Source organism: Vitis vinifera, chromosome 7 (assembly GCF_030704535.1).
Source record: "Vitis vinifera cultivar Pinot Noir 40024 chromosome 7, ASM3070453v1".
Classification (NCBI taxonomy): domain Eukaryota; kingdom Viridiplantae; phylum Streptophyta; class Magnoliopsida; order Vitales; family Vitaceae; genus Vitis; species Vitis vinifera.
Window position 1 is genome coordinate 22,813,043 of NC_081811.1, and position 57,358 is coordinate 22,870,400.

Below are 57,358 nucleotides of genomic sequence, written 5' to 3' on the forward strand. Positions count from 1 at the left end.
AAGAGGAGGTTGAGGGCATCACTAATTGCAGAATGGATGTGGAGCGCCTTCGATGGTGCCGTTGGGAATGCAACAACAATTGTTGCCCTTCTCTCTCTGCTTTTTTGGTCCTATCTCACCGTGGTGTGGGTGAGTCCTGTGAGTGAATTGGTGATATTGAAAAAAGGGTCATGGGTGTGAATTGGGTATTTGGAGAAAGGATATTCGTAATATATTAATTGATTTTTTAAACTATTATTTCATTTGATAATGATTTATTGTTTTATATATTAATATTGTGATATAAATGATATGTAGTGCATTATTTTATATGGTATTGGTAGCATATTTGGTGTATTAATTTCTTATTAACGATCTATTCAAACTATTTAATTTATTATTATATTAATATTATTAAAATCATTTAATCAAAATTTAAAATGGAATTGATGATTGAGTTATGTCTTTTAGTAAAAATATTATTATATGTGAAATAAAATAATTTAAAATTTTAATATTATTATAAATTGCTTTCTACAAAGGCTTTATAATTGTTTAAATAATGTTAAATGTGAAATAAATTTTATTTTATAATTTTTTAAACCTATTTAATTATATTTATTTTTCTAAAAAAATTTATAATATTTTTGTAATTAAAAAAAAATAATTATCATATTTTGCGTATCATTCCATACCGAGTCAAGACACCGAGACCGATGTGCCTCGGGACCGTCCGAGTTAATGACCGATACCGCGACTTTGAACCATGCTAGTACATAGTTTATTTGTTGATGGTCTCAGGTACTTCCAAACATCCATCAATATGAAAAGCTCCATAGTTGAGAGCACTTAATAAATTTTATATGGTATACATGTAATTCATCCTTTCCAATATAGATGTTTTGAATTCCCAGGAAAAATTCATCTTTTATGAGGGAAGACCTTGGGGCAGTGCTGTAACTAGAAATTGCTAATGTCCTTAGCTGCATATATGGGCAGTTGTCCTTGTTGCGAGCTGTAAGCATGATGACCACCACAGCCCACCTGTGCTTGTTCCTGCAATTGTGTCAAAATAATCTGCAATTCTTGCGTTGGCCCCATCAAGGTCCTAGGAATCATAGATGAACAAAATAAGAAATAATGTCAATTAATAATGAACACAACAATAGAGAGGAAGAAAAGGTGATACAACACCTGAAGATTGGATTCAAGAAAGGCTAGGATGGTGGCAGGAAGAATGCCCCTAATGCCACCTACCTTCTGCAGAATTGGTAGCCATTTGGATTCAAAGAGTCCTGGCAAATTAATTTCAATTAGAAGAGCTGTCTTTATCTGTGTCACATGTCCTAGAGGTTCAACTCTGAAGTATTTATAACAACAACTTGAGGAGGCAGCACATGGGCGACGCCCTATTAGTTACCCTTTCATTAAGTTATATCTTTGTGTATATATATGTGTTCCTTTTAACCAGAGGCACACCTTTGTTGATTTGGTCAGCTCCCCTGTTCTGTTCATTGAATGGCATTTTCCTATTTTAATGGAAACTATGACTTGATGATTCAAAGTCATGTTGCACCCGGTGAATATGTAGGAATGCAAGCAAGGGCACCTAAGTCGAGCCCCATTTCTTGATGTTATAGTGAACCTGGCCATGGATGATGACCATAGTGATAACCCAACTTGATTCTCACGTAGACAGATGGGCTTGGTTGGTTGCTGAAGTGGCAACATAACAGAGTTGACCCATTGAAGTCCTTATGGTTGGCCAATGGCTTGTGCGGATACTAAATTAATCCCAAATGTCCAGTCAAAGTTCCGTCAGCAGCCGCGGACTCACTTCAATGCCTGCAAGATTTCTTGCCAAGACCATTTAACTATGGTTAGTGTGAGCGGGTTGATGAATTTGGTTTAACCGTGATTAGCACAGAAATAATCATGATAATCATTGAACTTAAGTATAAAACCAAAACAGGTTAAAAATTGCCCAATCAACTTGGGTAGGCTTGATTGATTAATAAAGCTTCATTCTATGCCCATCCCACTGCCATTCCAAAGCAGCCAGCTATGGCGTGCAATGGACAAAAAGGAAACAGCCCTATCCATCACACTAAATTTAAAAATTAACTACAAGTTCTGCCTTTTTCATTCTTCCAGTATTTTTCCAAAGAATTAGTATTGGAACAAATATTTTGAGAGATCAATACTAAAGCCCTTCTAGGAACATTTTTGAAAGTTTCACATGGCTTGCCGAAGCTTCCTCTGATGAGAGAGCAGCGTGGCGAATTGGGTAAGAGCTCCTCTATTGGTGCCCTCTCCCACAAGTTCCTCATACTTGCCCGTCTCCAAATTCACCCTTGACACCGGTTTCTCTAGTAGCTCCTTTCCAATCTGCTCTAGCCTTTCCAGATTCTCAACGGTTGCAATATCCACAGATGCCGCGTTACCGGTCAACGTATCATCCTGTGCATCCACCTCCCATATATTAGAGAAAACGCTCCATGGTGGTGAAATAAATTGAATGAGAAAAAGTATAGACCCTGTTACCTGAATACGAAGGTAGTTTTTCTGGCAGCGCCGGGATTGGAACAGCGTGGAAACATGAATATCAACCATATCAGAGCTTGCATGGCCATAAATATCTAACAATGGTGTGGCGCCATTGTCAAGTAGCCATTCGAGTGGACCCCAGCTAGAAGCTGTGGCTGCATTATACTTCTCTTCCAGCTTGGGTGCTCCGGTGCCCAATGATAAGACCAGCATCCTCTTGGGGTCCATTGGGTTTATCTCCTCAGACTGAGAGTTGTGCATTAAGATGATCTCTTTGGTAACGTGGCTAATGGCCATCAGTGTCTGTGGAGTGATTAACAATGGTTCTATTTATTTCCAACAGATAATACAGATGATGTGATCCAATTTGAAAATGATGCACCACAGAAAATGCTTAGTTCTTTTTTAAAAAAACCTACAGGATTATTAGCTGCAACCCCACCATCAATGAGATCAAAACTGCGAGTCTTTCCACTGGCATCCCTCGTCTCGAAGTAATGTGCTGGGAGATAGGTGGGAGCAGCAGAGGTACCAATGCAGATATATCTGATAATCGGGCATTTTTGGCTACGTTTGTCCTTGCCTGCACAAATTCAAAATTGATTAAAATAATGGAGAACCTAGCATTTGAGTTCAAGAATCGGAAGATTTAGTAAATTTTTCTGGATAATCGCTAGAATCATACATTCTTGGTTGAGAAGATTATTGGCTGAAGGAGCTTGATGTCGAAAGTTGGTATGACAACATTTGTTAAGGTCTGCTTGAGGGTAAGGTCACCCAGTAACTCATCTGTCAATGACCTTAGATACTTTCCATCGTACTTTGGCCCTGTTGCACCGGACACACTTGTGTTTGGGTTTGTGCTGATACCATAGGAACATCCATTAATTTTGGGTACTCAACGATGGAAAGCATATGAAATTAATTGTATCAGCAACAACTCTTTTTAGTACAAACAAGAGGTTATTTTGATGAAGTCCCATGAAAGATTCACCTGTTCTGAGGAAAGATTTTGGGGCAGTGCTCTAAGTAGAAGTTATTGATGTCTTTTGCAGCATAGATCGGGCGATTGTCCTTGTTGGGAGCCGTAAGCATGCTGGTCACCAGCCCACCTGTGCTTGTTCCTGCAATTATGTCAAAATAATCTGCAATTCTTGCATTGGCACCATCCAGTTCCTAACAGTCACAGATGAACAAAATAAGAAATAAATGCCAGCAAGAAAGCGAACAAAAGAGAAGAAGAAAAAAGCTACATATGGTTGACGGAGTACCTGAAGTTTGGATTCAAGAAAGGCGAGAAGGGTTCCAGGAATAAGACCCCTAATGCCTCCTCCATCTATGCTCAACACCGTCACCATCCTTCCTTGTGTGCAGCTGCTAACCATTTTGATTCAAATTCCAAAGAGTCACTGCAAAATGAAGTGTCGCCTAGCAAGCTAATTTCAATCAAGAGGGCTGTGGTTTCTGTATTGATTGCCAAGAGGTTCAACCCAGGTAAATACCAAGAATTTCAGATGGCAGCACGTGATGCATTTGCTGTTACGTATCCCGGATATATTTGTGTACATTTATATATTAGTTAATCATAGGCACACATTTGTTGATCTGGCCGAATCCCACGTCTGATCTCCATTGAATGCATGCCATAGTTTCTTGAGACTTGGTCCGCGGCTGCTTTATTATAAACTATCATTTTTTATGCTCACCCACAGGTCTCCAATCGTTCATGCACCCTGTTACGTAATATATGGATATTCACACACCCTAACAAACACAATCATTCCAAATTCTAACTAACCTCCCCATCAACTTGCATAAACAACATTTGGTGCCATCATTCTTAATCATGTTTCATAGATATCGGAGCTGTTTTCTAGTGCCACTTTTGTTCTTTCTGTAAAAGAATTTAAATACAACTCTCATTTGAATCATAAAAGATGGAAGATTTTATCCGAATGAGGCCACAACAGGTAACCAGCCATTAAAACCGGCACATTTGTCACGAGGATGTTATGTCATAGGTTAGGTGGGGACTGTGAGGAATGTTAAAATTTTTCTCATCGATTAGCCGCCCGTAGCTTGAGTCTATCCATCTTTCTACGGACTTTTCTCAATAGTACAGTAATTTAAAAAAGTTATTCTTAAATTACTGTAGTGGAGGAAGTTATTACAAATATAGGGTAGTTTTTGCCACATAGAAGAGAGGAGAGAGGAGAGAGGAGAGAGGGTGAACGGGTAAAATTTTTTAAAAAAGGGAACTCGTCTCTTCAAGAGACGAGTTCCCTTTAGGAATTTTGAGGAATTGTTTTTTTTTTTTTAATATATATATTTAAAAAAATATATATATTTTTTTAGATGGGAACTCGTCTCTTAAAGAGACGAATTCCCTTTAGGAATTTTGAGGAATTGTTTTTTTTTTTTTTTAATATATATATTTAAAAAATATATATATATATATATATTTTTACATGGGAACTCGTCTCTTGAAGAGACAAGTTCCCTTTGGATTGTGTTTTTTTTTTTTATTTGGGATTTTTTAAAAATATATTTTTTTAAAAAATATTTTTTTCCTAAAGGAACTCGTCTCTTCAAGAGACGAGTTCCCTTTAGTAAATTCTTTTTTATTTTTTTTACATGGAACTTGGGAACTCGTCTCTTGAAGAGACGAGTTCCTTTAGGAATTTTGAGGAATTGTTTTTTTTTTTTTTTTATATATATTTTAATATATATATTTTTAAAAAAAATATATTTTTTTTACATGGGAACTCGTCTCTTCAAGAGACGAGTTCCCTTTGGAATTGTGTTTTTTTTTTTTTTTTTTTTTTTTTTTTTTTTCAAATTTGGGATTTTTTAAAATAAAAAATATATTTTTTAAAAAAATTATTTTTTTTCCTAAAGGGAACTCTGAATTTTTTTTATTTTTTTTTACATTGGAACTCGTCTCTTGAAGAGTCGAGTTCCCTTTAGGAATTTTGAGGAATTGTTTTTTTTTTTTTTTAATATATATATATATATATATATTTAAATTTTTTTTTTTTTACATGGGAACTCGTCCCTTTGGAATTGTGTTTTTTTTTTTTTTTTTTTTTTTTTTAAATTTGGGATTTTTTAAAATAAAAAATATATTTTTAAAAAAATATATTTTTTTCCTAAAGGAACTCGTCTCTTGAAGAGACGAGTTCCCTTTAGTAAATTCTTTTTTATTTTTTTTACATGGAACTTGGGAACTCGTTTCTTGAAGAGACGAGTTCCTTTAGGAATTTTGAGGAATTGTTTTTTTTTTTGTTTTTTTTTATTTTAATATATATATTTTAAAAATATATATTTTTTTTTTACATGGGAACTCGTCTCTTCAAGAGACGAGTTCCCTTTGGAATTGTGTTTTTTTTTTTTTTTTTCAAATTTGGGATTTTTTAAAATAAAAAATATATTTTTTAAAAAAATTATTTTTTTTTCCTAAAGGGAACTCTGAATTTTTTTTATTTTTTTTTACATTGGAACTCGTCTCTTGAAGAGTCGAGTTCCCTTTAGGAATTTTGAGGAATTGTTTTTTTTTTTTAATATATATATATATTTAAAATTTTTTTTTTTTTTTACATGGGAACTCGTCCCTTTGGAATTGTGTTTTTTTTTTTTTTTTTTTTCAATTTGGGATTTTTTAAAATAAAAAATATATTTTTTTAAAAATATATTTTTTTTCCTAAAGGAACTCGTCTCTTCAAGAGACGAGTTACCTATAGTAAATTCTTTTTTATTTTTTTTACATGGAACTTGGGAACTCATCTCTTCAAGAGACGAGTTCCTTTAGGAATTTTGAGGAATTGTTTTTTTTTTTTTTTTTTTTTTTTTTTTTTTTTTTATTTATTTTAATATATATATTTTAAAAAAATATATATTTTTTTTACATGGGAACTCTTTGGAATTGTGTTTTTTTTTTTTTTTTTTTCAAATTTGGGAATTTTTAAAATAAAAAATATATTTTTTAAAAAAATTATTTTTTTTCCTAAAGGGAACTCTGAATTTTTTTTATTTTTTTTTACATTGGAACTCGTCTCTTCAAGAGACGAGTTCCCTTTAGGAATTTTGAGGAATTGTTTTTTTTTTTTTTTTAATATATATATTTAAATTTTTTTTTTTTTTTTACATGGGAACTCGTCTCTTCAAGAGACGAGTTTCCTTTGGAATTGTGTTTTTTTTTTTTTTTTTTAATTTGGGATTTTTTAAAATAAAAAATATATTTTTAAAAAAAAATATTTTCAAGAGACAAGTTCCCTTTAGGAAATTTTTTTTTTTTTAAATATATATATATTTTTTACATGGGAACTCGTCTCTTGAAGAGACGAGTTCCTTTAGGAATTTTGAGGAATTGTTATTTTTTTTTTAATATATATATTTTAAAAAAATATATATATTTTAAAAAAATATATATATTTTTTTACATGGGAACTCGTCTCTTCAAGAGACGAGTTCCCTTTAGTAAATTCTTTTTTATTTTTTTTACATGGAACTTGGGAACTCGTCTCTTGAAGAGACGAGTTCCTTTATGATTTTTTAAAATAAAAAATATATTTTTTAAAAAAATTATTTTTTTCCTAAAGGGAACTCTGAATTTTTTTTATTTTTTTTTACATTGGAACTCGTCTCTCCCTTTAGGAATTTTGAGGAATTGTTTTTTTTTTTTTTTTTTTTACATGGGAACTCGTCTCTTCAAGAGACGAGTTCCCTTTGGAATTGTGTTTTTTTTTTTTTTTTTAATTTGGGATTTTTTAAAATAAAAAATATATTTTTTAAAAAAATTATTTTTTTCCCAAGGAACTCGTCTCTTGAAGAGACGAGTTCCCTTTTAGGAATTTTTTTTTTTTTTTTTTGGGATTTTTTTTAAATAAAAAATATATTTTAAATAAATAATATATTTTTTTTCCAATGGGAACTCATCTCTTCAGACGAGTTCCCTTTAGTTCCAATTTTTTTTTTTTTAATTTGTGAATTTTTTAAAAATATATATATATATATATATATTTTTTCATGGAACTCGTCTCTTCAAGAGACGAGTTCGCTTTTTTAAAAAATTTTATCCCTTCACCCTCTCTCCTCTCTCCTCTCTCCTCTCTCCTTTCTCCTCTCTCTCACCCTCTCTCCTCTCTCCTCTATCTTATGTGCAAAAACTACCATATATTTGTAATAACTTCTTCCACTACAGTAATTTAAGCATAACTTTTTAAAATTACTGTAATATTGAGAAAAGTCCATCTTTCTACAAACCTAATATTTTGGAAGGTTCAAAGCCCATCGCCCACGGGTCAATTTTTTGCCATTTCATTGAGCAGACAACAGCTAGCCAAGGCTAGGGTTATTTGGTTGATCATTGTTTTTGGCCTTGACTTCCTCACCATTTTTATCTTTCATTCATTTTTTTTTCCCCTCCCTTTCTGATTCTGGAACTTTCAGGATTTGATGGTAGCTTTGAAGCTCGTCGTTTAGTGGGGTCTCGAGCCCAACCATGGTACCTTTTATAAGTCCACTGCGCTCTCTAGTAGGCATTTGATATTTATACAATTTCATTAAAAAAAAAATTTTAAATGGAAGTTGTAAAAATATTTTATGACTTATAAAAATTGAAGTTATTTTAAAAAAAAAATAATTATATCAATAAATTTTAAATTTTAAACCGATATTGTCTTTTCAAAAAGATGACTTTTTATTGATTCTTTAAAAAATATAATAAATTTGAAAATAATTTTCAAATTATTATATTTAAAAAAAATGGCCTTTAGTTTTTTTTTTTTTTTTTTTTTGTCAAAAACCCCTCTATATATAGTCCCTTTTGCCTTTTTATTTTACAAAAAAATTATTTGCTTGAAAAACTTTCTTTCTTTTGAACCTTGGATCGATGTTCACATAGTACTTAATTTGACCCAGAATATGGATAAGTGAGCATGCAGTAATATGAATCTAGGAATACGTTTGAAGGTGTCCAAATCAACTTAGAACAAGGAGGCCATACTGGTTGTTCAAATGATTAATAAAGCAGCAGTTCCATGGACATCAATCCATGTGAATGCTTCACCACTTTGTGATGAGGATGCTTGCTGATGACTATATGCCTCAAGCCAGGCCATTGACAAACAAGAAAGTGAGAATTCTTCAACAGTCCCCGGGCCATGGTAATGGATGGATCACAAGAACGATAACAAATTCCATATTCCAAAGGAAAAGGAAGCTATAATTAATTGCTAACTTTATTCCTTCTTCTTGGTAAGGAGCGAATATTATATATCAGTGAAAAGCAAATCCCTCGGTACAACTTTTACCTAGTCACTTGCCTGAACTTCCTTTCTTCAGAGAGCAGCTTGGCGAATTGAGTGAGCGCTTCCTGGTTGGTTCCCTCTCCCTCGAGTTGCTCATGCCTGCCAGTCTCTAAGTTTACCCTTGACAACGGTTTTGTTAGCAGCTCCTTCCCAATCTCTCCAAGCCTTTGTAGATTTTCAGTGGTTGCAACATCTACAGATGATTCTTCACCTGTCAATGTGTCATCCTGTTTATCCATCTCCATGATATTAGAACCACTGGATGGTGGTAATGGAAATAATTTAGAAGAGATGAGTGAAAAATTATTCCTTGGTACATACCTGAATGCGGAGGTAGTTTTTCTCACAGCCGAGTGACTGGAAGACGGTGGAAACATGAATATCAACCATATCAGAGCTTGCATGGCTGAAAATGTCTAGCAAAGGTGTGGCGCCATTGTTATATGCCCATCTGTGTAAGCCCCATCTGGAAGCTTCGGCTGCACTGTACTTCTCTTCATGCTTGGGTGCACCGGTTCCCAAAGATAAAACTAACATGCTCTTGCTGTCCATTGGTTTCATCTCAATGAACTGGGTGTTATCCATCAAGATCTCTTTGGAAATGTGGCTCATGGCCACTAGTGTCTGTGGAGTTAGTAAGATTTGTCCTTTGTTATCTTTTCACCAACAGATAAGTTTGCAAATACCGATCATTAAACATCCAAAATGATCACGATTTTTGTCCAATAAGCTACTTACTGGATTATTAGCTGCGACCCCACCGTCAATGAGATTAAAACTGCGAGTCTTTCCATTGGCCTCTTTTGTCTCAAAGTAATGTGCTGGGAGATAAGTGGGAGCTGCGGAGGTACTGATGCAGATATCTGATAGTCTAGCATTCTTGGCAACATTCACCTTTGCCTGTACAGATGTTTAGAAGGAAACTTAGCATTTCGTGGCTAAGAATGAAGAATTTGGTAAATGTTTCTGCCGGGTAATTACTAGTACCATACCTCATCGGTTGTAAAGATTACTGGCTGAAGGAGCTTGATGTCAAAAGTTGGTATGACAACATTTGTTAGGGTCTGCTTGAGGTAAACTTTATCTAGTAGATTAACTGTCAACGACTGCAAGTACTTCCCATTGTACTTTGGCCCCCTGACTGCGTCAATCAAACTACCAAACCGACTGATGGTTGACTTCCCGAAGCTTATGCGCCTGCAGTTTGAGGGACACATCAATCAAACCACAATTTCTTCAGTTTTGTCTACCCAAAGCGACGGACGTCCTTTACCCATACTTGCAGATCAAACAAGAACATGACCTCAAAAGTGAAAAGCCATGTATGAATGAATGCTATACCTGTTCTGAGGGAAGATCTCGGGGCAGTGGTCTAAGTAGAAGCTGTTGATGTCCTTTGCTGCAAACATAGGGCGATTGTCCTTGTTGGGAGCTGTAAGCATGGCGGTCACTAGCCCGCCAGTGCTTGTTCCTGCTATCACGTCAAAGTAATCTGCAATTCTTGCATCGTCTCCATCAAGTTCCTGGGAAGCAAATGTCAATGGTGAAAACGACAAAAACTAAGAAAAATAAAAGATTGCATCCCCTCCATGTTAAACCACTTGTCAAGAGTACCTGAAACTTGGATTCAAGAAAGGCAAGAAGGGTGCCAGGAATAATCCCCCTAACGCCCCCTCCATCTATGCTCAACACCGTTACCATCCTTCCTTTTCCGAAACTCGTAGCCATTTTGATTCAGAAAAAGGAAGATTAATTTCAAATAAGACAGCTATCTTTAATGATATAGCCACAATTAGAGGTTCAATTTGGCTGTTTATATCGCTTGCACATTAGCACTTCATGTTCTTACTCCTCCACATGACTCATAATCAATGGTTTCATGCTATACCCCACATACAAATGCTGGGAATCATATTCTATCTCTGTATTCTCAAATTAATTACGCTTCGTGCACGAATATATTTCTTTTTCTGGTTGCTTCTCAATGATCTTCTTCCACACAAGTTTACAAGAATATGGCTTTGCTCGAAATTCCTCCTCTCTTTCTCCACGTGTTGTGCATGGGTTGGTTTTTTTTTTGTTTTTTTTTTATTTTTATACTTTTGGTGAGATTTTGTAATTGCATGAAAGTTACATATGATACTAATATTAATTATGTCATTATTAAAGGGTACTAATGGTTCTGGGAACCTCCTCAAATATTATCCTAACCCATGAAAAGATCCGTACGTGTTCATCAAGAGTTTTATCCCATAAAAGTACTCAAATATTATTTGATGATTTTTAGTTGTATTTTTATTATGATGGACAATTTTTTTGGACAAACATCTATTTTGAGAAATTAATGCTCACCATAAAGGTCAAAAGATATATTCTTGATTTTAAAATTTTTATTTTTAATTACTTAATTCTTTAATTTAATATATTCCTTATGTTTTTTTTTTTTTCAAATATAATTTTTTTAGAGTATTTGCTACTTTCCTTTTTAAACATTATACTTTTAAACTTATATAGTTTATTGTCAAATACTAATTTTTCTATCTTTTTTATACAAAAATAAATTATTTAAAAATTTGAGAAAAGATCTCTTAAGAACAAACATCATCTATTTTGAGGGAGTAATATTTATTTTAAAGGCATAACAATCTCTTTCTTAATTTTTTAAACTTAGTTTTTAATTACTTAATTTTTTTCTTTTATTTTTTCCTTTTTATTTTTTTCAAATATTTTTTGTACTTGTATTAATTTCACTATTTTAAACTTATTTGATCCACTCTTATTGTAGAAAGAAAAGGTGAAAGGGAATAATATTCATGGTAAAGGTACAAAAAATGAGTATTTAATTACTTAAGTTTTTATTTTATATATATATAAACATGTTCCTTTTTCCATTTAGAAAAGTCAAATATTTTGATTTTTTTTTTAAGTTAAAAATTTAGAATAAATTATAAAAAAAATAGAAAAACAAATAACTTAAAGTTTGAAAGCAAATTACTTAAAAAAAAAAAACTAAAAAACCAAGCAAATTACTCTCAGTAAAAAGGTAAAAAAAAAAAACAAATACCCACTTAATCGATATATATAATGATGTTGATGCCACCATGCCAAAACAACTCAAGCATTTTAAATTATTGCAAAAATTGGAATGCATATTATATAAGTCATGAAAAAAAATATAAAAAACAAACTATTTAAAGTTTAGAAATAAATTATTTTCAACAAAAAAAAGGTTAAAAAAACAATATATATATATATATATATATATATATATACTCACACATTTTAAATTATTGCAAAAATTGGAGTTCATAGTTTATTAAATTAATTAATAAAATGATAGTAAAAGAAATCATAGGTTTAAAAATAAATAAATAAATAAAATTCATACAAACTTCTGAACGGCTGATTCACCTGCTTTCACTCCTTCACTTTCTCCTTCAAACAAGGGACCAATTGCAACCACTTATTCAACCTCGCAAGAAAAACACGAACTATCCCAAAAGTTCATGAATTTTCAAGGAATAACAAAAATGGAGACTTCCATGATCACATATATTTTTCTCCGTGGTTGAGCAGGAGAAAGAAAGAGATCAGAGTGTAGAAGAAGAATGGAGAAGGCAAATGTCAACTTCAAAGATTTGATGCCCACAAAGCTACAGCCATGTAAACATTTAGTGGCGAATGCGACAGGTGGGGCATCATATATCTTGGGTTTCCTCCTTGTAGTCTTTCTATCCAATATTGCCCATGCCCTTCTAAGAACTTTTCAACAGCCAAGGATGGTTGCAGAAACTCTTGTAAGTTTCCCTCTTTCCAAACAAGAAATTTTTTACATGTATCCCTCAATGGTTCGAGGTATTCAGCGCTGTTTCATTTCATCATCTGCAGATGTACAAAACTACTCTCTTTTTTTTTTTTCTTACTTAATACTCTTTCCCAATTGCATTAATCATCGACTAATGATTTACATATCTACATCATCAAATTCATTCAATGAGTCTTGTATGTGAACGCATTACACAAATCATTATCCTTGCTTTATAAAAAGTCTCTGTTAACGGTGCTGTTCTGTAGTGGGTGTGATTTATATCCTATTACTGGAAAGGACTTATTGTGATTTCGTTTCTTATATGGAAAATGTTTGCAGGTAGGGATAATTGCGGGCAACATCGTGCTTACCCAGGAAGAACTCTTTGCAAACATACAACAAACCTTGGATAATATCAAGGACTTTGGTATGATTTGCCATATGTTTGCGTTGGGTCTAGAAATGGATCCCTGCATACTCTTTCAACGGCCAACTCGAGAGGCTATGGTGGCCTATTCTGGAATGCTCTCTACATTTATACTAGCATGCCTTTTGACTCCATTTTTTCATTATTCGGAGGTCCCAAACTACAAATTCACCTTCTCCCTCTCCGTTACCCTCACTGGCACTGCCTCTCCCCTGCTAACCCGCATAATCACTGACCTCAAGATTGGGAAATCGGACATAGGACGACTTGTAGTTGCAGCTGGAATACACTCTGATTTGGTATCAACTCTTCTCATCTCCATTGGGTTTGTTATCCTTTCAGCCGACAAAAATCTCAGTGTCAGGGATTGCAAGAGTATCTTGACGATAACTTCTACCTTGATACCTCAAGCACTAATCACCGCCATGATATCTCCAATTTTCATGGGCTGGGTCAATCATGAAAACCCGGAAGGAAAACCTCTGAAAGGCTCCCACATGGTGCTCTCGGTAGCTTTTGTGGTCATAAGCTGCAGCTGTTCGGCTTTGGCAGGGTATAGCCCCGTGATGAGCGCCTTCATATCAGGAATTGCTTTGCCTAGGGAGGGCAGACTCTCAAAGATGATGATTAGCAAAGTCAACTACTTCTTGAACAACATCTTCTATCCAATTTTTTTTGTTTGGGTGGGCTTGATGGTCATTTTTCCCAAGTTCCATCCTGGCAGCCCCTGGACATGGGCAAGAATGATTTTCATTTTTGTGATTGCAACATTGGGAAAAGTTGTTGGAACCTTCCTGTCAGGGTTGATGTTTGGATTTAATCACCCAGAATCGGTTGCACTTGGTTTACTTCTTAATGTCAAGGGCCATTTTCATATGTACTTAGCCCTTTCCGCTGTACAGGTAAGCCTCTATTCCCTCATCCTTCAACTGTCATGGTTGATATTCCTACCAAATCATGAAACTTGGAGACAACTAGTCTGGCTTTTACTGAGAACTTTGGCAATGGAGTTGACAGTTGTACTATAATTGGTTACCATGGGCTAGGTTTTTGAACTTGCATTCATTCTAAGTTCCCAGAAACTAGAACCCCACAAACATGATCCATGCATGGGGCATGTCTATATGTACGGATAAGAGCGAGGATCAAGACTTGATATTTGTAGCGCTTATATTTTAATCTCTGAGCAGCATCAGCGACTATATATAAAAGCCATTTTTTATTTTACCATCCAAATCTTACTGCTTTGTTTTCTTAAACCAAATTCAGAATGAAATCACCACTAATTCAACCGGCATTGGGTTGACACTTGCAATTTTCTGCACTGTGGTCTACGCCCCATCAGTGGTGGCCTACATCATTGGACGTGCAAGGAGGAAACGCTCACCAAATCAGCGGATGGCACTTCAATGGCTCGACCCCACAAACGAGCTTAGAATCCTGCTATGCGTCCATGGCCCTCAAGAATTACCTTCTGCCATCAACTTCATTGAGATATCTCGGGGGAGAGATGATCCTGCGATCATGGTGTATGTGACTGATATGATCGAGCTCACTGAACAAATAGAGTCCACACTTGTACGCAATGAAGGAATGGAAGTGGCGACTGTGACAGACAAGATAGTGGTAGAGATGAGAGACCAAATCACTAGTGCAATCAAAACTTATGAAGAGGAGCATAGCGAAAGTGGTGTAACCCTCCGGCGAATGTTAGCTCTCTCATCATTCAGTGTCATGCACCAAGATATTAGCATTTTGGCAGAGAACTTGCTCGTTTCTCTCGTTGTACTGCCATTCCACAAGTACCAGGCATCAGATGGGAACATGATTGAAGCCCAGTCCAAGCTCCGGTACGTGAACAGAAAGGTATGTACACAAATATTTGATACAGAAGTCAGAAGTTGGGGAAGCTAGACTTCAAATTATACTCAAAACTTTTCCACACTGGGACTGCTTGATATATTAAAAGTAAATCCGAATTCCTAAGTTGTGATGATGATCATTTTGGTGCCTAACAGGTGCTTCAGTATGCTCCTTGCTCCGTGGGGATACTGGTGGATCGGGGTTTTGGAGTGACCAACAAAATATCAAGATCATCTATATTTCTAAATGCAGCAGTCATTTTCATTGGTGGCAAAGACGATAGGGAAGCGCTTGCCTATGCCAGCCATGTGGCCCTGCACCCCGGAGTGAAACTCACAGTCATTAGATTCCTATTGGATACCAATGCAATTGCCAAATCCACAAGGCTCGGCACCTGCAAGATTAGCCTTCCTGAGCAAGAAGAGGAGATGAAGCTTGATGATGAGTTCTTCGCTGACTTCTATGAGAGACATGTTGGAGGGCACGTTGCTTACGTGGAGAAGTATCTTGCAAATTCAGCTGAGACCATGTCAGCTCTGCAGTCATTAGAAGGGAAATATGGACTCATCATCGTTGGCCGAGGGGGGAGGGTGAATTCAGCATTGACAGCTGGGATGAATGATTGGGAGCAGTGCCCAGAATTAGGTCCCATTGGTGATCTTCTTTCGGGGTCTAGTTCAGTAGTTTCCGCCTCCATTTTAATCATCCAGCAACACCGTCCTAAAGGAGAAATAGCTGGCCTCACCGAAGAATTTTCGGTTATGTAAATATAAATCCTAGCTAGCTAGTAAGATAGCTTAAAAACTTCAGGATCCGATTACAGCTAGATGATTCGATAATTTCCAAAATAATACTTGTAGAATGGAAAAACATAGAAGAAAACTAGTTGACAGTGACAAAAGAATATTCCAAAAAAAAAAAAATTACAAAAGCAATTTATGTTGTCTAGGTATATGCATTTCCCAGGATGATTTTGCTTTTGCTTTTGCTTTCATCTAGTTCCAGGTAAGTTTTGTTTAACATCTTTCTCCATATTTGGGAAATGAAAAACTTGTTTGATCAGTATGATTTAGAAATGAAAAAATTATAGTACTATTTACTTATTATTCTCTTAAAATAATTTTTTAAAAATAATTAATAGAGCAAATAGTTTTTGTTCTTCGATTTTATAAAAAAAAAAAAAAAGGTAATATAGAGAAATTAAAAACATTTAAAAAGAAATTGCAAAATGCAATTTGATAAAGTAGAACATGATATTTTTGTTCTTCCATTTTTTCTATCCCGTACTTAGAATTTTTATATATGATTTCTCTCTAAATTGCATATATTTTTTTGAATTTTCTTGAACTTTTTTGGACTTTTCCCATTGAAATCAAGTTGTATTTGATGCATGTTGATTTGTTAATTATTAAAAATGATTTAAAACTCAAAAAATCAATCTAATTATTGCCAAAATACCATGAAACTCAAGAAAACGATTAAATAATACAAAAGCTGATGATGAAATACTTTGCTAATTTCTCATTTGCACATAATCATAATTTTTCAAATTTTTTCACTTGAGAAATAGATGCTAAATGGACTAAACCTTAATGTAGTGGATTCATTGATGAGTACTTTAATAATTTTTAAAATAATTTACAATTTAATAAATAAAAAATTATGAAAAATATGGATCAAAAGTGACTATTGTTTCATGGAATCATTATTTTCTAACTCTTCTCATAAAGCAAATAGATTCCTAAGTAAGCGATAGTTAAGGGGTTACATTTGTTTCTCCTCTATACATAACTACAATTTTTTTTTTAAAAAAAAAATATAACTAAACAAACCAACCATATTGGCCATTGTAACCTTTTGAGTGTGTCATCTACAAATATTAACCATTATATTCTTCAAATTTCATTAACAAAATAATTTCTTTTATAAAGGATTTCATTATTGGAAAACCTTAGGGCTTGTTTAACAATGTGATTTAAAAAAAAAAAAATTATTGAACTCTTGTTTGGGTTATTTTTTGTTGGAAATAATTTTTGAAAATTTTTTTTAAAAAAATATAATGAGAAATAAAAGAATTTTAAAAACTAGAAAAAGAAAAGAAAAGAAAAGAAATGGAAAAAAATTGTCCTTTTTCTTCCATTTCCCTCTACAAAATGCTAAAATCCTCCATAGTGATTTCTCCCCCAATTGGATGTATTTTTCTAAATTTTTCCAAAAGTTCCTAAATTTTTCATTAAATAAATAGACCCAAAGTCAAACAAAAATAAATGTTTAGGATTAATTAATAAGTTTAGTCAATTTTAAATTAATTTGGAACTCGAAAGGCATAAACATAAGAAATATATGAACTCAAATTGGTTTAGAATGACTTTGAGCTAGTTTCTCTTCAAGATACAACTATTTTTTACAAATTTTTAGGTGGACAAAGAGACACCTAATTAAGTAACATTTAATACTTAGATTCATTAAAAATAATTTGGAACACAAAAAAAAAATTGATTAAATAAATATCACAATTTTATGGATCAAAACTAGTTTAGAATAACTCAATTTTTTTTAGGTATATAACTATATTTTATGAATTTTTCAATATATTAAATTCATTAATAAATTTAATAATTTTTTAAAACAATTTGGAATTCAAAAACCAAACTAATTAATTCCATAAATTCCTAAACCAAAAAAGATTAAGTAACAAATTTATACGTTTAATGAAAACTTAGGTGATGATGCATTTGTTAGGAAACAAGCAACTTTGAGAAAGAGAGAATCTATTTATCTTTAATTGATTAGAGGTATGGAAAAAAGATGATAGTCATATTATGTAAGATGTATTGAAATTTTATCATTTGTAACCCAACAACACCATTATGTTTATTATAATATTATTATTCATGTTTTATAAAAAATTATTTATCATCAAAAATAAAAAAAATATTTAAAATAATTTTATTTTCTTTTTTATTTAAAAACTAAATTTTAAAATAATCGGTCACACTATAATTCGACATACTTAATTTATTTTAATCAAAATTTGAAGGTCTTGATGAGACGCATAAACCTAAAAATATTATGATCATTTGGTAAAAAATCATGTACTTGAATTCATGTATAAGTCAAGATTGAGAAATGACAATGTCTAACTTCGGAACATTGCTTTTTCTACTAGGTTCATTTGATTTGCATACAACTTTTTCTTGCTCAGAAAATTAAAAATTTTAAGAATTTTGCACTAATATATTAGCTTTTTTTAATTTTAATCTCTTATGCTAGAATCATCTGACTTCCTGACTATTAGCAATATTTTTAAAATCGGATCGGATTGATGGATGGAAATTTGACTCGTAGGTTGGTCATGTATCCGATTTTGGATCAGTTTTTAAGCCCTTTTTCACGTTGTACTAAATCGGTTAACCGATGAACCGATGGATCGGATCGATGGTTGAGGGCTTGCACTCTTAGAGCTTTTTCCCATTCAGTGCACCCACTTTTGCAAACCATAAGGCAGGGCCCATCAATTCCAAATGTTACAAGCCATTTTTTTCAATTACAATCAACATTTCCATATCCAGACTTATCGATGGCTAATTCACCTGTTTTCACTCCCGCAGTTTCTCCTCCAATCAAGGAACCAATTGAAACCACTCATTCAACGCTTTGAAAAAAAAGTCCTAAAAATGAATGAATTTAATTTCAAAGAGAACAAAAATGGAGATGTCCATGAACACAAGTATTTCCTCTGTGATTGTGAAATAGAAAGAGAGAAAGAAGAAGAATGATGGGCAAAGTAAATTTTGATCTCCCCGACTTGATTTCCAAGAACCTGCCGTGTAAAGATTTAGTGACGAATGTGAAAGTTGCAGCAGCATATATCTTGGGTTTCTTCGCCGTAGTGTTCCTATCCAATATAGCCGGTGCCTTTCTGAGGTCTTATCAACAGCCAAGGATGGTTGCAGAAACCCTTGTAAGTTAATCTCTCTCTTCCCAAACACTAAAATTATTTCATTTTCAATATCAGGAGAGGACAATGCATCTTATGATGGTTCTAAGCATTCAATGGTTTTTTTTTTTTAAATTCATTCAATCCTTTGTGTTTTGGATCAATGTTAAGGATATCTAGCTTAGGAATTCTGTTTCTTCTTATGAGTACGCATGTGCATATTAATGGGAAGTTCTTATTGTGATTCAGTTTCCTATATCTATGGTGTTTGTAGGTAGGGATAGTTGCTGGCAACATAATACTAACGCAAGAAGATCACCGTGACAACATAGTGAAAACTTTGAATGATATTATCGAATTTGGTATGATTTTCCACATGCTTGCGTTAGGTCTAGAAATGGATGCCCGCATACTCTTTCAGCGGCCAACTCAGGAAGCCATAGTGGCGTTTTCTGGGATGCTCTCAACGTTCATACTAGCATACCTTCTGACTCCATATTTTAATTATTCGGAGTTCCCAAGCCATGAATTCACCGTCTCCCTCTCCGTCACCCTCACTGGCACTGCCTCTCCCCTGCTAACACGCCTCATCACTGACCTCAAGATTGGGAAATCAGACATAGGACGACTTTTAGTTGCAGCTGGGACGTACTCTGATTTGGTATCGACTCTTTTCATCTCCATTGGGTTTGTTATCATTTCAGCCGACAAAAATCTCGGTTTCAGGGATTCCAAGGATATCTTGAAGATAACTTCTACCTTGATAGTTCAAGTAGTGGTCACCGCCGTGATATCTCCTATTCTAATGATCTGGGTCAATCATGAAAACCCGGCTGGAAAATCTCTGAAAGGCTCCCACATGGTGCTGTCGGTAGCTTTTGTGGCCATTAGCTGCGGCTGTTCGGCTGTTAAAGGCAAGTACAGCCCCATGATGAGCGCGTTCATAACGGGAATTGCTTTGCCTAGGGAGGGCAGATTGTCAAAGATGATGATCAGCAAACTCAACTACTTCTTGAAATGCATCTTTTATCCAATTTTTTTTGTTTGGGTGGGCTTGGGAGTCGATTTTCAGATGTTCAATCCAGGCAATCCCTGGACATGGGCAAGAATGATTTTCATTTTTGTGATTGCAACATTAGGGAAAGTGGTCGGAACCTTCCTGTCAGGGCTGATGTTAGGATTTAATCTCCCAGAATCAGTTGCACTTGGTTTACTTCTTAATGTCAAGGGCCATTTTCATATGTTCTTGGCTCTTTTCACCTTCCACGTACGTAAGCCTTTCTATTCCCTTCTTTCAACTATATATAATGGCTGGTGCTCCTACCTGACATCATGGAACTTGAGACAAGTCTGGCTCCTACTGAGAACATTCTCAATGAAGTTGATAGGTGTCCTGCAATTTGTCACCATGGTTTTGAAGGCTCAATGCTTTTCAACTTGCATTACATTCTAACTTTCGAGAAATTAGAACCCCACAAACATTACCAGTGAATACATGTCTTGGGCATGTCTATATATAAAGACAGGAGAGGAGCAAAGACCCAACTTCTGTACCACTTACTACTTCATTCTTGGAGCAACACCAGCTATATAAATTAAAGCTATTCTTCTGTACCATCCAAACCGCTACAATCTAACGGCTTTGTGTTCCTAAACCAGATGAAGAATCATGAAATGATCATGACGACTTCAACCAGAATTGGTTTGACACTTGCAATTTTCTTCACTGTGATCTACGCCCCTTTAGTGGGGGCCTACATCATCAGACGTGCAAGGAAACGCTCACCAAATCAACGGATGGCACTTCAATGGCTCGACTCTGAAAATGAGCTTCGAGTCTTGCTATGCATTCATGGCCCTCAACACCTGCCTTCTACCATTAACTTCATTGAGATATCTCGGGGGAGAGACGATCCTGGGATCATGGTTTATGTGACTGACATGATCGAGCTCACGGAGCAAATAGAGTCCACACTTGTACACAGGGAAGGAGTGGAAGTAGTGACTGTGACCGACAGGGCTGTGATAGAGATGAGAGACCAAATCACTACTGCAATCAAAACTTATGAAGAGGAGCATGAAAGTGGTATTACCCTCCGTCGAATGCTTGCCCTCTCACCATTCAGTGTCATGCACCAGGATATTTGCCATTTCGCAAGGGACTTGAACGTTTCCCTCATCGTACTGCCATTCCACAAATACCCGGCAGAGGATGGAAAAATGACTGGAGCCGACTCCAAGTTCCGATTCGTGAACAAAAAGGTATATGCATATATATCACAGAAGAACGGAAAATGCTCTAGAGTATACTGGACATCCTTCTTTTTAGTTTTCCTCTCTATTTTCTTTTCCTTACTGAGAACCAAATATAGTATTAAAGAAAATCTGAACTTCCTAATTTGTCATAACGATCGTTATGGTGTCTAACAGGTGCTTCAGAATGCCCCATGCTCAGTGGGAATACTAGTGGATCGGGGTTTTGGAGTGACCAGAAAAATATCAAGAACATCCATATTTCTACATGCGGCAGTTATATTTATTGGTGGCAAAGATGATAGGGAAGCACTGGTCTATGCCAGCCACGTGGCCCAACATCCAGGAGTGAAACTCACAGTTCTTAGATTCCTATTGGACGCCAATGCAAATTCCAAATGTACTAGACCTGGCACCAGTATGGTTAACCTTGCTGAGCAAGAAGAGGAGATGCAGCTTGATGATGAGTTCTTTGCAGGGTTCTACGAGAGACATGTAGGAGGGCAAGTTGCTTACATGGAAAAGTATCTTGCAAATTCAGGTGAGACCATGTCAGCTCTGCAGTCATTAGGAGGGCAACATGGACTCATCATAGTTGGTCGAGGGGGGAGGGTGAACTCAGCATTGACAGCTGGGATGAATGATTGGGAGCAGTGTCCAGAACTAGGTCCAATAGGCGATATTCTATCGGGGTCTGCTTTTGCGGTTTCCGCCTCCATTTTGATCATCCAACAACATAGTCCTAAAGAAGACTGAGCTGGCCTGGCTGATCGATTTTCTGTCATGTGGAAGTAAATCCTAGCTAGTAAGATAGCTAAAGACTTCAGGATCCAATTATAGCTAGGTAATGCAAAATTTCCTATATCATTAGTTGTAGAATGGGAAAACATATATAGAAGAAAACCAGGGGGCAGTGACAAAAGAAAGATACTGAAAATGAGTGAAATTCCCAAACATATCTTTCTCCATATCTGGAAATCGAAATCATTCAGTAGACTGAAACAAATTATGAAATGTTCGATCGGCCACGTGGAAATGAGTTTTTTTATAAGTACAGTCCATACAACAAGAAAAATTGCTTAACTGTGGTACATTATCCTAGTATATATGATGATGTTTATATTATTCATCTTCCTACTTTTTTTGGTTGCAAAAAGAACATGAGATTTCTTTTATACTCATTAGGCAAAATATGCCCATACAATCTCGAGCTAACAATGATCTAGCAATTAATGTAAAAGAAAAATAAATAAATAATCAATATAGCACTTAAGTGCAACTCCATATATAAGAATGAAAATTATCAAGTTTTATAAATATAATGATCATTTTATAAATACATCAAGATATATCAAGAAATATTTGTGAAATTTTTTACTCAAGATATTGGTTAAGTGAAAATTGATCAAAACGTACAAAAATATTGGAAAAAACTTCAAGAAATTAATGATATTAGAATTAATAATATTAATATATATAAACAAGCTAATTCAAACCTAGTTTTAACCGCCAAGAGATGGAAGGTGAATTGGAGTGTTCATCCTTTTTTTTTAAATGCAATTAAGGGCAAGTTGAGAAAAAAAAATGATGTAAAGAGCAAAAAATAAGGGATTAAGAGAACGAAATGCAAACTCCTTTATAGTGGTTCAACATATCGCCTACATCTACTTTCTCAAGCTTTTAATTGAATGAGAATTCCATTACATTCAAATATTGAACCTCGAGCTTTCAATTCATTCATCTAGATTCTAAGATTCCAATGGACCTTTACAAAAACTTCAATTGATCTACCTTACTTAAAAAACACTTCTCACAAAAGATGAATGAAAGTGAAGATGTAAATTTCAATCCTAATAACAAGTAAAGCTCGTGATACAAATAAAAACTAAGAAGGATTTGAAAGTGTACTTGAAAAAGTGGCAAGTTTTGGAATAAATGCGCTTATAAGAGCTTTGAATGATAGAAATAGTTGGTTTGTCAATTAAATGCAATGAGTCTCATCTCCATAAATGCTCTTAAACACTTCAATTTATATGTTTTCAATCCCAAAAACCTGGAAAAAAAAAAAAAAGGCTTAATTGGTTGAGCAACCGATTTAACCGATTCACTAGTCATTGTGCATTAGTAAGTGAGCATTAGGGTTCAAGATTTTAACTAATTAAGCAACTAGTTTGACAAATCTTGTCTCAACTTGTTAAACACACAAGGATTCATCAAAATCATAAAATCATCCAATTATAATGGAATGTGATCTTTTAAAGTTCGAAAAGGGATGATATTGAAACTTTACGTGCATGAAAAAAAGATTAAAAAAAAAATTATACTCAAGTTCACCAACAAGTGACAATCTTAGTAAAAGTCATAGGTCTTCTTATCATTTAAAAACTTTGATCCTTAAGTCATTGATATTCTATTGTGGTTGTTTGAACTTAATTATTTTAAACTTTCAAAGGGAACGTTGAAATTATTAACTAGATTTGACTCGTTAATAGCCTTAACCTTGTCTCTGATTATCAAAACTTAATTAAGAAACATCTTGGGCTAGCTAATAGATTAGCATAAGGGCCTAAAAGAATTTTCAATTAAAATAGGAAACCCAAATTAATTTTATGCTAAAATGAAAGATGAAGCTTGATGGTTTTGATTAAGAGAATTAGAACAAGACTCTTTTCATGTCCTATTCCATTTATCCTATAAATCAAAAGATTTATCCAAATACAAAAGGAATTTTCAACAAAATTACATATTTGAAAAATTAAGTCTTTATAATAAGAAATGAATAATTTACTCCAACTTGTAAAAAGGCGAATTTCAAAAAAAAAAAAAAAAGGATGTGAAGATAAATTCATGGCTATCTTGAGTAGAAGAAAATCCATGCATCTTTAAATTTTATCAAAGTAAAAACAATTACCATTCTTTGTAAAAAGATGAATATCCAAAAAAAGGTTTCTAAATTTTGATCTAGTGCAACATATTCATATTATAATAGTAGCTAGTCCCTTAATAATTTAGATTTCTCATTCTTTAATACTACAATTTAACAGAAACTCAATTACCATAATCAAATGAAAACAATTCTTTTCTTTAATTTTGTTCATATATTGTCTTCCACTCCATTTCTCCACATACTTCTCATACATCATCCATTGTTTTTATATTAAATACTTGTTAATAATGTCTCTTATTAATTATTAAATAAATAGTATTGGTATTCCCATGGCTAGTTTTCAACACCAAAAAACAAAAATAACAAAAAAAATTGTGAATAATAAAATTAAGAGGGATGATTGCCTGAGGCTCTTTTGAAAAAAGCCAAGAAGTGGTCTATATATTAAGTCCTACTTTCTAAGTTATTTGAGCTCGTAGAAAGAAAATGGAGCTCGCGTGAATGCATGAGGCCCAAGCTCATCTCTGGGAGAGAAAATGGTTTATATTGGAATATATTATAAAATAAGAATAAATACAAGGCAAATAAAAATAGAGAGAAATGTATATTATTTTTAATAATGTATAATAGGGAGGAGGAAATCAAAAGAAAAGAATAAAAATAGTATCTTCTTGCTCGAGATGGTCCTTCCACATGATATGAGAAGTCTTTTATAAGCATCATCGAATGATCTCTGATTACTCATCTTTAACATGACTAGATGGGGAAGTTCATAAATGAAATATTCACCACTCATTTGCAATATAATATTTTTTATTATTCTTTTTTGTTTTACCTTGTTCGTTCTCTTGCTTCGGCAATTGCATGTCTCAAGTCTCAACCTTCCGTGGACGCAACAAATGCTGTATTTCAATGAGATGGGCCGCTAAAGATACCGGCCCATATAGGGCTTATCCTAATACATTCGAGGCTTGATCCATGAATTTGAATGGCCCGAAGAAATGCTGAGGGGCGAGTATCGGATTGGCACAATACCCTTTGATCAGGTGGCTGGCCGGTCCATAAGCCGGAAGAATCCACCTTTGTTTGCAGCGACATTAAAACATTTTCCCAATCTTCGCTTGCAGCGTAGGACTCAACTCCAACGCCGACCTCACCTACTCAGAATTCCTGAGTCATTCATGGCGGACTCGGGTTCCAGGTCCGTTCTCCATTCTTGCCCCCTTATCTCAACTTCCTTTCTTTTTCTTCATTGGTTAACCTTCTATTTGGTTCCCGAGAAAACGAAAGAAAAGAAATTAAAATCTGGATTTGTAAATGATGGAACTTTTGATTTAGTTGCTTTTCTTTTTCTTCTCCTACCTTTCTTAGCTGCTAATTGGAACCCTTTTGAACAATATGTAATCACACGATTCTTGAATTAAAGGCTCTGATATAATCTGATTAGACTTGAATTGAAACTCTGAATTCAGGGCTTCTTCTGAATCTGATTGCAATGGTGACCCTAAATTGGGCCCAGTCGACCCGGGCTATGCCGAGATCATTGTGGTACGTCATGGCGAAACTGCCTGGAATGCTGATGGAAGAATTCAGGTATGCGGAAATACATTTGTTTCCCTTGAAATTCGATTGGTTTATCTTCTGATTGGTAGATTTCCCACAATTTTAAGCCTGTGATCAGTTGACATCGGTAAATGGTATGTGAAATTCAAAAATGACATATCACTCTATAGAGGATGCCCTATAAATTCCACTGCATTGCCCTATTTGCTGTTTTACTCAAAAGTTTCCCCATCGATTCTATAAGTTTTCCAGAGTTGTGATTGATGTAGGCTTCATTCCTAGTTGAAAACCTTATGAGAATAACCCGTTGTCAGCTCATGGTCTTGTAGAATTTTATGCTTTGGTTTTTGCCTCATCTCATGCCCAACTTCATTTTTATTTCTTTTAACAGGGACACCTGGATGTTGAATTAAATGAAGCTGGGAGACAACAAGCAGCTGCAGTAAGCTTCTAACTCTTATTTTACATGTCTTTATGTGTTTTGCCTTTCAAATGCTTGATAATTATTTTACTCTCTCTTGAAGGTGGCTGACAGACTATCCAAGGGACCAAGAATCTCTGCTGTTTACTCATCTGACTTGAAACGAGCTTTTGAGACAGCACAGGCAATAGCAACCAGCTGTGGCAGGTTTGAGGTATGAGACAAGAAGCAACTTTCTGAACATATATTTCCTTCTTTTTTTTTCTTTTTCTTTTCCTGTTTCTGTTATTACAAATGCAGATGCAATGGGATGCTAACAGGATCCATTTAAACTATCTTTTTTTTTTTTTTTACTGTATCTGCTTCAAAATTTCTAATTTTTTTTTTCCTTTTTTGTTGTTTACACACTAAATTAGAAAGAAATGGCACATGGAAGCTTGTTCTGGAAAGCATCTAGTCAGTTCGGATGCTTAAAACTTTGATTGATGGGCTTGGAATTTGATATGCCCTGTGAAAAATAGATAGAATCACTACCATATGCCTTTAGGATGATACGATAAAAGAAAGCTGAAGCATTGGATGGGAACATATGACAATAGTTAGGTTAAGCTAGGAGTTAAAATAAGAGTACAATTGATGGCACCAGAGGTACCAAAATATAGACAGAAGGTTCTGGACAGCCAAGCTAGTATTGGAAGAGGTGGTAAATTACATCAGTGCCTTTGCTAGCAAATTGAGCTGTAACAAAAAAATGAAGACACGCATGAACGATGAGCAGATTTGGGAAAATGGAAGCAATAGAGGCTCTGGGCCTTTCTGATTCAAATTAAGAGTGTGAAATTCACGGGAGATAATGCTTTGTGACTTTGTCAAGGCTGCAGTGATTGTTTGATAAGATTCTGAAGACCAGGAAATTATTAGGCCCTTAGATGAGAGTTGTTCTTATACCAATATGAAAAATTAAATAAAATTCAGTTTTCATAATTGGGAAATGGGAATGATATGGAATAATTGAGGAAAAATATTAAAGATATTGATAACCTTTATGATTTGCACCCGAGGAATATACTATTGTTAAAAGTTAAGACTTTGCCTGGCTCTTGTGAATTAGATTATAAAGATTTTATGGAGTTAATTTGATGGGTTTTGCAGAGGAAAGAAGGTTGAAGCAAATACATTGATGCCATCAATAACATACATGAAATAACAGTAGCTGTAAAATTAGAGAAAAGGAGTTTCCTGTTAGATATGCATAATCATGGTCAATTTTGTTCAGGCTTCTTTATGTGTGGATGAATTAGTTGTACCTTCTTTTTGTAACAATAGTGCCCCTTTTCCGATTGTTATTTCAGTGATTTGTCCTTGTTTAAAGGAAATATTATAGAATGTTAGACAAGTAGAACACACAAACTCACAAAGGACATATGTAGTAACATAAGAAAGTAGCTAAGGAAATTGATATGGATGAGTGGAAATACAATAAAAGATAAAACTTAGCACAAATGCATTTGGACAACCTTGGGAACACATATCTAAATGGTTCTAGCATCTTGATCATGCATGACAACCAGCCCTTCACTTCATTCCACCTGATCTCTCCTCCCCTAAAAGAAAAATACCTAAAAAACAACTATACCTACTGTCATCTACATAAGGAGGACAAGAACCTTTAGGCTTATATCTTTTATTTCTTCACTTTTTCTTGTTGGGCTTTGGTTTCAGGTTATTAAAGATCCAGACCTACGGGAAAGAAATTTGGGGGATCTTCAAGGTCTTGTATACCATGAAATAGCCAAAATTAATCCTGAAGCTCACAAAGCTTTTTTATCTCATAGGACTGATCAAGAAATTCCTGTAAGTATTCTTTTTACACTTGTGATCTGTAGAACGCTAATTTTATCATAAATTTTTTGTGAATGTTGGACTGCTGTTTTAAAGTTTAAACAAAAGTGTATACTATTGGAAATTGGAGAAACTTGTGGGCAGGGCTGCAAAACAGGTCTGGCTTGCTGTAACTAGACCCCTTTGCCAACTCATAGAAGATCCTTTTTAGCCTTTATCCTCTTATTTGGGTAAAACGCCTCAAGTTTAGTATTTTGCTAAATTGAAGTGTCTTTAGCCTTTTAAAACATTGGATATATATACAAGTTTAGTATTTTGCTAAATTGCCAACTCAAAGAAGATCCTCTTTAGCCTTTATCCTCTTATTTGGGTAAAACGCCTCAAGTTTACTATTTATTATTATTATTATTATTATTATTATTATATACAAGTTTAGTATTTTGCTAAATTACCAACTCAGAGAAGATCCTCTTTAGCCTTTATCCTCTTTTATTTGGGTAAAACGCCTTAACAGTGTCATTCGCCTTTTAAAACATTGGATATCTATACAAGTTCAGTTTTTTGCTAAATTGCCAACTCATAGACGATCCTCTTTAGCCTTTTAAAATATTACTATGCTTCCCCTTATTTGGATAAAACGCCTTAAGAGTGTCATTACCCTTTTAAAACATTGGATATCTATGCAAGTTCAATATTTTGCTAAATTGTCAACTCAGAGATGAATCAATAACTTTTGGACAAGGCCAAGCATGGTTTGGTTTGGTTCAATTTTTAGCCCTATTTTTAATTAAGCCAAATCAATCAATTAGAAAAATATACCTAACCAAACCACCAAATTGATGCCTCTAACCTAACTAAACCAGTCCATATAGGGGTCGTTTTAAATTTGGTATATATATATATATATATATCAACAACCCATATTGTTTTTTCAACCAATCAACAAATATAACATTTTAGGCCTTAAATCATAAGTTTTTTAAAATCTATTTGTTAAATTGTTTAACATATGAAAAAGAACTTAAAGAAAAAAAAAAGGTAATACACAAACAATCCTGATACACTAGCCTAAATGACATAAAAACAACAAATAAAAGCATTTTATTAGGGAATTGGGGTGGTTCAAATTTATTCAGTTTGAAAGAACTACTCTAAACCAAACCGAACTAAATCAATTAAGAAAAAAAAAACTCCTAAGTGGACCAAACTACCAAACCAACCATGTAGGTTGGTTTAGGTTGGTTAGCCATTGAAAAAAAAAAATATCCACCCCTAGCTTTGGAGACAAGTTAGAGTCAAATTGAATTGAATGAAATCTAGAGAAAAACCAAATAAAAAGCAGAGAATCACCAAAGAAAAAGTAGAGGATCTCCGCAATGATGGAGGAATAAAAAAACCCTCCATCTATGATTAGAAAGAAGAAATTTAACCCACTTGTTATTGACAAGTTCTTTAAGATTGGCCCTTGAATGTTGAAACTTCAAAAGTTCTCCATTTTAACAATCTTTTTGTGTGACCATGTTGTTTGTTAGTGGTTGAAACTTGAAAGCCATCTTTGGAGGGGCATTAATGGCATCACAATCTTGATTGGTGCCATCTTTGCGATGATTCACATATGGCGGTGGCCTAAGGCGAAGTTGTTTACATCTTGACTCTTAACTTGCAATGCAAGTTGTGGAAATATGAAAGGGGTATTTAGGTTTGCAAAGGTTGGGTATATATTTGGTGCTAGTTGTAAAAGTGAAATGGGTATTGGGTATTAGGTTTTTATAGACTGGTAACTGAATATTGGGTTTATTTCAAATGTGTAATGGGTATTTGAGTTCATATAAAATAAATGGGATGTGGATATGGAGATTAAAAATGGATATAAATATGAGTATAAAAAGGGATATGGTTATGGTGCCAATGTATTCATTTTTAAATATATTAATTCAAATAAAAATAAAATTAATAAGTTTTATTTTTTATGATTGCTTTTATTTTTAGTATATTTAACAAGAAAAATAAATTTAATTTTTTCAAAGATGATTTCTTTGTTTCGAAAATAAAACTTTTGTATGTATCTTTACTTTATTTTATTTTTTTATCATTTCTATAATTAGAGAGGCAGCAGAACACTTGAAATATAAATTTTGAAATTTTGAAAATACTTGTTTTTGGACAAACCTTTTCTTTTTTTTTGATAGTTCCTTTTTATTATTTTGATCTTTTATTTTTGAAAATAAAATTTTATTTTTATCTAGCAAGCTACAATGCTAATATCTTTTAGACCAATTATTAAAACTTAGTATTAGGTGTAAATATGGATACAACAAGGTTATAGAATTTAAGGAATTTTATTTTTTAAGAATAAGTTTTTCTTAATAAATTACATTAATTTATTATATTTTTTATAAATTACTCAAAAAAATAAGTTAATTTATAATTTATGCAAATTTTAAAGCTTGAATGAGTTAAACGAGTCATAATCATGTCAAGCGGGTCATAACCATGTTCTCGTAATATACATGGAAATGGATTATTTGGATTAGTTTTCTATTAAATTAATATAATTCAACCCAACTCAATTCAACATATTCATTTAACAGATCCCACAAGTTGAGTTGTATTACCCCTGTAACAAATGGATAATAATTGTGTCAAAAGAATCTAACACAATTATTAAGTTACATTCAGGCTGAGTAAATTTTCTCATTTTTGTTAGCTTGAACAACATGAACTTGATACAACACAGCCCAATTGCCACCCCTTGGTTTTCAAATCCAATGTATTGAATTCAAGACAATTTTTTTGTCAATAGTATGTTGAAAGTGCACAGCTTGACCTGGAGTTCATTTAATAAAGCTGGCAGGCTGATTGCTGGCTAGGGGATGTGATGAGGCTAGGCTGGATGGACCTCAAGCTGGGGTTTTGTGTATTAAGCTGACCTTGGCAGGCCAGGCCTCGCTTGCACCCTTATTTTTTGGGATCATGTAAGATGGCATTGTATTGAGCTCATTTCAAATGCATTGAACTAAGTACAAGTGATGGAACATGAGTACAGACTGTGTTCAAATGCAAGGCCCTGATACATCAGGCTGGACTTCAGTCTATGATATGAGGTTGTCTGATGTTGGAGTAGTTCAGATAGATGTTAGCTGTTGTAAGTTGCAAATGAAACAGCTAAGTGTGCACGGTCAATAGCATACTTCAAAAAAGAATGAAGAATTTTGGAGAAATGTAATTATGATGATTAATACCTTATGAAACCCATCCTCGACATGGAACTCAATTTTGGAATGTGTGATGAACTTATTGGATCTGCTACTCATCCATTTTAGTCCATATGATGCAGGGTGGTGGAGAAAGTCGTGATCAAGTTTATCAACGCTGTACATTGTCCTTGAAAAGAATTGGCAGCAAGCATAAAGGTAATTTAAAATGATGATATCCCTTTTCTAAGTAAGTTTACATGGGGGAATGGAAAAAAAACTAAGTTCGGGTGTATTAAAAATCATGAGTAATGGTGCTATGCCCTATTTAGGCATTTAAAAAACCTTGTTTGCCTTTCAAAGCCTCCCTAGCCATATCACAAGTATATGAAAGTTCATAAAAATTTATGCTTTTTGAAGAGCTCAGCAGTGAAACTGAAAACTATTTTTGCATGTAGTTTTCTATCATGGCCTAGTCTCAGACTGTAAATTTGAATCTTCTTTGGATTTATTCAACTGTTCCAGTGAGGTTTAAGGTGTTGGGTTGCCTTAGGCTGTTAAGCATTAATTGTATACTTGCTATGTACATAGGGGTTTGTCCTCTTTTGTTAGGCATATTCCAATAAAATTATTGTTGCCTCATGGAAAATTTATGCTTTTCCTAATGGAGAATGCTCTTTTGTCCGTGAAATTTACATGGTGTTACTTGGTCTCATTTCAGGAGAGCGTGTGGTTGTGGTCACTCATGGGGGTGTCATTCGAGCACTTCACAAGCGGGCTTCTCCAAATGGACGTGCAGGGAAAATAATGAATACATCTGTCAATATATTTCACTTGTGTGATGGGGATAAGTGGGTCATAAAAGCATGGGGCGACATTAGTCATCTCGACGAAACTAAATTTCTGGAGTCTGGTTTTGGTGGGGACAGAACTTCTGGTTGATTCATACATGGCTGACCTTGGCATTTTGCAGCCACTTGGTTCAAGCAATGGCATTCTTGAGTTACAGGAGGGAGAAAGTACTCGGCCTTAATAAATTGACTGTTATTCTCAGTTATTATTTCATCCATGTGGCCTGGGAGAGGATTGATACATCTTATACAAGGTGGATGGATTTTCACTCCAAACTTTGTTTCTCCACTCCATACTTATGAGACAACTTAAAGCAAAAGGTAATGTAGCAACAGCCATATGCCATTATTGATATTAGATAAATTGATATTCTCATGCCAGATGTTACCAAATAATAAAATGCAAGTAGTCCATCTGAAGAGCAGCTGTGGTTCTGATTTTATAGAGCAAACCTCTTAGTCTAGTCTATTGCTTGTGATGCACAGATGAATGACTTGTCATTTGATTCGATTTATGGTTGTCTCGATCTTTTGGCCTGTGTAGCCCATGCGTTAGATCGCGTGCATTAACTCGATTTTGGCCTCCAGCATCTGTATCTGACCTACTAATCCAGGGGACATACACATAACAACGATGCTATTGCATCTGTTTTTTGCCCTAGACAATTGCATGGAGAATGGCCCCATGAATTTCACATCTCAAGAGTTATCCATATCTTCCTAGATCAAGATCAAGTATGCTTGGGAACTCCTAAATGTTAATATTAATTTGTTAGCATTAATTATTCTCCCTTCTTTTTGGTGCTTTGTGATTAGTTACAGTGAATCAATGATGCATACTTGGGCAGCATGAAATCCCAAATGATCTTGAATCAGAGCCAAAAATTTACCATGATAGGTTGTAGTTCGTCATGTCAAAAAACATTGTAGTACGGATGATGTTTTGGCAAACATATATTTTATACAGGTTGAAGTCGGGTGACAAATGACGCTGACATCTCCACCACAAGGCGTGGGTCAGTCCAAGCATAAGATATAAAACTTAGCAGTTACTTATCAAAGGGGAACCGGCCAACATTGTCCTGGAATTATGTCAACTCATCAGAACCTTTTCTCGAGTTCTAAAGCAATTTGCCTCGAAAATTTTTGGTTCACGTTTGGTTAGATCCTGTCTCTCTGAGTAAATTTCTATCATTTGGTTGCAGGCATGGGGGTCATTTCAACATAAAATTCAATGAACCCAAAAGAAAAACTGAATTGTCCTCTTTATGTCAATAGAGGGAATCAAATTCAATTCAATTTCCAACAGTTTATGATAGGATAAGTGGAACCGTCTAGGGCCACATCCTTCAAATTCAACCTTATTTCCTCCAAGCATGCAATTCGGAATTCATTATATCTGCTGTATGATTTTTCAGCACGCCCTCCATCATGCCCACAATGTTAATGCTTCATGATTATCATCGAACCACCCATTTTTTCAGTTTGAATTTTAAACCCCAACTCATTTTCGCTAAAGGTCCATAATAATAAAAGGATTTATAAAAAAAATAAAAATAAAAATTCCTGCAGGGGCCAGGGGGCTACAAGAGCACAATGTCGCAGGGAAATGAACTCAAATTCTGACGTCTGAGGGCCACCTTAAAACAGACTTTAAAAGCCAATCCCATCCTGAAACCAACTATGAAAAGGAGGGCTGAGGCACTGCTTCTGGAAGGTATTAATGCAAGAAGAGGACATGTGCCTCCAGCACCACTTAATTTCTTTTTCTCAAAGCTAACTTAGCGTGCCCTTCATTAGTGGATCTACCCTTATAATGAATTATTCCCCCCCTTTTCTTTCACCATCATTACCGTTATTATCTTCTGGTTAGTTACGTTCAGGTTAGTTAAATTTCCTTTCCCTCCCGCCTCTTTTGGGATTGTGATCTGTTTGACTTGAGAAAACATCTTCATTCCATGCATAATAGCTTCACTAAAATGATGATGAAAAAAACAGAGAGAAAGAAACATAGCCAATATAGAATGATGATGAACATTTTTGAATTGGTTATGGGGCAAACCGGCAAGGGTCATCCTAGATCTGTATGTTGGAGTGGTTTTCAAAATATAAAATTCCCAAATATCAAATTTGGGCCTCAACATTTGATACCAACGTAGTACACCTTTGTTTGTGGTTGTTGATTTTATCTGACGGCAGGTGGGTGGTTAAGGATATAAATCAAAAATGAAGTGTCATTTGCAATAATGCCATAAATTACAAAGAAAAAAGAACAAACTTTCCTTCTTATAATATAATATTTAAAGGGGTTTGACTTACCTAATCGGTAAAGGTGGCAGCAGCATTATCATCGTCGTCGTCATTATGGTTCAATAGTCAAAACCCACAAGCCGCAAGTGCGTCACAAATTGGAAAGGATATTGGAGAAAATGTCTGCTCGAGTACACATATTAATATTGAATGTGTGTGTAATATTCCTAGCAATGAACGGCATCAATTCGGAGAAGGTAGGCTTGGACGGTTTGGAAGCATCTTGTAAATTGTAATGCAAGGCTACGCCTTTTTCCCACGCTGCTACGTAAGGCTGATTCCAGCTCTGATCTCACCTCGCTGGTTTTTAGAATATGGAAAAGTTAAAAATTTTAAAAAGCATTAAAGGAATCAAACCGATATCTATCGATTTTTATGCGTATTTGGACTAATCCCACAGGTTTTGAAGTTAACAATAAGATAAACCTCTGTGGTCCTGAGGGACTCAAACTAATGACCACTGCTGAGCAAATCCAATAATGAATCAATTAAGTTATCTCTAATATTTCAAAGCAATATCTCTCAATTATTAAATTATAAATAAAAAAATAATTATATTGGATTTTGGAGTCATTGATTCAAAATTTTTATTAATTTAATTTTTTTAAAAATTAATACTGATTTTTCAAATAAAAATTATTATTCAAAAATTTAAAATAGGTCAAAAATGGGTGTCAAAGTATAGTGGGGGGCTAAATCATTTCTAGGATTGTTGGGTGGACGGCAAGGAGAATGAATGTGGGTTCTGTTTTGGAGGAATTAATAAAAAAAAACCATACATTTCGCTCACTCTTCATGGGACCAATTCTTTCACCAGTTTTCCACCGCCCCCCTTTCCTTTCCATTTCCTATTTTAATGCTAAAATGGCAAAGTGGCTCTCTAAAGTCATTCTCCCTTACCCACTTTTATTTTAACCCATTCAAATATTAAAACAACTTGGGATTTTAATTCGTATCTTTCATCCATCATTTTCCCGAGAAAATAACCGGTCTAAGAAGCTGTCTGGAGAAAGTGAAAATCAAAGGCTTGGGTTTATCGAGTCAAAGGGCAATTGTATTTGTGATTTTGTCACATGCTTGATTTGGATTCGCTGCATCTTTGGTTATATGAAGATCTTATGGGTTGACTTTATTTTTATTTATTTATTTTCCAAAAATAATTTGCTTTGACGAGGAGGCGGCCATGGTGGGTCAAATAGAAAAGCTGGATAAGGGTCTCCTCGGGGGCAGAGTGCATGAACTCAAATGCTTTTATTATTTTATAAAAGTTATTTACATAAATATAAAAATAAAAATGAAAAATAGAAATTAAAAGAGGGGATGAAGAGAAAGGCCTCAAATTTAATGCGAGCTTCTGGGTTCATGTGAATGGGCCCGCGCCAGAGTGTGAGAAGGAGGAGGGGGGGTGGGGGGGTAATTTACTAATTTCATTTTCCAATCCCACCGGGTATAACTGCAGGGAAGACAATGTAGATAAACCGGTCCCCACTCCATTAGTCCTTATTAACCAAAATTTTAATCAACCGCGACATACTCCAGATGGATGCCACGTGGGCAAAAGGCGTTGCGCGCTAATTAAAAACCCCCCAAAACCCAGAGTTTGGTGCTTCGACAAAAGCGAACACACCGTCGTTTCCTTTTTAGCAGCTTGTAGGCATCCTCTATTTTCTCTCTCTTCAGTCCCCACCATCTTCCTCACTTTTCTTCTTCTTAAAACCGGAGGAGGCAAAATTGCTACACAAGTTCCATTCAGATAATGTTGGTGTGAACTCTCTCTGCGTGTGTGTTAGTGTTTCTGGGGATTGTGTTTGGGGAGGTGGAAAATGGGTCTCTGCAATTCCAAGCCCTCCCCAAGCCCCAGCGTGTCCGGTAGGAAGGATGACCTTGTTGCTCAGCACAATGACCAGGCTGCTGCGGCTGCTATTTCTGTAAATGGCGAAACCCCTAAGAATCGGAGGGAGGAAGTGGAGGCTGGGAAGAAATCACCTTTTTTCCCCTTCTACAGTCCGAGTCCAGCGCACTACCTCTTCTCCAAGAAGTCTCCGGCGAGATCTCCAGCGAATTTGAGCTCCAACTCCACTCCGAAGCGCTTCTTTAAGCGGCCCTTCCCCCCTCCGTCCCCCGCCAAACATATCAGAGCTGCGTTGGCGCGGCGGCACGGCTCAGTGAAGCCGAATGAGGCGGCTATACCGGAGGGAAATGAGGCGGCGGAGGGAGTGGCGGGGCTGGATAAAAGCTTTGGGTTTTCGAAGCATTTCGGGAACAAGTATGAGATTGGGGAAGAGGTTGGGAGAGGCCATTTTGGGTACACCTGTTCAGCTAGGTTTAAAAAGGGTGAGCTTAAGGGTCAAAATGTTGCCGTCAAGGTTATACCAAAGGCCAAGGTTCGGCATTTTCCGAGTTCTATATTCTTGATTGTGTTCCCTTTTTTTGGTCAAATTATGCGAATTTGGGGTGGTTTTTTTCGATTGATAACGAATGATCTGAGTGACTGATTCATATCCTTAACTGAACAGTTTGAAAATTTTAGAGATCTGATCTGTGGGTAGAAAATTTTTAATCGTGAAAAACAATAATTCTAATATTTAAATTGTATTGCGTGCAAAAGATTACATTTTTTATGCACTTTGACTGCGAGAACATGGCCTATTTCAGGCTCGCTCGGAGCCTTGGCAGCCAGCCACCTTCAAGATTTCTAATAAGAAGAGAGATTTCAAAAAATGGCAAAAGTAGTAAAGTGGGAAAGGAAAGTAGTAAATAGTTTTAAAGATCACAATAGAGAGCTGATGGTAGAAGTGTTCCCTGCTGGACACTGATAAGAGTTGTTCAAATCTATATGGTTCTTTTGTTTTGTAGCAAATTGGGTTTTGCTGTGACTTGGAATTTTTTTATGGTGTTTTTAGTAGCTTACATCTTCAATTCTCTCTCTCTCTCTCTCTCTCTCTCTCTCGCTATATATATATATATATATTTATATTAGTGGGTTACTTGTGTTTTTTGCTAAATGTGGGTTATCCTTTTTGTTGCTAGATGACTACAGCCATTGCCATTGAGGATGTGAGAAGGGAAGTGAAGATATTGAGAGCTCTGACAGGGCACAACAATCTAGTACAATTCTATGATGCATATGAAGACCATGATAATGTCTATATAGTAATGGAGTAAGTATTCATGGTGGCTTTATTTAATGACATCACACTCTTTCTTTGTATAAGTTAAACTGTTAACTAGTTCAATCAGCAATGAGGATTTGCTTGGCCTTTTCTTCCTTAACAAATTGCTACTGTTTCTGTCTTACAACCATGCTGAAAAAATTTCTGGATATTTATTATTTATCTATTTATTTAATATTAGCGGGATGAATCGAGTGTGTTTCTATGTTGTTTCCTCTTTCTAATAATAAGATTCTATAATTGTTTTGCATTTTTCAGGTTATGTGAAGGAGGGGAGCTATTGGATAGAATACTTTCAAGGTATTTCTTTTATAATACATCCAAGGTATTTCTTTGTGTATTAGTTATAATGAGACACAGTAATCTTTGAATCTTTTAGATTTTGGATGCATTAGATGGACAAGAAAAATGAGAAATTAAAAAAGTGGAAAGTTGGTTAGGGGCTGATAACTAAGCGATCTTTTACTTCTGCAGGGGTGGCAAATACACTGAAGAAGACGCAAAGGCTGTCATGATCCAGATATTGAATGTTGTCTCATTTTGCCACCTCCAGGGTGTGGTGCACCGGGATCTTAAACCAGAGGTGGAATACATTTTCCATTTGTGCATTGTTCATCATGTGTTAAGTTAAGCCTGAACGAGTGCAGTACTTACTGAGGGATTGATCTTCTCTCTCTCTTTCTCTTTCTCTCTCTCTCTCATGTGTTTGTGTGTGTGGAGTTTGGTATGAGGAGAAAGGGGGGAGGGTTTTTGTAGAATTGATTGCACACTTCTCTTACTGGATGTGGTATTTGCATTTTTTTTTTGTCATTTATGTATTCTCATCTAAGTGTAGTTAATTGCTGGATCAGAATTTCCTGTTCACGTCTAAGGATGAAAACTCACAACTTAAGGCCATAGATTTTGGCTTGTCAGATTTCGTGAAACCAGGCATGTTCTGAGCCCTTCAATCCATAGTCTGCTAGCTGTTTATTCAAATAACTCTGGGATTCAATGACAGTTTCTAATGTTTCAACTTGTTTGCAGATGAAAGGCTTAATGACATTGTCGGTAGTGCATACTATGTAGCACCTGAAGTGCTGCATAGATCTTACACTACAGAGGCTGACGTCTGGAGTATTGGTGTGATTGCCTATATCCTATTATGTGGCAGCCGTCCATTTTGGGCTCGAACTGAGTCTGGCATCTTCCGAGCAGTTCTAAAAGCTGACCCAAGTTTTGATGAGCCACCATGGCCTTCTTTATCTTCTGAGGCAAGAGACTTTGTCAGGCGTTTACTGAATAAAGATCCACGGAAAAGAATGACTGCTGCTCAAGCACTTTGTGAGTCCTCATACCCCGTAAAAAAACTGCTGGTTATTTGTGCTTTTATTTGTGAAATGCTACTCACACTCTTCGGTTACAGGTCATCCCTGGATTAAAAATAATGACATAAAAGTTCCATTGGATATACTAATATTGAAACTCATGAAGGCTTACATGCGATCATCATCTCTTCGAAAAGCTGCTTTAAGGGTGCGTTTGTTATATCTATTTGTATATGAGATTCTTTTTGTTTTTTATGATTTATTTTACCATGTCTGCATGAGTGTTAAGCATGGCTTTTCTTTTGCAGCTGTTGGGAATCCCCTTGTTGCATAGCTCCATTGTTTTCATTTCCTTGTGTTTTGTAGCCTGATGTGACATATATAATTGACAAGTTGAACTGTATCTTTCTGGAGTTCTTCATGTTTAGTCTTGATAATATCTCCATTTTATAACTTAAAATGTGTTGTGAGAGAAAATTTCCTAACCAGAGGTTCAATGGGTCACCCCAATTTTGACAACTTAATGCACTTCAATGTCGTTCTAATAACCATGGGAAGCCATTCTTCCTTGAAGACTATTCTAGATAGACCCTTAATATGCTTCTTACTAAACTTTACAGTGTACATATCTTCTTTGTTCTTGCTTCCAGGTTTGAACTTTAGCAGTTCTTGTCTTAGCACATATGCCATGGTTGTTTGTTTGACTTTTTTTTTTATTATGGGTATTTGGCAGGCTTTATCTAAAACACTGACTGTAGATGAGCTCTGTTATCTGAAGGAGCAGTTTGCTCTATTGGAACCAAACAAAAATGGCACCATAAGCTTAGAAAATATCAGAGCGGTTTGTTTCTTTCCTGGTGTCTAAATTTTCTATCCAGGTTTGTTATGAATAATGCTCTGAACATTTTTCTTTGTTCAGGCCTTGATGAAAAATGCAACGGATGCCATGAAGGAGTCTCGTGTCCATGATTTACTGGCATCAGTAAGTGTTTGATTATTGCGATATATGTGGCATTGCTTGAAGAAGTGATTGATGTTCTTGTTCTCTAGTGGTTAACCACTTTCTCTTGTTTCTGTGACAGCTTAATGCACTTCAATACAGAAGGATGGACTTTGAGGAATTCTGTGCAGCTACATTGAGTGTTCATCAGCTTGAGGCTCTAGATCGATGGGAGCAACATGCTCGTTGTGCCTATGAACTTTTTGAGAAAGATGGAAACAGGGCTATTGTAATTGAGGAACTGGCTTCGGTATGTTGGGTTATTTTTTTGTCAAAAAATAAAATTTTTTATATGGTTTTAATAGTAGACACAGAAGATTTTATTTGGTCCAGATGTGTTTCAAGTTGGCATGGGGAGATTAATGATTCATGAAGTATTTTTAAGGGATCATGTTAAGCCTGAAATCAGAGCACAAATTAATGGAGTCCACTATATAGTTGAACTACATAACATTCTTGATTTCGATTTCTGTTATAATCAGAATTAACTTTATCTGATGTCCCCAGTTAAAATTGTTTCTCAGAGTTTTGTTGAAGTAGTCATTTATTCCTACTCGGTTCAGTGCTCTGTTTGCTCATTGTCCCATTTGGGCTGAATGCAAATACAAGAGTTTTCTTGCCTTTATCAGATTTCAATGTCAAAACTAAATATTACTCAAGTCCCTGTAGGCTTTTACCTAGTTGACCGGAGAAACACTGAAGTTTAAGCTCATCTTCTTCCATGTCTCACTTGTGAAGGATAGTTCATTCTTCTATGCTCTTTGATTTGATGTAGTTTCTTGGGAAACATAAAGAAACAAAAACTGATCTCCAGTATTTTGGAAATATTGTTGCAGGAACTTGGCCTGGGCCCTTCTGTCCCTGTTCATGCGGTTCTCCATGACTGGATTAGGCACACTGATGGAAAACTGAGCTTCCTTGGGTTTGCCAAATTATTGCATGGTGTGTCTAGTCGCGCTCTTGCAAAAGCTCAATAAAATTTTAAGCCCATGCCAGACCTTGAAGAACTACCAGCTTGCCTTAGGCTGTTTTTGCCAATAAAAAAAGTGGGTAATGAGGTGGTTAAGATACTTCTGAGGCTTCAAAACTTTGGGGATTTTCATCACTGCATCGATGGGCCCCCAGTCATTTTGGGATCGTTTCTAGGTTTCTATGCACAAGCTTTGTATACACCCCTAACAGTTTGGGAGGATCAACACCGTGGCCCTCGTTGCTTTTTCCACGTGATAATGTTCATGTGTTTGTGTTTTTTCTGTGTAAAGCCGTAGTTAAGTGTGTAATTGCAGATGAGAATATTTCTCAACTGGTTTAGTAGACATTTGATGTTCTGACTTTCGAACCGGCCTCACATGTCGGAATTGGCATTGTAGCATCATCTGCTATGTTCGATACTTCCTAATTCAAACGTGTTCCACCCAAATTCTCCAATTTTACCTGAAGAGAACTAAACGATATGAATTTTCATGGGGCAATGCAGTGATGTCCTAATTTTTGCGGTTGGACCGAAGGCCCTGAACCCAACTGGTTCAACTCTGGCTGGCTTGAGAAATCTCTAATCTTAAGCAAAGGTGCAATGGCAGTTTTCTGTCAGAATGTCGCCTTCCTTGAGTTGGTGGATTTTCGTACATGGTAAAGGTGTATCAAAGAAAACAAAAGGAAGAGAGAAATATGAGCAAACATGGTAATGGTCCTTCTCACACAGGTTAAAATGAATTGATAGAGGAGAAATAACAAACACATAGGTCAAGGTGCAGTCATGTGGGGACGTACGTTTGGTCCGACATCGCTCTTGGGCTTACCAGAGGTTAATGGGATGGCCCGGTGCAATTTGGTTGGGCTTACATAATTATTTTTAAAAAAGGGTTGTGCTCGGCTTCGGTTTTTTCGATTTCAACCTAATCTTAGTTGGATTGGAGCCGAAGTTAAAATAATCCGGGTTTAACCTAAATTTGGTTTAATATTCTTATAATATTTATAATATATATTTTCTATATACTTATATTCATTTTCTTTATACATTTTTAAAGAATTTCAAATATTAATTATCTTATATACTTTTTTATTTTTCTAGAAAGATTTAAAATTTATTTTAATTTTTTTATTATTATCTTCAAATTTTATTCCATTAGCAATTCACATCTTGGTATAAATATATAGAACTTTTTTTTTGTTTTTTTTTATAAATTTTGAGTTATACAACTAGATCTCATCCACATCACTTAAAATCTAATCTAAACCAACTTAAGTTTAGACAAACAAGATTGGATTGGACTTACATTGATTATCTTAAATTGAAGGTCAAATTGAGTTATTCATTAATTTTGAACACGTTAATTCGACCTGACCTATCCATCGACTTTGAACATGTTAATCCAATCTGACTTATTCAAGTTGCACTCTTAATTAATTCCTAAAAAAATTGTGTTTAATCATATTACCATGTGGTTTTAATCCTCCAATGTGAAGAGTAAATTCTTCGTACAAAACAAGATTTGCCCAAAATCCCATATCCATAGCCCAACGAAGCTAGATCCAAAACCCTAATGGGCTAACATTAAGGATGCACGAGCCAGTCCAAACATAAGCCAAGACTATCGAAGCCCAGCCTGGCCCACCTTGTTTAGAGAGACACGGGTCATGATTCTTGAAAGACATACATTATTTTTTTTGTAACTAAACATATTAAAAAACAAGTCTAATAATTGAAATTTAATCAGTTAGATTGGTTTTGAAGCGTGAGATGTAAGGAAAATAATTTTGACTTATGGATTTTAGTCATAAGATGTTTGAAAAATTAATTCCGATGCACACCACGAATCACTACCATTTCCATTTTTCAAATGAAGGTTGATTGGTCATCGGGATGCTGCATCTAGACCGTGGATGTCTATCTACATGTTAACGTGGACGGTCCAGATACAACAGCTCTGAAGGAGGGTTTTTATTTATTTATTTATTTTTTAATTTTTTTTATTTTCTTTAATCTTCATCTTTCGAATTAGGACATGGAGTTAAAGTTGTGGCTAATCGCTTCGGTGTTCTAATCAGAAGCAGTTCCTTCCCCTTCATTTTGGTTGATTTTTAGTCTAGTGATTTCTTTTCCAGGCATGGCTGGAAAGAAACGTAAGCGAACTGTTATATGCCTGTCTTCATCTTCCGACGACGACGAAGAAGAAGTGGAAAACGAGGGAGATGACTCCGATGACGACGACGACGAAGAAGACGAGGAGGAGTGTGGCGCTTCAACTTGCAGGTCTTGTTTATTGTTTTCATTTTCTATCTCTTGATCATTGGATTTTTATTTTATTTTTTCAAATTTAGTAATGTAGTGGTTCTTGCGTGGTGTGGTGTTGTGCGCAGTGAGGGGAGTGACGATGAGGTGATGGAAACCGATGATGATGATGATGATAATGATGATTATATCTGCAACAGAGTCATCCGCCTTCTCCAAGGCTAGGGTTCTTTCTTTCCTTTTTCTTTTTTAGGTTAAGAAATTAATTTTAACAAGCAAGTTATAAAAGAGATTATAAAAATCGTGTGAAAAACAATTCACTTATCACCATTGCTATTGCCATTTGCTTCACGTCCAGGCTCTTATTTTCTGCATAAGAAATTCAGCTGTTAATCTTGTGTCAGGTTCTTGGGGGCAAAAGAGTAGAAAAAAAATTGAAACTAATTTTTTGTTCGAATCTCAAAAATTATAGGCAAAGGAATAAATTATAGGAAAATTCTCTTGTTTGTTTGGCAGAAGGAAATAAAATATAATAAATTATTTATTTTAGATTATTTTTTATCTCTATATAACAAAGGAATAAAACCGAGGAAGATGAGAACAAACATTCATGAGATTTTGAGAGCAAGACTCCTAGGATAAAATGAGGGAAAATGGAAGAGACAAAAAGAGGAGAAGAATAGAAAAAATAAGTTTAAATTCAATAGATGTTATTTTTTTCCTTATTCCTCTACTGTCTAGAGGATCAAGAATTTAAAATATATATAAATTTTAAATAATATTTATTATATTTTATTCTTCTTCATATTCCTTAAATGAAATAATAGAATTTGAACTTTTTTCCCCCTTTCTCTACTGCTTTTTGAAATCCAAACATATGGTGACCAGTATTTGTATGATGCTCTTTGTGTTCTGCAGAAGGGAGTGATATAAAAGAACTAAAACTGAAAGAATGTAAGGTGTATTTGAGGAAGCATGGCCTGAGAATAACAGGAACTAAGGAAGTATGTATAGAGAGAATTAAAGAGCATTGGAGGTAAGTTGTTCATTGCAATGAAAAATTGTGTCTATCCATGCCTTTCTCAGATTTTTTTGTGGTTGCGGTTTGTAATGCCATGTTCCTTTTGGAATTTTAAAGAGTTCTGCAAATTGTTCCCCTATAATTCACAAAAATTAAGGACCCTAAATAGGATTGTTCTTTGCAGTGAGGAAATAAAAAGCTATAACACTTTCTTTACTGAGTGGAGAATATGTTGATGTTCAATAAGAGATTGATTGGGAATGACATGGAAGGCATTGTGCTTCAGATGTGTATTCATGCTTTTGTTTCTTCTTTTTTCTTTTCTTTCTTTCTTCCTTTATTTTTTTATTGACTTACAACCTCAACTAAATGTTTGTATATTTACTGTGTTGCTGAGTTGTAGCATTGGGTCATTGGAAAGTATGCTTTCCTTCAATAATTATAATAATGTCTTAAATGTTAAGCAACACAAGGTTACCTTTGTTAGCTTGCAACATCCATTACCAATTAGTGATTGATAACCTTCATCTTCTATATCCTGCTTTGCTTAACATAACTACCAACTTTCTCCACACTCCCATCCAACAATTTCTAGAGAACCATTGTTCCCAGTACTTACCAAGTTCTAGTCTTCCAATCAACCAACATGAATAAAACATATTCAATTGAATGAGATTAGCAAGTGGGATAATTAACTTTTAAATGCTTGAACATAGCTTCCGGCATGACATTCTGTTTACTTTCACACAAATCTTGCAAATTTGCAATGTCCTCCAAAATGATTTTGCACACATATCTATATTTTTCCTCCAAAATGATTTACAATCTCATTTGATATATGGTAGGAAACAATGGCATTTAGATTACTAATCACTATCTGGATGGGCTTCTTTAGTGTATCACTAATCTGGTTTATTTTTGTTCATTCTCCATTTCCTCATTAGGGGGTGTCTTAACTGAACTTTATGTTGGTTGATTCTCCATCTCGCCTATTTTTGCACTTTATGTCATATGGGAATTAATTTTAATTTGATCTTAAAAACATCTAAATTTTCTCCTGGCTTTTTACCTTTCTTGTTCTGGAATTCTACTTTGCCATATGCTGAAAGTTTTGATGTTGTTTCTTTATCCCTGAGGGAAAATAAAATCATGATGTTTTTGTGTGGGGCATTTGTTGTCTAGAAAATGGAAAATGTAGCTTGATCCTGTAGAACTGTATGGTAGCCTTACATAAGGGATGGAGACTAAGTTTTGAATTTGTTTAATAAACTTAGGTGTACCTTTCATAGTCATTTAAACACAGCATGGGTGGGGAGCATGCTCAATGAGTAGGAAGTGTTGCATTTAATTTGAATTTACTAGTGAAGCTGTTTTCTCCTCCTCAATTTCAAGTTTCATTTTTACCTGTCTATTGTTCAGGTTTCTGTCTTTAATCTTACAAATGTTGTTCCCAAATTGTGCTTTACTGTTGTTCACAAATTGTGCTTTACTGTTGTTGAATATGCTATTTGTCCTTTCTGAGTTTTCTAAGCTTTGAAGTGACTTGAGAAGGAGGAACAACTGCTAAGCATGCTTTTGAACTGTTATCTTTGTTCTGGGATCATATGTGCTTCTTTGTTTTTAGAGTTCTTGTTTGTTAGATTCTACAAACGCATTTCTACAATTACGGCCCACTTCATCAAATATGCTTGAAAAGGTGAGAAAGGAAAAAAAAAAAGAAAAAAGAAAAAAGAATCAAACAAAAGAATCTATATGTAATGCCTTAACATACTTCCATTTTCTATACCTTCATTTCTTATTTTTTTTATTTTTTTTATTTTTTTATTTTTATTTTTATTTCTTTTGGGTTTAGGGGATGGGATTAGTAATCCAGTTACTTATTTTGTTAATACACAGATCTGGTTGCTAATGTTATCTAACTATTCCTTTTATGTCTGTCTTGCATTTCAGAATAAAAGACGGAAATGGTGAAGTGCTTTATCCCAAATCTTCATTTTTTGTTAATTGTACAGGTAAAAGAATGTTTCCTTTATGTGCCTGTCCATGCATTGGGTTAACTTTCTAGGAGTTCTGTTTGGAGAAAATTAGAAGTTTATTTCTTTGTGCAGGTGATGTCTGTAAAGGAGATGTTGTTCTCTTCACACAGAAAGTTTATGCAAAGTACTCACTTGTCCTAGATATGTGCTCTCATAATTTCTGAATTTTCTGATTTATCCCAGGTCCTAGATTTCGTTGCTTTGTAAATTGAGGATATAATTCCGGGCAGGTTTGACAAAGTGAAAAGAAATGGGAAGCTTCTAGGCAAGAGAACTATTGCTGGGAGGATTGTTAAGGAAAGCTATGGTGCAGCCAAACAACAACATACATTTACAGTAAGGCTGAGAATATGGGATATTATTTCTGGAGAAAATTTAAGTTGATTATGAGGTAAAACCATGTGCTGAGACAGTTATGTGCTGCACATTCTGGGTTAGGCCCAAAATAATTTGTCCTTGGGAGATCTATATTTATCCAAAGTAATGATTTTCCATCAGAGTGAAAGTCTTGATAATCTTTTTTTGTACCATTATTATTGCTATTTCAGTGTGGCATATGTCTTATTTTCACCTGCTGTTGATTCAGCTATTAATTAGTATTTATGATTTGCAAGGTTGAAGTATTGTGGAGCAAAGGGATTAAGAAGTTGCCTCCTCTTTTTCCCTTGCTTGTGAAGGGCCGTAACCTGTATAAATTGAAGACTTTCAGACAGGTAACAGGTTCCTGACAAGATAGAAAATTTCTGTTTACCATCCTATTAAGGTGATGTTTACTTGCATGGTTTTTTTCCCACTCTAGCGTTGGAAAAATGAAGCAGAACGATTACAAGTCCTTGCTGAGAAGCATAAACGAGGTGCTGCAGCAAGACTTGTCAGATCAAAGAAGAAAGCAAAGAAGAAATTGTCTTCAAATGGAGGTATGTATAGAGAGAGTGAGACAGAAGGAGAGACACTAGATCTTCTGTCTGACTTAACCAGCAATGATAATTAGGTGAAGGGTATCAGAAACATTTCCACCATACAAAACCGGCTCAAGTGAGAAGGAGAACTACATCAGGAAAGGGGAAGCGAGTTGATGAATGTGGAAGGGCTACAGCAACGGGACATGCAAAGTTAAATGATCATTGTCAAAAGGCCCTTCCAATTGGACAGGCGAGTATAAAGTCGAGAGCCCCTGAATCCTCACAGTGGCATCAGAGGCTCTCATATCCCTCTAAAGTCACAGCTTCCAATATCCAGTTGCATACTGATCCTGCCCACAATTTTTACCACTCTCCAATGGAATTTCACCATGGAAATACACCATACCGGTTTTCTAGTCATGATATGTGCTCCACTCCAAATATGATGAGATTGCCGCCTTTTAGGCCTTATGCTGATACATTTGTAATGCCTCCATCATGGCATCAGGGGGTAAACAAGAGCAATTATAATACCCACCATGCTTATTCAAATCCCCGCAATGAGTTTGAAACAAGAAATTTGAACCGCTTTCCTGTGCATCCATTTTCTTTGGGAACTGAAACATATAGAGGAAGGAAGAAAGGCTCTCACACTGGTCGACGTTAGGATGTTATGTCCTGGGATCTGAAAGCTGTGTTGTTTCGCCCTGTTGGAATTCTGCAGCACCTTCTTCCTGATGGAATTGGTTTTTGTACAAGCTACTTTTAGACTGTTAAGTCCTGATCTTTTGAATTATATATTGTGCTGGTTAGAAACTGGTATAATGAGGCAACAATCACATTCATTGATTAGCTTTCCCGTTCATATGTTGATGAATTACTTTTACTGTCTTTGATCTGATGTCTTCCAATTTTAGGAATTCATCCATGAACTACCTTGACTCCTTTGGAGCCACAGCTCTATGACATCTTCTTTGGCATGACTGCACACTAAGGACTAAAACTAGAGTAGATTGCACATTAGTTATCCGTAGTTCTTAAACCAATTATAACACATTTCTCATTTTTATCGATCACCTTGGTAGGTATCCATAATATGCCCATTGCCAAGGCACTCAATATCTTTGCCTTTCTTGGTAGGTGTTTGTAGGTATTCATAATATGGTTTTACTTTGCAAAATTCTCAATGTTGATTGAGATAAAAGATCCATAATCAAAGTGGAACCACCAAGCATTAGTGATGTCCAGTAACCAACCTATAAATCTAGATTGGGAATATAAGTAAAAATGAATATGAAATGTATGGAATTTTATTCGTTAAAAACCAGTCTGAAATAAACCAGTCACATTTTCTCTAGTTGATGGGGTCTAGTCATGAGAATATATCATATAAACCTGTATAGGTGGGTTTCATGAATCAAGCCTAACTTGAAAAGAGATCAGTCACATGATCTTCGACAATTTAATCAAATCATAAACCAACAAATATTCACTTCTTAGTTTGTAAAGTACGTATGCCACTGACTTAATCCTCCAAAGGAGTGATTGATCAGTCTCTATAAACAGGAATTCAATGTACGACCAAGTGAACAGTTGATTAGGGGGATGGATCAATTGATTTAAATTTTGAAATCCTGTGAGGTTTTCTGCTAGGGTGGCGATGGGTCGTCCCCAGTAAAGTTATCAATTAATTCTCTAACAGATCAATTAGTACTAGTTCATCTAAAGTTTTGAAAAGTTAAAAACTTAGACCAGCTGGTTCCACCGTGGTCTTTTCTGGGTGTTTGGACCATGGTCTTTTCCGGTTCGACTAAGTTAAATTCGAATCTAATCGGATTGATCTCATGGTCCAATTGCTGACTTGGTAAATGGACTGATGCGGTCAAGGAGGCCTCGTGGTCCAATCGTTGAATTGGGCGACTTTACCAAATTGACCATCAACCAGGCCATGCTCTGGCTCTCGTTTTGCATCAAACTGGATGACCCGACGGAATGGACAATTCGGTTGGTTCAACTAGGGGTGTGAAAAAACATATTGAACCGACAAGCTGATCAAATTGAACAAAACCAAATTGATCTAAACGGAACAATTTTTATTTTTTTTAATAATTTTGATTATCTAGTATAAAGCCTAATAAAATATCGTTTTGGCTCACGGTTTTCTATTTTCCAAGTACTTATATATAAATGCCCTAGTGACCATGACCTTCTACTTTTCTAGTGTAAAACCGCCCACTTGTTTTAACTTTTTATCTCTGGCTTATCTTTTGTTAACTGTAATCTTATATCAACTATTTTCTCTCTTATGACTCACCTAGTGTGCCACCTTCCCATTCTTTTCCAGTCCCATCATAAACTTGGGTGCAATGCTCCTGAGAGGTTTAAGACATTCAAAACTTGTTCCACGCATTGGGTTCTATCTACCAATCGGGCCTAAATACTCTTCAAGTTCAATTAGTTCAATTCTCATTATACCAAAACTGATTAGATCAATTCTATTTAATTTTGATGCTCAATATTAAACCAATTAATTGTGCACACTTCAAAGTTGACCATACGTTGAACCAATATTGAACCTAGTCCGAATAGGTTCCTTTACATGTAAAACAAGAGGTAGGGTCATTGGGCTTTCATATCATCTTTGTTCATATTATCATATAAATTAAATGTATATGTTGTTTAAAAACTTTGTAATAAATATCAATATTTATCATGATGATTTAAGATAATAAATATGACTGTTGAGATTTGAATAAATTTAAATAATGAAAATTTATTTTATTCTTACTAGTTTTTCTTTTTAATAAAATTAAAAATATTTTATCCTGATTTAATTAAATTTTTAGATGAAAAATGTTTATATTTTAATTATATTATGATATCATATCCATGACTTATCAAGGATTGATAAAGATTGACAAGCCATAAAAGTCTTGTGGCCAAATTTAATATACAAAAATCAGGTTTTATATAAAAATGAGGTGTTGGAATATCTTGAGACTTCTTGAAGCTGCTCCAACTATGGCACTCAATTGGAGTCGATGTTAATCGGAGTTAAAGATAATTCTTATTTTCATTAGGCCCAAATAGTTTGGTTTTAGATTTGATGAGGATAATTGGCGCATAAATAATGCATGGTTGGCACGGTAATGGAGCTAATAATGATTGAGATAAGACTTGTGAATATCGGATCTGAAACTGAGATGACGTCACACTTCTCCCTAATGAAATGGTGTGTATGGACAAAGAGAGTAGTAGGACCCAACCAATGACGGCTTCGCCCACAAGTACCGCAATGGACACGCAGCGAGCTTTTTGACCGAGTCCCTTCCCCTCATACTAAATGCGGACATATTATGTATACATATATAATGAGAAAGTATAAATCCACTTTGTGTGTCCGCACTTAGAACACGATTCCTTTTTAAAATCCATGCATCCACTGTCCCCATCTGTACCCCATTCTTCCCCCAACTTGTCCACCCAACTCCTTTACTGCCCACTGCCGTGGCCCCTCCCCCTCCCTTTTCCTTCTTCCACTGCAAGTACTAGTAGTCATTGAGTCGGATTCAAAGAAGTAAATTAAAGAGACATTATGTACATTCTCACACATTCTTCATCCTTCATCATTAAAATCACACATATTATGCAGTCTCTCGTAATAAAAGAAAAACAACCACCAAAATACAAATTACTAAGCATAGGCACGAGACAAGTTTAACCAAGGGGATGGGGCTGGGGCTGGGGCTGTTGGTGTGGGACTCAGCGGAGCCGTAACAAGGGGACTAGCTCCATCATTGACCCTTACAAAACAACCGCGTTGAAATCACGCCCTGGACCAACTCTGAAAAGTATGGGACCCCACAGTGCACACCATCAATCACTCATGGGGTCTTGCTTCTTAGCATACATTGCCTATCAGCTTAAGGCTGAGGGCTGCTTGTACCTTAGGGGAAAAAAATTGGAAAAAGAGGGGGGGGCGCGAGGAGGAAGAATGAAATAGTGTAACGACAAACAAAGTAGGTGAAAACTATAAAGAGGGAGTAGAACTAGAAGAGCCTGTGGGGGCAAGGACGAAGGTCGATCTCCTGGGTCCAAGCGGCCCGGTCCTGAATGTGCAAGTGCCAGTAGGTTTGAGCCACCGCATCTGGGTCCATAGACCCGTCCCCTCCTCCGCTCTGGTGCTCCCCAACTGACGATCTTTGCGACCCTGATGTTCCCGCCCTGCATCCATCACCATTACCTATTTATTGCTAATCATTCCTCTTTGGTCGCTATACCTAGCCTTTTTGCCCCTCCCTCTCTCTCTCTCTCTCTTTTCCTTCTTTTTCGTGCTTATGGTGGGAGAGAAATGAATAATTGAGGTATCTTAGAATTGTTACAAATCTGGACAACAAAATAACCTTATTTATTTTGAACAACTAATCATATAATAATGATAGCAAATTCCTCTCTCTGGACCATACTTCACAAGAATCACATCAATCTGACAATAGCGTCAACTGCTTAGTCCATGCTTATAAAAACTGAAGATTTGATCTTTTTAATTATGTAAACCTCTATTTTACTTTTAGGCCAAATACTGGTAATTATTTTAGTTTCTTCGTATAATATATTTAAAAAAAAAAAAAGATGAATGGGCTGTATATTGTATTTTCTGTTGTTGAAAAAAGAAAAAAGAAAAAAGGGAAAATATGTTTGTCTGAGAACCACAAAATTGGCCCTTAAAAACAGTAGTTTTGTCTCAAAACGGCCAGCGAGTGATCGTAAAGAACAAAAACAGGAAAAATCGATGAAAACTGAAAACAATGTCAAAAAAAGGGGAATCTCTAAGGGAGAATCAGTACTCATCACGCAAACATCTTGACGAAAAATAAATAAGAAAGGGAAGGAACCTGGGTGGGCCGACCACACCATCGATGATAACATGGGCCACGTGTACGCCCAGTGGCTGAAACTCCCTCGCCAGAGATTGTGATAGAGCTCTCAAGGCGAATTTTCCGCAACCTGTTTGTTTAAGTGGAAAAACAGGAGGAAAAGGTAAGAAATTCTTTACTGAATCTTTCAAAAAAGATTCCACTACTGAAGTTGGGCTTGCTGAGATTCAGTGAAATTACATAATTCGGAGTAGCCGGCAATGCCATTCAGCGAAGCCGAACATCCGGTGAAGAGAATCGTGCCCTTCCTTCTGTCCACCATTCCCGGAATCACCTGATTCCGTTTCACCAAAGTCAATTCAACAGTTTGCTTAACAAACATCACCTAGTAACAAGCTTATCGATCTCCTAGAAACTTAAGGAAAACAAAATATACTTGTGCGTTCATTTTTATTTTTTATTTTTTTGGTTGGGTGGGGGAATTGAGAAGAACCTGTTGAGCGCAAAGGAAGGCGCCGATGGAGGAAACGGCGAGTGATTTCTGGAAGGAATCGATGTGGATGTCGGTGAAGCTGGTGGGATGCCAGGGCACCGGCTGGTACGCATTGTAGACTAGTACTTCCACGAATCCGAGAGATAGCACACCTTCGAATGCCTCTCTTACGCTTCTGGAGTCGGAGCAGTCGATTCTGATGGCGAACACTTGGGCCTTTTCCTCTCTCGCTATCTCGTCCGCGAACCTCGATAACCTCCCTGCCGGTCATTGACCAATTAGTACTTAACAAAACACATAAAAACAAGTGAAATGCCTCCGTTTGGTCCGAAAAGGTTTTGTTGGAAAAATAATAGTTTTTATTTTTTGCAATTAATTTCTCTCCAACCAAACGAAGGTAGGAGAGAGAGCGGAGGAGTGCCTAGGTCGCGTGCGAGGATGGCGACGGTGTAGCCTTCGTGGGCGAACTTGCGGGCGATGCAGCGGCCGAGCTTGGGGCCGACGCCAACAATGGCGACTATGCCTCTAGAAGACGCGGAACTGGCCATGCTGCGCATCCTAAAGATTGAAGAGGAAGAGGACCTGAAATGAGAAAGTAATCTATTTTATTTTTTCTGGTATTAGGCAAGCTGTGATGCAAGTGGAAGAGTGAGCTTAAGAAGTAGATGGTGTGGTGTGGTGGAGGCCTCTATCGCTGTCTGTGTCTGCGTTACTGTGCTTCCTCGCAACAGGCATTATTTTATCTTTTTCTTTTTTTCTTTATTATTATTATTATTATTATTATTTGTTTTAGTCTTGAATCGCACAACAGCCAGCCCAGGGATGGCAACCGGGTCGAGGCCGTTTACCCTCCATCCAACCCATTATCTAAATTTATTCTCATTTTCGAATTTTAAATTTTTATAAATCACATGGGAAAGGTATAAATTTTCCATATGCATCCAACTTCACCTCGTTTTTTTTTTTATTTTAATTACATGAAAATTTATTTTTATTATAAGTTCTTATAATTTATTTTCCTGAGAGATAATTTTTTATTTTATATGTGTTAAAAAAATTTAAATAAATTCAAAACAATGTAATACTCAAACCCAACTTAGGTTAAATTTTTTTTCTTCCAAACTTATCCCATTTAAGTAAGAGGCAAGATAGAAAAAAAATGCAAACCCCGTTGTCATCCCTAAACAGTAGATGTTCTCATATTTATTATGCAAAATTTCTTACCAAATAAGTTTTTCCATAAAAAAATTTTGAAAAAATTGTAAGAGTAAAAAAGTTATGAAATAAACATATGCATGTAAAGTTTATATTAAGGAGGTAAAACTCTGAAAAAATGTGAAAAAAAAAAAATGAATTCAATTTAAGGTATGTATATAATATTAGAATTCAATAGCTATTTTTACAAGTACAAGAGGTGGGTTAGCATTTGTAAGGCGGTAGCCATCCGTCACTATATAACATACATTTTTAACAATCTTAACTACTCGATTAAATGTTTGGATGTCTACTATGCGTAAGAGAATATGTCTCATCAAAACATTATTAGAAAACATCCTTATGATAAATATGCTTTGATTTTTTTTATTTTATGCCACATCTTTATAATTTATTTTTATGTTTTTTTTGTATTCCTTCTCTATTGTTCCAATTGGTGGCATAACATGACTTTTTCTATTATAAGAATTCAATAAAGAATGACTATTATGACTCAGCAAGAAATATGCATATGGTATATGACACAAGATGAATTTCAACGTAAAATAGTAGTAAATAATACGAATTTATAACACTTGCATAAGTCAATTATGTAATTAAAAGAAAATTTCTTGACAAATTATGAATTTATAAGATTTTTCATAAAATAATTTTGTAATTAAAATGTAACAGTTTCATAGAACCATGACATCATCAATAAGACATACTAGATACAGATGAATCTAATCTTGGTCAACGACCACGAGGACTGTTTGCAACATTTCTAGTATTGCAAGAATAAGGACAAAACCAATAGATTTGAAAAGATTTAATACATTAAGTAATGACCTCAACATTGGTCCTACCTTTTCTATATGTTTTTAGTATTACCTTTTCCTTTTCCTTTTCCTTTTTCTTTTCTTTTTCTTTTCTTTTACTATTTTAATTCTAATTATGAATGTAAATAATTTTAAATATTGATTATTCCTAATTAAAAATGAATGTAATTATAAGAATTAAAAAATTAAATAAACAATCTTTATTAATGATTTGAAGTTTCTATACAAAATTGCAACCATAAATCACTCCTATAATGACTTAAAATAAAAAATTGCTTATACTAATTAAAAAAATTATTAACCGCTGCTGTAAATTTTATTTGAAGAAAAATATCTAGTGTCTAAGTTAGAAATTATCATGTTTCGCAATTATATGTAAAAATCACGAATAGTCATGCAAACATCTATTTAAAATAAAATAAAAAATTAAAATGAGTGATTGTTATATTTTAAAAACATTTGAAAAATTTTACTTTAAAACTATTAATTCAAAATTTATTTTACCCAAATTCAAACCAATGTTCAAACTAAAATGTGAAAAAAATAAAAAATAAAATCTTCTTTATAATTTTATAAATTTTTATGAAGTTGCACAGGAGAGATAAAGTATTAGGTTTTGAATATGATGATGTAAGATATAAAATACCAAAAAGTTAGAGATAAAGTATATTTTAACCCAAATCCTTTCATTCCAAAATCTAGTGTTAATCCGTGTGCAAGAAACTCATTCTATTCCTTTTCTTTAGGAAAAGATACATTTCTTCCTTTAAAATCAAGTTTCCTGCACGAAGGAAATCATAGGCCAGCAGCATCATGCTCCGGTTGAACTCGAGAAATCTAATCGTCTCAAATGAATTCGAAACCTTCCTCCCGTTATAAAGCATTGTAGCAAAGTAAAAAGTTGGCACTAGGCAGCACCCAAAAGGAAAAGGGAAATTAGTGGGTTGGTGCCGCATCGAAGTTGCAGCTGCATGCTACAGAACTGCAATGGCATAATAGATTCGACTTTCATCAGTCTGAATTTTAATTTGCAAGTCCCGGAGAGGAACATGAGACAAGTTGGCACACATAATTTAATTTGAGAGAGAGGTGGAGGCTGTAGTCTGTAGAGAGAGGAACTGAAGTGACGTCGCTTTGGAGTCGGCAGCCCTTTTTGCACCACAGCTTTATGGCTTTCCTAAAATGGGCGAGACGCACTTCTGAGACTTAACTCCACTGCCACTTGCATCCACGTACGTATGTCCCCGTCCTTTAATAGTAGAAACTTTTCATAGGTTATAAGCTTTTGTAGCGATTTTTCCAGACATTACCAACTTTTAAGCATACTTGTGATATTTGACAAGATTAGAATTTTTAGTTAGATTGGATGAATGGTAATACTTATTCTTCTGAGATGGCCGTGAGGTTAGATGGGTGAAAGGTAGTGCTTTAGGATTTTTTGCTTTTGTCCCCTCCAAGATTGTTATGGGCAATGTTCACTTGCAGGGTTATATAAAGTTCTATGCTTTATAGGAATACAGTGGTTGGCATATTGGTTAAGAAGGGTGAAGTGGCTAAAGCAAGGAGCTTTAAATTCCGAAAATGATTGACCCAACCCCCCACTTTGGACCAATCATTGCGGGCATGCAAATTAGTTTTCACATTCATGTTAATGGACACAAACACGTTGCACCACTAAATGGAGACTAAAATCTGAATCCTTTATTAGGGAATCGATCCAGTCAGTCAATTCTAATTTTTGAAGAAGAATATATAGTCCCCAACTCCAATCATTGATTAAGGGACCAGTAGACAAAGTCCCAACTATATCTCAACTTTTTTTTGAACTTGTAAAATACCTTAAAGACATGAATGGACCATCTGTAAAATATTTGGGGCTTGATCTTTCATGTGATTTGAGCTAGATGTTAGTTCTCTATCAACAGATTTAAATCTCAATAAAACCAGCTTACAGTTCATATTCTGATATAAAACCAATCCCAACATGTCGACCTCATTTCAAGGCAATATATCTTCATCATTGGTTCTTTCTGGTTGTCATTAATCTTGGGCCAACATGCGTAATGGACCACTTTTAACTTATTATATATATTTTTCAGGGAATCCCAACTTTCTAAATTCTGCCTTGTTTAGAAGGCATCACTAACGCCCTGCTATTGACAAAATCACCAGCCGGGAAGCTTGATCTATTGCAAAAAAGATGTTGAGAATAAAGTGAGAATGAAGATGTCTTGCATTTCCAAGTTCCATACGTATATAAAGAACATAAAAAAGGGAAAAAAAAAAGTAAAAAGAGAAAAGCAAGAGGACAATAGTGTTAGGTCATTTTCATACATTCTATCAATATTCTCCTTTTGAAGATGTCCCATTCCTTGGCACTAAGCAAAAAAGAAAAAAAGAAAAAAGAAAAAGTCAATAGTGATGGAAAAATAGATGACGACAAGCAGGGTCTTAATAGCTAATATTCAAACCGTATGGCCCCCTAGGGGATAAGTTTTGTGGCTGAACATGGATGTGAGGCAGATGAAGAGGGGTGTAGCCTTAAATGAGATCACATGTGTGGCTTCCTAACAGCTCGTATGCGTGTCTCAATGCTTATCTTGATTACACTGATGCTGGTGGAGCTGCTGCTCAGTGTGGGTGACTGGTAGTGATTGACACCAACCATAGTAAATGAGAGAACAACACTGATGATTAGCCATCAATCTCAGCTGTTTTGGTAACTTGAGGCCTCAGTTTCTGTACAAATGATTGGAACTGAACTCCCATGGCATCTCTTATTACTAGTTATTATTAATTTTAGGTTCATTTCTTTGGGGTAGGTATGTTGGGACGGACCCTCCCATGACCCATCTTTGCATTAAATGTCAACTCAAGCTCTCAAAGAGAATAATAAAGTAGGAAAAAACATTCATGAAAATGTCAAAAGAATTAATCAAGGCATAATCATAATTCACTTGCATAGTTTATATTTTGTTCTTTGTTGGGGAGTAAGAATGAGACTGAAAAATATATTTTATTCTTAAAATCTTAAATAGATTAAGATGAGATATTTCAATTATATATATGGGAATGTATCAGAAACATATAT

The 57,358-nt window shown here is 35.2% G+C and overlaps 7 protein-coding genes and 1 pseudogene across 8 annotated transcripts; 5 read left to right on the forward strand and 3 right to left on the reverse strand.

Moving 5' to 3' along the window:
• Positions 1 to 1,949: 1,949 nt before the first annotated feature.
• Positions 1,950 to 3,984, reverse strand: LOC100256330 (patatin-like protein 2; annotated as a pseudogene).
• A 4,716-nt stretch (positions 3,985 to 8,700) lies between these two features.
• On the reverse strand, positions 8,701 to 10,698 carry LOC100244172 (patatin-like protein 2). The gene is made up of 6 exons (XM_002262906.4): positions 10,449 to 10,698; positions 10,176 to 10,357; positions 9,827 to 10,031; positions 9,573 to 9,734; positions 9,156 to 9,458; positions 8,701 to 9,061 (listed from the first exon to the last, which is right to left on the reverse strand). The coding sequence occupies exons 1-6, from the start codon at positions 10,560 to 10,562 to the stop codon at positions 8,834 to 8,836; spliced, it is 1,194 nt and encodes a 397-aa protein (XP_002262942.2). The 5' UTR covers positions 10,563 to 10,698; the 3' UTR covers positions 8,701 to 8,833.
• Positions 10,699 to 12,412: 1,714 nt separating this feature from the next.
• On the forward strand, positions 12,413 to 15,699 carry LOC100249329 (cation/H(+) antiporter 28). Its single transcript, XM_059737727.1, has 4 exons — positions 12,413 to 12,631; positions 12,982 to 13,971; positions 14,339 to 14,935; positions 15,088 to 15,699. The coding sequence occupies exons 1-4, from the start codon at positions 12,443 to 12,445 to the stop codon at positions 15,697 to 15,699; spliced, it is 2,388 nt and encodes a 795-aa protein (XP_059593710.1). The 5' UTR covers positions 12,413 to 12,442.
• A 3,011-nt stretch (positions 15,700 to 18,710) lies between these two features.
• Positions 18,711 to 21,881, forward strand: LOC100254441 (cation/H(+) antiporter 28). Its single transcript, XM_059737728.1, has 4 exons — positions 18,711 to 18,896; positions 19,147 to 20,139; positions 20,532 to 21,134; positions 21,303 to 21,881. Exons 1-4 carry the CDS (start codon positions 18,711 to 18,713, stop codon positions 21,879 to 21,881), a joined length of 2,361 nt encoding a protein of 786 aa, XP_059593711.1.
• A 3,083-nt stretch (positions 21,882 to 24,964) lies between these two features.
• Positions 24,965 to 32,303, forward strand: LOC100853988 (phosphoglycerate mutase-like protein 4). Its single transcript, XM_059738446.1, has 7 exons — positions 24,965 to 25,213; positions 25,485 to 25,605; positions 25,967 to 26,017; positions 26,100 to 26,210; positions 27,719 to 27,850; positions 31,176 to 31,251; positions 31,754 to 32,303. The coding sequence occupies exons 1-7, from the start codon at positions 25,014 to 25,016 to the stop codon at positions 31,972 to 31,974; spliced, it is 912 nt and encodes a 303-aa protein (XP_059594429.1). The 5' UTR covers positions 24,965 to 25,013; the 3' UTR covers positions 31,975 to 32,303.
• Positions 32,304 to 35,786: 3,483 nt separating this feature from the next.
• LOC100264733 (CDPK-related kinase 5) lies at positions 35,787 to 41,093 on the forward strand. Its single transcript, XM_059738447.1, has 11 exons — positions 35,787 to 36,577; positions 37,224 to 37,354; positions 37,625 to 37,666; positions 37,841 to 37,949; positions 38,218 to 38,296; positions 38,393 to 38,689; positions 38,772 to 38,881; positions 39,407 to 39,514; positions 39,593 to 39,655; positions 39,756 to 39,923; positions 40,510 to 41,093. The coding sequence occupies exons 1-11, from the start codon at positions 36,017 to 36,019 to the stop codon at positions 40,648 to 40,650; spliced, it is 1,809 nt and encodes a 602-aa protein (XP_059594430.1). The 5' UTR covers positions 35,787 to 36,016; the 3' UTR covers positions 40,651 to 41,093.
• A 1,264-nt stretch (positions 41,094 to 42,357) lies between these two features.
• On the forward strand, positions 42,358 to 47,755 carry LOC100242679 (zinc finger CCCH domain-containing protein 62). Of its 2 annotated transcripts, XM_059738448.1 has the most exons (10): positions 42,398 to 42,415; positions 42,520 to 42,926; positions 43,034 to 43,125; positions 43,824 to 43,941; positions 45,877 to 45,938; positions 46,035 to 46,086; positions 46,193 to 46,298; positions 46,577 to 46,675; positions 46,762 to 46,879; positions 46,954 to 47,755. In XM_059738448.1, the coding sequence occupies exons 2-10, from the start codon at positions 42,781 to 42,783 to the stop codon at positions 47,529 to 47,531; spliced, it is 1,371 nt and encodes a 456-aa protein (XP_059594431.1). In that variant the 5' UTR covers positions 42,398 to 42,415; positions 42,520 to 42,780; the 3' UTR covers positions 47,532 to 47,755. The 2 variants fall into 2 exon arrangements, with proteins under 2 accessions (XP_059594432.1, XP_059594431.1); XM_059738449.1 differs by having other exon boundaries at positions 42,358 to 42,926.
• Positions 47,756 to 50,457: 2,702 nt separating this feature from the next.
• Positions 50,458 to 52,959, reverse strand: LOC100247817 (uncharacterized). The gene is made up of 5 exons (XM_002262768.5): positions 52,656 to 52,959; positions 52,235 to 52,494; positions 51,982 to 52,075; positions 51,760 to 51,871; positions 50,458 to 51,088 (listed from the first exon to the last, which is right to left on the reverse strand). The coding sequence occupies exons 1-5, from the start codon at positions 52,789 to 52,791 to the stop codon at positions 50,914 to 50,916; spliced, it is 777 nt and encodes a 258-aa protein (XP_002262804.2). The 5' UTR covers positions 52,792 to 52,959; the 3' UTR covers positions 50,458 to 50,913.
• Positions 52,960 to 57,358: the final 4,399 nt, after the last annotated feature.

Excerpts from the sequence above, each read along its gene's own strand:
- LOC100244172 (XM_002262906.4), bottom strand. The coding sequence starts at position 10,562 with ATGGCTACGAGTTTCGGAAAAGGAAGGATGGTAACGGTGTTGAGCATA. Across the intron at positions 10,032-10,175 it reads GAGATCTTCCCTCAGAACAG|GCGCATAAGCTTCGGGAAGT; the intron begins GTATAGCATTCA and ends CTCAAACTGCAG. Across the intron at positions 9,459-9,572 it reads GGGTCGCAGCTAATAATCCA|ACACTAGTGGCCATGAGCCA; the intron begins GTAAGTAGCTTA and ends CTAACTCCACAG.
- LOC100242679 (XM_059738449.1), top strand. The coding sequence starts at position 42,781 with ATGGCTGGAAAGAAACGTAAGCGAACTGTTATATGCCTGTCTTCATCT. Across the intron at positions 45,939-46,034 it reads ATTTTTTGTTAATTGTACAG|GTGATGTCTGTAAAGGAGAT; the intron begins GTAAAAGAATGT and ends TTCTTTGTGCAG. Across the intron at positions 46,676-46,761 it reads AATTGAAGACTTTCAGACAG|CGTTGGAAAAATGAAGCAGA; the intron begins GTAACAGGTTCC and ends TTCCCACTCTAG.
- LOC100264733 (XM_059738447.1), top strand. The coding sequence starts at position 36,017 with ATGGGTCTCTGCAATTCCAAGCCCTCCCCAAGCCCCAGCGTGTCCGGT. Across the intron at positions 37,355-37,624 it reads AATGTCTATATAGTAATGGA|GTTATGTGAAGGAGGGGAGC; the intron begins GTAAGTATTCAT and ends TGCATTTTTCAG. Across the intron at positions 37,667-37,840 it reads TTGGATAGAATACTTTCAAG|GGGTGGCAAATACACTGAAG; the intron begins GTATTTCTTTTA and ends TTACTTCTGCAG.
- LOC100249329 (XM_059737727.1), top strand. The coding sequence starts at position 12,443 with ATGGAGAAGGCAAATGTCAACTTCAAAGATTTGATGCCCACAAAGCTA. Across the intron at positions 12,632-12,981 it reads GGATGGTTGCAGAAACTCTT|GTAGGGATAATTGCGGGCAA; the intron begins GTAAGTTTCCCT and ends AAATGTTTGCAG. Across the intron at positions 13,972-14,338 it reads TAGCCCTTTCCGCTGTACAG|AATGAAATCACCACTAATTC; the intron begins GTAAGCCTCTAT and ends AACCAAATTCAG.
- LOC100247817 (XM_002262768.5), bottom strand. The coding sequence starts at position 52,791 with ATGCGCAGCATGGCCAGTTCCGCGTCTTCTAGAGGCATAGTCGCCATT. Across the intron at positions 51,872-51,981 it reads TGCCGGCTACTCCGAATTAT|GTTGCGGAAAATTCGCCTTG; the intron begins GTAATTTCACTG and ends TTAAACAAACAG. Across the intron at positions 51,089-51,759 it reads GGTGTGGTCGGCCCACCCAG|GGCGGGAACATCAGGGTCGC; the intron begins GTTCCTTCCCTT and ends TGATGGATGCAG.
- LOC100254441 (XM_059737728.1), top strand. The coding sequence starts at position 18,711 with ATGGGCAAAGTAAATTTTGATCTCCCCGACTTGATTTCCAAGAACCTG. Across the intron at positions 20,140-20,531 it reads TGGCTCTTTTCACCTTCCAC|ATGAAGAATCATGAAATGAT; the intron begins GTACGTAAGCCT and ends TTCCTAAACCAG. Across the intron at positions 21,135-21,302 it reads TCCGATTCGTGAACAAAAAG|GTGCTTCAGAATGCCCCATG; the intron begins GTATATGCATAT and ends GGTGTCTAACAG.
- LOC100853988 (XM_059738446.1), top strand. The coding sequence starts at position 25,014 with ATGCTGAGGGGCGAGTATCGGATTGGCACAATACCCTTTGATCAGGTG. Across the intron at positions 26,018-26,099 it reads GGAGACAACAAGCAGCTGCA|GTGGCTGACAGACTATCCAA; the intron begins GTAAGCTTCTAA and ends TCTCTCTTGAAG. Across the intron at positions 26,211-27,718 it reads CCAGCTGTGGCAGGTTTGAG|GTTATTAAAGATCCAGACCT; the intron begins GTATGAGACAAG and ends CTTTGGTTTCAG.